Source organism: Macadamia integrifolia, chromosome 11, assembly GCF_013358625.1.
Source record: "Macadamia integrifolia cultivar HAES 741 chromosome 11, SCU_Mint_v3, whole genome shotgun sequence".
NCBI lineage: Eukaryota > Viridiplantae > Streptophyta > Magnoliopsida > Proteales > Proteaceae > Macadamia > Macadamia integrifolia.
The window spans coordinates 1,583,205-1,655,293 of NC_056567.1; the positions used below are offsets into that span (position 1 = coordinate 1,583,205).

The 72,089-nt window shown below is 35.8% G+C and overlaps 4 protein-coding genes across 10 annotated transcripts; 3 read left to right on the plus strand and 1 right to left on the minus strand.

Moving 5' to 3' along the window:
• Nucleotides 1-11,237: 11,237 nt before the first annotated feature.
• LOC122093690 (vesicle-associated membrane protein 721) lies at nucleotides 11,238-20,528 on the plus strand. The gene is made up of 5 exons (XM_042664088.1): nucleotides 11,238-11,643; nucleotides 12,974-13,115; nucleotides 13,209-13,329; nucleotides 19,887-19,949; nucleotides 20,110-20,528. The coding sequence occupies exons 1-5, from the start codon at nucleotides 11,454-11,456 to the stop codon at nucleotides 20,257-20,259; spliced, it is 666 nt and encodes a 221-aa protein (XP_042520022.1). The 5' UTR covers nucleotides 11,238-11,453; the 3' UTR covers nucleotides 20,260-20,528.
• A 1,687-nt stretch (nucleotides 20,529-22,215) lies between these two features.
• On the minus strand, nucleotides 22,216-23,956 carry LOC122094075 (transcription initiation factor TFIID subunit 8). Of its 2 annotated transcripts, XR_006144615.1 has the most exons (3): nucleotides 22,901-23,956; nucleotides 22,621-22,718; nucleotides 22,216-22,478 (listed from the first exon to the last, which is right to left on the minus strand). XR_006144615.1 is itself a non-coding variant. In XM_042664727.1 (2 exons), exon 1 carries the CDS (start codon nucleotides 23,807-23,809, stop codon nucleotides 23,045-23,047), a length of 765 nt encoding a protein of 254 aa, XP_042520661.1. In that variant the 5' UTR covers nucleotides 23,810-23,951; the 3' UTR covers nucleotides 22,216-22,718; nucleotides 22,901-23,044. The 2 variants fall into 2 exon arrangements, 1 of the variants encoding a protein (XP_042520661.1); XM_042664727.1 differs by having other exon boundaries at nucleotides 22,216-22,718; nucleotides 22,901-23,951.
• A 223-nt stretch (nucleotides 23,957-24,179) lies between these two features.
• Nucleotides 24,180-51,420, plus strand: LOC122094074 (OVARIAN TUMOR DOMAIN-containing deubiquitinating enzyme 11). 6 transcript variants are annotated; one of them, XM_042664721.1, is made up of 11 exons: nucleotides 24,180-24,400; nucleotides 25,596-25,783; nucleotides 29,535-29,608; nucleotides 30,173-30,227; nucleotides 30,335-30,409; nucleotides 44,091-44,164; nucleotides 44,308-44,356; nucleotides 48,701-48,785; nucleotides 49,820-49,927; nucleotides 50,779-50,835; nucleotides 50,988-51,420. In XM_042664721.1, exons 2-11 carry the CDS (start codon nucleotides 25,619-25,621, stop codon nucleotides 51,029-51,031), a joined length of 786 nt encoding a protein of 261 aa, XP_042520655.1. In that variant the 5' UTR covers nucleotides 24,180-24,400; nucleotides 25,596-25,618; the 3' UTR covers nucleotides 51,032-51,420. The 6 variants fall into 6 exon arrangements, with proteins under 6 accessions (XP_042520655.1, XP_042520654.1, XP_042520658.1 ...); XM_042664720.1 differs by having other exon boundaries at nucleotides 24,181-24,358; XM_042664724.1 differs by having other exon boundaries at nucleotides 24,181-24,358; nucleotides 49,820-49,922.
• A 6,877-nt stretch (nucleotides 51,421-58,297) lies between these two features.
• Nucleotides 58,298-60,018, plus strand: LOC122093130 (probable BOI-related E3 ubiquitin-protein ligase 3). Its single transcript, XM_042663387.1, has 3 exons — nucleotides 58,298-58,675; nucleotides 58,801-59,182; nucleotides 59,292-60,018. The coding sequence occupies exons 1-3, from the start codon at nucleotides 58,620-58,622 to the stop codon at nucleotides 59,907-59,909; spliced, it is 1,056 nt and encodes a 351-aa protein (XP_042519321.1). The 5' UTR covers nucleotides 58,298-58,619; the 3' UTR covers nucleotides 59,910-60,018.
• Nucleotides 60,019-72,089: the final 12,071 nt, after the last annotated feature.

The window sequence follows — 72,089 nt, forward strand, 5'->3', positions numbered from 1 at the left end:
GAATCTAACCTTGAAACAATCTGAAATTATACCAGTTAATGTTACAAAGAGGAGTGAAAATAAAAAGGATAATGATATCAGATGAGGCTCACTTGCTGACTCAATATCAACGACGAATGCATTTTCTTATGTAGTGAAAACCCTAAGTTGCACATCGAAGTAGGTGGTTTAATGTCAAAATCTAAATACTTGTAGAAGCATGATTTCTATTTTCACAGCCATTACATCTGTAGCATAGATATCATCATGTGTGCAGATCCTTGACTTCTATCGTTTACTGCATTAGGATAATTATGCTTTTTCTTAAGTCATTTCTTTCTTTCTTCTTCTTTTTTTTCTTCTTTTTTTTTTTTTTTTTTTTTTTTTTACAGAATCCTTATGAATAGTCAAGTTTTCTTGTTTTATTTATCCATATTTCTATGATGATAGCATCCTAGAGCTTCTTTAATTTTTTATGCCTCGTGAATGTTTATGCACTGCATTTTTTTTTTTGTTAGATTTTGTTATGAGTAGAATGCATCATGCACATCTTACTAGAATACTTAAATGATTTTTAACATGTCATTCAGGTGTGATTTTCAAAGTTTTGTTTTCCACGATCATATTAATCGGATTATATGCTCTTTAGGAATTTTTTTATTTTTCTTTATTTTCTGCATTCTGTATTTTTTTTTATGTACATGCATTTATTTGAACTCTTTTTTTTTTTAATATTGTATTTCTTGTTATATGGACATTTTCCAATATATAGACATCTGATGTGGTTTGGTTTGATTTTTTGTGATTTTTATGCATTTATTTTGCATCTTAGGGTAATATGTAGCTAGAAGTATTTGCATCATTTTAATCATAATAATTAACAATAAATTTCATGATTAATTATTTTGGCTGTTTTGATGTTGTTGGTATATGTTAACCATTTTTTTTTTCGTTATTCAAAATTCTGTTTTTTCTTCGATTAGTGAACTAGCAACAGTATCAGGGGTGCAACAAGAAGGATAAATGGCTAAGGAAATGCCGAACCTACCAGATGGTATCATCATTAACATTATGAGCACCAAATCCTTAATTCGCTCCAGGTGTGTTTGCAAACATTGTTGTACGGTTGTTATTAATCCAATTTTTTTCTTTTGAAAATGCTATTTCAAGATAACAAACTAGGTTCTTAACGTTCCAGGTCTATGTGGAAGTATTGGCAGAACCTGATTATTGATCCCACATTCATCAATTACATTTGAATCAATCCGTGATGTAAGATTGAATCACAAACGATCTAATCCCAAACAGGATCTTTACTAAATCTAATATAAACCAAATTCAAGAACAGAAAGAATGAATAAGAAGGGATCACACAATTGCACAAATCCAACCAGGGGAGAGAAATTGCATAAAGAAAGAGGGGGGAGAATCACACACAGCCTCAAAGCTCAAACATTAACTCAATTCATCATTCTTCAAATATGTTATAAACATTGAGTTTAAAAAGTATTTAAAAGAGAATAATAAGACTCCTACTTAGACTCTAAAACTGAAATGGAAACCCTACTTCTCTTACGTATCGTATCGTATCGTATCGTATCCTATCCTATCCCAAAACAAATATAATAAAGTAAAAAACATATTAATAAATTAAACTACTATCAGCCCACTCTAACTAAGCTAATGAATTAAATCTCATTTTCTTACTTTCTACCCATATTTTAGGCTCATTAATGTGACCCATTGGAAAAAAAACTCATGGGAACAAGGCCCAACATATACATAACCCAACCCAAGGCTTATTTGTAATAAAATAAAAACATTAACTGATTTATCTACATCAATTCCCCCGATGTTGAGAAAAACTCGTCCACGAGTTTTGTAAACGGGAGAATCAACATCAATCGATCAATATCCATCTTTTTCTGTATGAAGTCACCATCAATATCATGATCGAATACTATGAAATCTACGATACAAAGTTCATTGGTGAAGTAGTGACTCGAAAAAATAAAATCGATCGATTCACTGAAAAGTTCAACCAATTTAAATTTTTTCACAAGTTGATCTTCAACTTCCAACGGTGTTCTCATCTTTTACCATTAGTTATTCATCTTCTAGTTCGTCTATCTGTTATTCATCAGCTGAGATCACATAGTTGAAGGTAGAGTGTACTATAGTTTTGAAGTCCATGTAATGTCAATGAGTCTCATCAAGCTTCTCTTACATCAATTGCATTTGTTGATAGATATCTTGCATTTGTTGATGGATATCTAATAAAAAGTCTAAATCCATAGTGGGAGAGACAGGGAGTCACGTGGGAGGGAAAGGGAGTCATAGGGAGATGTGTGGCTACTGTGAGAGGTGAAAAGAGTTGTGTTTCAAAGGGATTCGGCTCTGATACTAATTGATATAAGATCGATTCACAAGTGATCCAATCCCAAGCAGGATCTTTACTAAATCCAATATAAACCAAATTCTGGAACAGAAAGAATGAATAAGAAGGAATCACACAATTACACAAATCCAATCAGGAGAGAGAAATTACATAAAGAAATGGGGAGAATCACACACATCTTTAACGTTCTCAAACATTAACTCAATTCATCATTCTTCAAATTTGTCCTATACATTGAGTTTATGCAAATATTTAAAAGAAAATAATAAGACTCCTACTTAAACTTTAAAACTGAAACAGAAACCTTACTTCTCTTACATATCCTATCTCAAAACAAATATGATAAAGTAAAAGATATATTCATAAACTAAACTACTACCAGACCACTCTAACTAAGCTAATAAATTAAATCCATTTTTTCTACTTTCTACTAATATTTTAGGCCAATTAAAGTGGTTCGTTATAAAGAAAACCCATAGGAACAAAGACTCAACACATATATAACCCAACCCAAGGCTTATTTGTAATAAAATAAGCCCATTAACTAACTTATCTACATCAATTAGTAGGGAACAAATCCAGTGTTATTATCACAAGAGACATAATCGATTTGTACTCTTTAAACTATGATGTACATAATGATAAGGAGATAATGAATCTTGGTAACCCATTTCTCCATGATATATGTGCCAAAATCAGGGTAATGGGATCTTGCAATGGATTAGTTTTAGTTGATTTATCAACAAAATTTTATGATGAGGGGATAGGTCCGAACTTAGCACAGGATTCCTTAATCTCATTTGTATAGAACCCATCAACTAGGGAGCAAAGGAGATTACCAGACTTGCCTTTTGAATATAGGGAGAATGGTGTGAACACTGCCTTGGTTCAGGATCCAAGAATGGGAAAGTACTAGTTTATTCAATTTTTTCAGTATGATTTTAATAATAATCAAGAAAATCATGCCTACCTTTTGGGAGTACTGGTCTATACTATTGGTGTTGATGATTCACGGAGACGTATTGAGGATTTCCCTTTGGGATGTTATCATTAGTAAAAAAGGCTAGCAGCACTAGTGGTTGGATCTCCTCATTGGATGGGGACAACATTCGATTTAGCTTATAATGTAATCATTTCATGTGATATTGGGGATGAGTTTTTACAAGTGTTTGACATTCCCAACAGCGTAGTGGACATTATAACTGAGTCCATCTTTTTGTTTCGATTGGGAGAATTGGAAGAATCTTTGACTTTTTTTCATTTGGTCCATGTTCGAAAGGCTTGCTATATGGATAATGAAGGATTATGGCATTAGTGAGTCATGGTAAAAACAATTTTTTATTTCCCCAATACTAGTGCTATAGAGCTATTATATGGTTTCATCGTCATTTGAATGTTGGAGAAATTGTGAAATCCTACTGTTAAAGAGAAACAACGATGTCCGTATTAGAATGCTACTGTTTTATGATTCTAAAAATCAAATTTTTAGAGATTTTAGAGTCTTCAATGAGTTGCATTGGATCATCATGGGAGGTTCCTATGTGGGAAGTCTTGCTTCAATCGAAGCAGAATATGCTTTTGAGGGACAACAAAGGTGATTAATTTTCTATCATTTCTTTATATCATATTATTTGGAGGTTATGATTTTCTGAAATAAAGCAGCATTTTGATATGTTAATGTTTAGCTTGGTGGATTATGATATATGATCACTTTACATTAATGTTGAGTCTCATTTCTTTGTTTATAAATATGTTTATAAAATTACTTGTTGATAAATGAACTATGCATCTGGTGAACTTATTTTTTATAGCATTCAGCCTCTTCTTTGGGTTGCATTTGCGTTTAGCATAAGATTCTAATTGTTTTCAATTGTATTTGTATGCTTTGTGCTAATTTTTGTGTCTCTACATTTTTGATATTGTTTCTTTTCTTTAGTTTTTAGAATAGTTTCCCCTTAATTTTTTTAGGTGAAGCATTGTCTTAAACAAATTTGATTTGCATTAGATGTTTTAACAACATTTCAAGTTTTCCTCAAGCAACTTCATTTTATGAAAATGAATTTGATTTGAATATAGATAAGATAAACAGTGGCTAGATTGCCCCTCAACAAAAAAACCAGTGTTGTGGAATTAAATGCCAAAACTTATAGGTGTTGGGGGAGGAGAAATTTTTTTGAAATAATAGAAAATATTATCCTCTGTAACTTCAGAATAAATACCACAAATGATAAGGTTGCCACCACTTCCATTAAAAGATCAATCCATCTGTAAATTGTGCTTCAATTCTTCATAGGGTCATCTAATTGTCTAGCCCTCTTATAGTTTAAAAAAATAGAACATTGATTACCTTCTTTGATGGTGCTTTATTTTGAGATCTACCAAGTTGTTGCTTAAGATTAACAAATCAAACAGGATTAAGGGGAACAAAAGCTGAAAGCGTTTTCTATCTAATAAATACCCAATGACTCACAAGCTCATACCAATACAAAATGTTAGAGTAAATAACCCGAAAGTGGCTCTTTGGTTGTCACCTTGATTAAGATGTCAATAATACATAATCTATGATTAGTTATAGGTTCTACCATAGTGCTTTACTCTACGTGCATTCTTATTACTCTTTTTAATTTGAAAATATCTTAAGCTCCGTAGACATCTTCTAAAATGTAAAGACAAGATTCTCATGAATCGTAAGAGATCGTTGATGGCTTCTTTCTTCAAATTAATCCCTTCTTGTGATATTAGATGTGAACTTCCTTCTGTAAATATTCAAATATTAATTATAAATAAACATGAAGGCTTTATGTCTACAACAGTATCATCACTAACCAATTTTTATATTTTTATAACTGTAGAAGTATGATATCCAATGCACTGTTGATCAAGGTAACTAAAAGAATGCTCTAAAGCTTGTTTACTTTCTTTTATAGTAGTAAAACATTGGCTGCTCATTCTTACAGCTGACTTCCGTATCTGGATTTAGAAGAAAAATCTCATCTTAGGCTACACTTTTTAATGACTCATTCTTTGCATGCATAATTGCTGCACTTAAATCTAAATAACCAAATTAATAAAAATTTAACTTAGTTAACATCTTAAAGATGGTAAAATGATCCAGAAAAAAAAAAATTGGAATTCTACCTGTTCTATTTGCTTTACATTATACTTTAATTAACTGATTTCTAAATAATGTGCAGTAACTACATCAAGTAAGGCACTAAGGATAAAATAAAATGCAATAGATTCTTCCTACATACTTATATTATAAGAGGAGATTTTTTTTAATGATCTTTCATATTCATTTTATTTTTCTAGTAAATGTCATTATATCTCCCTAATTTTGTTTACTACTAAAGAAAAACATATTCAAGCCCTAGCATCAAAATCTATTCAAATGGCAAGGCTTGCCTTGGCCCATCATAAATTGCCGAGTTATGTAATCATAAGATCTTATCGTTTTTATGGTTGTATCAATGTGTGCAAGTTGTCTCTTTTTTTACTGAAAATGTTGTTGCTTGTCCTTTGGTAGTACAAATATACTATCATATTCAATTTACCATGAGTATCACAAGTTAAAGTACAGAGAGGTACCAAGGATACATGATAGATTAATGGGAGAACAAATAATTTTTTTTTTTAACTTGAGCACACTTTGAAGAATATACAAGTCATAATAGTTTTATAACATACCTTGTGAGCTTGGTGTTCCTTATCTGCTAACTGCTACGTCTTAGTAGTTTCTAATTTTAGCTACAATAGCAGAGAAATCTTTTCATTCAATCACGTTGAATACATGCCTATTGATTTTTTTTCTTTAGTAGAATGCATGTCTATTGAGACTCCCGACAACCATTCAATCTTTCTTATATTTTAATATTCTGTTTCATCACTTTAAAACTCCATTTGAGAAGAAACTTGATTTGTTTTGCATAAATATATATATATATATATCCACAATATTAATCATATAAAATACTATTTCATTTCCAAGTTGCTTGGCTTAGGTACCCTGTTTTTATGGATCTTTGAAAATATAAATGGGATCTTTGCCATCTTTTAATTTGGTATTTAACACCTTAATTATTTTCTTGAGGCTAAGGAGATATTGGCACTAAAATTCCAATGTCATTTATAATTTTGATATTGCACATGAAATCTATCATTTTGTGAAAAAAAAAATTAGACATAAATAGGAAAAATGTTAAAGGCCTATGACATTGTGGAGTAAGAATACCTAAGGGTTATCTTTGAATTCCTAGGGTTTAATCAAACTTAGTGTGATTTAATCAATTTTTTTTTTCTATTTCCTACTCTATTAAATCGGAGACATAGTGGAGTGTGAATACCTCACTTGGAATAAGAGGTCTATTTATTTGGTGAAATGTCTTGGAGAGTTGTTGATGGTTATAAGGTATCGTAAATTTGTTGATTCAAATTTGTCTAAAAATAGTATATTCAACATATTCAAGTTAAATATAGAGGGTAAATGTTGGATCAAGGTGGAGGACTTAGGTGATCAAATACTATTTAATGACAAAGGTACTAGTTTCTCTCTCTCTCTCAGCACTTGATTACATTAGATTTAGAGGAAACTAAATATATTTCACAGATAATTTTTCTAACAAGTTTGGACCAACAACTTGGAAGAATTTGGATGTGTTCCAACTGAAAGATAACCATATTGAATTTTTTCCTTCAAATTATTCGCATTCCTATCTATATATGCCCATCCAGTTTACATCAATTTGGCAGGAGGGAGATGGCTTAGCGCACAATTGTTGGGGCCTTCAAGTTAATCTTATGATTAACATTATGGGTATGACATATATATATATATATATTTTGTGAAAGCCTAATTAGTATTTTTTTATGCTTAAGAAATGACTTTCTTTTATTTTATATATCTAATGCAAAGAGGTTCTAATGGGCTTCTAAATTTTTTATATTGTTTTATTAGGGTGCGATAAATTTATCAAAGAGGTTCATCCTCATTTTGTCAAATAGGATGATGATGTATTAAATTTTGACCTTTGGGTGTATTTTACATGGTTTAGATTAGCATGCTTACCAACGGTCCAAAGTTTTTAAGTTTTTATTGTTCTATTTTTGCTTTTGAAGAAATTGTCTTTTGTTTGAAAATTTAAAGAACAAGGGACTTGGTAGATGTTTTGAACTGCTTTGGTTATGTTATCAATGCCTTCCCGTTTATGCATTTTTATGGTCATTTTTCTTAGAAGAAAGAAAATTAGATATAAATACAAAAATAAATATAAAAGATAAAATTCTTAGTAACAAACTCTTTTTTTTTTTTTCTTTGTTGAATACTCTTCATTAAGTTCGATTAGAATGCAAGAAAGAAGTAGTACAAGAGTCTAAAAACAAGAGAGCTAGATAGAAATGGGGGAGGGTGTGATTCCCAAAAGTCAAAAATCGGTGGAAATGCCTTTATTGATATGCTCGTCTTACTAAAGTACAATACATATTTTTATTTCTTAAAAAATTTATTAGATAACTCATAAATTAGGTTTGGATTAACAAAATTGCTTACATGATCTTCATGTTCACCAAATTATCCAAATTAAGTTTAGATATTATAATTCTACTAAAAAAAAAGTTTAGATATTACAAAAAGACTCAAACAATCAATATACGACCGATGTCCTCTCCTAGAGCTAAAGCCTCCTCCAATAAAACTGCTCCAATCCCAACTCATTCTTCATTATTTAGATGAAGGGTGTTTTTATATAAGTGCTAAAAAAAATTTGTACTATAGATTTGGTTTCGATAATCGAAATCTAAAAACCCTAAATGAACATGTAACAGTGCCTAAAAATGGCCTTAAACAAAATCGTTTGAGGGGAAAACTTTGTTTGGAAGCTTACTCCAAGGGTAATTTTAGGAAGCCATAGCTTTTTATTTAACAATTTGATTTTGATGTATGAATCATTATTGGAAAACTTGTTCCAAGCACTATCCAATAATGTGAGAATCAGATATGGCTTTGGTAAAAAACTTTGCCAAAAAATTACAACAAGTGATGGTGCTTGCTTGACAGTGTTAGGGGGAATTGGTGGTCGATATATGTCCTTCTTGCACCAATGTTTAATGCTCGGTCATTTAATGATTAGTCATTTATCCACATCTTTGAAACAAAATTTTTAAAATCATTTTGTTATAAAAAGAATTGTAAAAAAAATTAGTCATTTTCTCTCATAATATTGAGCTTTTCGAAGAGTGAGTCATCTGAGTACTACATAGCCTCCTACTTTTATCATCGCCGGGGTGACTGAGGGAGGATTCCATTCCTAAACTTAACATAAAACCCAGATGAATATTGAATTCATAACATATAAAATATAAGAGCTTCAAGAAATTTCTACCAAACTTTTCAATGAAGATGACAAATTCATGATTTTTTTTTTTTATCAATAGATATATTATTATATTTAAAAAAAAATGACCTACCCAAACTAGGTATGACTGGGCCAAGTCATCGGGTTTTCTAAAAGGCAAATCGAGTCAATTTACCTAGTTTTTCAACTATGGAAATATAGGATCCTATTAAGATAATCTACCAAAGATATTTATCTAGAATATATCATTAATTTTCAATTAAGATATTATCAATAAGTACACCTCAATATATTATATCTCATAAACAAGTAATTATTCATGTTTAGATCCCTCCACTAAACAATATCATGCAATGGACATTAGGGCATAGAAATAATTATTATCACCACTCTATTCTAGTGTAATTTTATATGTAGAAAATCTGAATTGCCAACTAAAGTATTAAAACTTTTGTAAAACATTTTTATAAACACAAGATGAATTATTATTATCACAAAAGTCTATTATTTTTCAAATGTTACAAAACATCTATTTTGCCACAAAGACAAAGAGGGCATGGTCTAGGTTAGCCACGTGTCGAATGTCAGAGTTTAATTCAATCAAATACCTCGACCATATTGTATTGATATACATCCTGTGTATGTCTATGCTTGTGTATAATACACATTACTATGCGCTCTCCCAAATTTAAGTAGAAATACATGGTTTTGATTAAAAAAAAAAAAAAAGTAATTGGATAGCTCATATTTATCTTATGGTTTTTGAAAATATCTCATTCTTGTTTTAGCAACTAAAATATCTTATTTCACTGCTATATGGATGACTACCCATGAAATCAATAATAATATTAATTAATATATTTCAAAATCTTTTATAAACTATTTATAGAACATGCTATTAAATTAAGATTTTGTCCAATCATGATAAAATTTCTCTTTAATATTTTTCTTCATTTGAGAGGATTTTTTTTTTTTTTTTAGCATCTATTTCATTCATAATCAAACATTATAAATCTAATACATAGATAAGTATTCATGGAGGCATCGACTATTGATACACTAAATTGCAACTATAAGAATCTCTCAGATCATGAGACTAATTGTAAGCTATAGATGAGAGTTTGTACCTCAAGCAAATAGTAATAGTTTATTTTAGATTTTTCATTTTATCTAGTTCAATGTACACTTATACTCATGTCTCAGAATCATCATTCATGAGGACACAGTGTGACGATCATATTAACGGGATGCTCCATTTCATTCATAATTGTGGATATTTAGATTATCTTATAATCATAAAGATAGATTAAACTTTTTATTAATTGATTAAATAAGTCACTCTTAATATAATAATGGATCTAGATTTCATAAACTACCGTTTTGGTACCTTGTTCTACCATGTGACTGGTTAGATATGATTGTAATTATATAAATAGGTAAATCTCAAGATATTTTGCTTATATGTCAAGTTTTAATAAAATTGGTGTACAATAAAACACACCATTCAAAAATCCATTCAAAAATCTATGACTAGTAAGAAATTGTATGGGACCAATACAGTACATAATAAAAAGAAAAAAAAGGGTTGCTTGATCATTACATTCAATACTTAGACACAACTTCAGTTGAATTGACCGCCTCACTGTTTACAAAATGAAAAACTCCTATATTGTCAATGCCTTTACGTGTTCCTATTGGGCATGTGCTAGTGCAAAGGCCATGCATCCAACTCCTCTCCTGAGCGCTTGATCGCCCAACCTATAGCTACATAGATGATCGATATGTGTCCAAACAGTGATCCAATGGTTGTATTTCTATCGATGAGAACAGAAATGTCATACTGAGAGCAATTGGATCATTGCTTAAACATGTGTTGATTGCCTAGGTAGCTATGGGCAAGATCTGAGCGATCAATGCTCAAAAGAGGATCTCGATCTATGCTACTGGGCGGTGTTCTTCTCCTTTAAAAACTGAAGGGAAAATGATTTTTATGAGAGTGTGATCCCTATATACAAACACACAAAAGGTGAAATGATCGATTCATCTATTATAAGATAAAAAATGATATCCTTATTGATGTTTCCTCGTACACCCCTATTGGCGTTGCACACATTTAGAAGCTGCACTTTCCACCGGAAACTCCTTCCCAAAATGAATTATAGAATATTAGTGGCCATCAATAGGGATTCAAAATCTATCTCACAAATGGTCATAATAGGCACGATATAGATGAAAATTTAAGAATTAAAGATTCTAATTGAACCGCCATGATCCACCCATCACCTCGTACTTAAAACAGATTATCTACATGGACCCCACAAAAGCGGATGGCACACGTGTATCCGTACTGTACAGACAATTTCAAATTAATGGTAATTGGTAAGACAGCAGATAAACATAAAAGCACCAATCGGGGGACATTTTCGTCATTTTAACTTTCAAAAAAGTTGAAAATTGAAAAACGAAGGAAAGACTTGGTTGTGCTGTAGCGCATCTGCGCATGAGACGAGACGGACTGAGAGAGACCCTTTGCCATCATTTCTTGAGTATAAGTTGCGGCAAAAGCAGCTTTCTTCCCCCTTATATAAACCCTAACTCTTTCTTTCTCTTCCTTTCTCTTTTCATTTCTCTTCTCTTCTCGTCGAAGCAAAGATTTGCAGAGATAGAGACGGAGAGCGAGCGAGAGAGAGAAGAAACAAGATCTGTAGAAAAATTTCTATAACAACATGGGACAGAAGTCTTTGATCTATGCTTTCGTTGCTCGCGGAACTGTTGTTCTCGCAGAATTTACTGAATTCACTGGGAATTTCAATTCGATCGCCTTGCAATGTCTTCAGAAGCTTCCGGCCAGCAACAACAAGTTTACCTACAACTGCGATGGCCACACCTTCAATTATCTCGTCGATGACGGTTACAGTAAGTACTCCTGATGTCCGATCTGGTTTATTTCGTTTCTTTTAGCTTTTCTTGAGTTTGAGACGTGTGGCAGAAGTGTTTTGGATTTCCGTTTGGTTTTGATTTTTGGTTCCTAAATTTGTTGTGAAATGTGGTTCGGATTTTCTGGTTCCGTGAATTTGATGCCCTAGGTTAATTTAATTTCGTTAGATCTGGTTTCCGTGGGAGGAGGTGTTTTTTGTGGAACTGGTTAGGGTGGACCTCAGCAGGTCTGTTGGCGAATTAGCTTGAATCACGCTCTTCGGATAAGTATCTTACCTGTAATGTGTTTGTCACTTGTAGCGATCTGGAGTAAATTAATTAAGCCCGAAAATGGATGGATAAAGTTCCATAAGTTGGAATTTGTATGATACGTGTAACTCGGACTGTGGTTTGCTTGGATTTCGTTCTGTTAGGATTCTTCCGGATTTTCATGTTTTGGACTTGTGGTATCCTGGTAATAAAAATTGAGGCCTCGTTTGGGTTGAATCTCTGCGGACATATGGTTTGTGAGTATCCAGTAATGTTTAGAAAGGCTATTGATTTGGTGATTAGATTAGTCGATAACGTTTTTATGTGACCGATCTAGGTGTTGGCCTGACAGTTGGACGCATAAGATTTGTGAGTTAGAGGAACTATTCATTGATCTGTGCTTGTCATTTTTGCTGTTATTCATTCAATTTGTTTGGTTTAAACTTTTCCATGGTTGAACTTTGTTAAACTTTTTTCGGTTTAATTTCATCCGACATGGATTTGTGACCATGTCCATGTGGCCAAGAGATCGGATCCATGTAGCCGACCCCATCTAGTTGGGATAAGGCTGAGTTGCTGTTGTTGTCCATGTTGCCAAATATTAAAGCATTTCACAACTTATATGGATTTTTAAGATGTCTGGATTAAGTTTGTTAGTAAAAGCGGCATTTTCTATAAAAATTTGTTCGCATGACCCTTTGTTTTCTTGTAAAATTTTCTGTGCGACAAATATGTAGTGTAAAGTTTTCCTTTATTATCATTTTTTTTTTTTTTAATCTTCATAACAAAAATGGAAAATCCTGTTTTACAGGAACTTTATCCATTTTCACCTTTTTACATGGAGACAAACGGAGCCTATATATAAGCTTGTTTATTTTATTACATATCTGTAATCATTCTTCCGATATATTACTGTCCTGTTGTTTAGTTGAAATGGAAAAATGCATGACATGTAAAGAAGTGGAGTTTGTTGCTTAGTTATTGCTGATATGATTCTAGTTTCATTGAATCACTTTGATATTTGTAAATGTCAAGTTTTCAACTGTTTGTGGTGGTGCAGCATATTGTGTAGTTGCAGATGAATCTGTAGGAAGACAGGTCCCCATTGCCTTCTTGGAGCGTATCAAGGATGACTTTGTTTCAAGATATGGCGGGGGAAAGGCTGCAACCGCACCTGCTAACAGCCTTAACAAGGAATTTGGGTATTGCTTTGGACTGTAGACCCTCAAAATGCTGATAGAGCCTTCTAACTGTTTTATGGTACTTGATGAATCTGAAATTCCTTTATACTGCAGGTCAAAATTGAAGGAACACATGCAGTACTGTATTGACCATCCTGATGAGATAAGCAAGCTGGCAAAGGTGAAGGCCCAGGTTTCTGAAGTCAAAGGTGTTATGATGGAGAATATCGAAAAGGTATATGTACTCCCATTATATGCCTTTGTGCGTGAGTTTTCTAGCTTTCAAGGTAATGAGTGAAATTTTTGCATTGAAGTTTCCTTTCTTGGTTCAAATTGATCATGCTTTATGGTGTATGCCGAGGTATGATTGTCCCCCATTTTATAAGTTTCTGATGAACCTACAAAATTTAAGTGCTTTGATCATGCAATGGATATTAGGATGTACATTTAAAGCAACATATTTTAGAGGGGTGAGAAGAGAACCATTGACATTATTACAACCCCCCTCCCCCCGATTTATTGGTATGAATTTGCAATGGTAGGATAGGTTTACCTATGAGGCTAAGTCTTTAATATTACATCTTTACTGGCACTGTCTTTGTATATTTGTTCAGTCATATGTACAAAACTGAACACCATTTTTAATGTTTTAGCCATTGAATTTCATTTTCAGTGAAGACATCTTCTCTGATACCATAAAGCTATTAGTAGGGTTTAGCTGGATTCTCCATCAATGTTTTTTACTTGGAATATTATCAAAGTGCCCATGCAAGCTGCTTAAGGACTCTTGTCACTATGATATAGATTTTCCCAGATTGGATTTATATGTACTTTGTGTTTGGGTGAATGAAAGAAACAATTATTAAAGCTAGAGATGTTTTGTGCATAAAGATTCATAGAGGTGTTGTCATGCGTTTGGAATGGCTGAAGTTAAAAGATGACCATCTTTCTTTATATTAAGGCTATTGTTTAAGTATTATCTCATTAACTTTGTTGACGACATTTATAATGTTCCTTTTTTGTTAGGTAGCCTTATCTTAGAGATGTGACTCACATCTTCTTATGTGGCTGTAAGAGAGATTTGTTTGGTGTTTTTCTAAATCCTAGATATAGTGCTACTAACCTACTAATGATTATCGAGTTGGAATAATTCTATGTAAACAACCTTAACTTGGTATTTATTTATTTTATTTTTTCCCTTTAATTTATATTAAGACCTCCTTGAAACTTTTAAGGTATGACATGATGTGATAGATTTATTTTCCCAATCATAGATCCAATGATGCCAATGATTTTGGCTTTGCAATTAATATAACAATCTCCTTGGCTGCCTTTGTTTATTTATCTGGATGTCCCTATGAAAGCTCGTATTGTCTACTATGATGTGGTAGAGGTGTATGCTGCTGTGCAATGACAATAACCTCGTACTGTCTACTATGATGTGGTAGAGGTGTATGCTGCTCTGCAATGACAATATATGATTCATTAGCTTGACTATGGAGATTGGGTATGAGTATTTGACATGGTGTTGAGTCTATTTGACCCTTGAAACATAGGATTTGGATACTGCAGGGTCCTGACTTGGATATAAGTTATAAGCTGAGAAGGGGATAAAAATTAAGTTGTAAGCCCTATTTAGATAAGAAATAAAATATACTTCTAAGCACTTTAAGAAAAGGGGGGGGGTACCCAGTGCATGAGGCTCCCGCCACTGCGGGGTTTGGGGAGGGTCATAATGTACACAGCCTTACCCCCACATAATGGAGAGGCTGTTACCCGAGTTTACAATTACTCAACATGGGCTTAAATATCAGCCTCAAAGGGCTTAAATGGAATTTATAAGTTCCTAGGGCTTAAATGGAATTTATAAGTTCCTAGGGCTTAAATGGAATTTATAAGTTCCTAGGGCTTAAGTGTGAAATGCAACCTTTCCCTTTTAAGTTTTAACTTTGATAGCTAAGGCTTCTGCCACAAGAAAAACAATACAGAGGGATGGGGAGGTAGTGATGAACAGAAAATATTGTTCCGGCTTCCCTTCATCGTTATCCTTTTCTCCATCCCCCCCCCCCCACCTTTTCTTTTCTTTTTTGTGTTCTTGGTGGTGCTGCAATGAATCTGCTGCCCCTTCTTGGTCCATCTCCCTCAGCGTTTGCTTGCCACTCTCTCTCCCTTCCGCAGTTTTTCAGAAAAAAAACTGACCATATCAGTGTGAGGGTGATCGGTCGCATATCCTTTACCCTGGTTACTTGCTGTCAAGACATGTCCTAAGCGATGAGGATTTAGGATCTGCAATAGAGGTCATTTTATCAGCTTCAAATATTCTTTACTTTTACCATGTACTTCCCTTTCCAAATTCTGCTGCTGTGCTTTTTTCTTTCTGATTCTATTTTAGAGATTTTTCATGTCTCCTTGCATGGCTTATAATTCTATATAAACAACTATCCAGAGGCACCTTGTGTGGTCAGATATAGAGAGAGAAATGTTTTGATGCTTCCTTGCTACCCTAGATCTAGTGCTACCATATAATATTTTGTTTCATTTTTTGAAAGGCTTCCTTGAACCTTCTTAAGCCATGATGCTACGACATTGTAGTGGTACATGGTGTGGTGAAACACCCTCTATGAATATGGTTTCCTTTCGCAATGTTCTTTAGATAGGATGCTGATGGGAAACCAGGAATTTTGATCTTTGGAAATAATAATAGTGTTTTGACTGGTTAAATTCAATGTGGTCACACTAAACACCTTTCAGGCCTGAGAATTGCATGGACTCCATAGGTGGTGGTTACTTCGGTTTGTGTTATTTGTATACCCAGTTTGTCTTATTTGTCCTATTTATTCAGATTAGTTATTTGGTGTACATTTCAAAACTGAGATATGACACTGAGTTTGTGGACACTGACATGAGTATTATGTCTTACATGGAAAAGGGACATAGGATGTCTTACTCAGAATTGTTTGCATTGCATAAGAAAGAAAAAAATCCTGCAATACATCAATTTTCAAATGAACACAAGATTTGGCTAATCTATTGTTAACTTATGGTCAATGTGAATATTCAATACTTGTGAAACTTTGATGCTTGACTCAAGGTGACAGAAATTTGTAAGTGTAAACGGTGTTTTTGGAGAAACGTGGGGGTGGGAGGGGGGTTGTGATTCTTTATGGGGTGCTGATCACATATGAAAGCATTCAAATGAGAGTTGAGTGGATTGTGGTAATTTTAAGATTAGATTGGGAAAGGTTGAGATTTATAGCTATTTGGTGGTAGTTGATGCATGCTTGGATCATGACAATCAGATTTGTTTTGCAAACATGGCGATGGATGTTGATAAATTTTATGGCTCTTTGGTTTTAAGACAGGCTGGTCCCTTATATTCCACTTGTGCTAATTTTGTGGGTTTATGTATTCAGTGAGCTGTTACTGATTATCCACTTCAGTTATGGACAGCAAGTTGGAGATGCTACAAGATTATATCTCACTTGCAATGTCTATGATATTATAATATTTTGGGATTATGTTTCAGATCATGTATTGTCTTAGGGTGAGCTGCAAAAGAAGTCTGATGTATGGGGATTGGCCAATTGAGAAATGTGGATGGATTCTTTAAGAAGCTGCACAGCTGTCCAGGTGTTCACTTGGTAGGCTCCCTTAAAGTGTTAACATGCAGTCTACTTCCTTCTGTCTGGCCAATTGTTGTTGGGATGACACTTTGGAATATTCCAAGGAGAATTGACTGCATGGAATTATTTTTCTTGAGTGGCAGTATAGCTCTTTACCTTACTATTGAAGGAATATGTCTATTTGGAATGCTGACCTTAGTGCTTGAGGAAATAGAAAGGATGCAACAGTGATTTCTATGGCAAGGAGAAGGTGAATGAGACAATGGAGGGTGGTTTATAAGCAAAAGAATTTAAGGTTTTGGGTAATCATTACAGATATGAATGTTGCTCTTGGGACAATGGCTGTAGTTACTTCATAAAGAGCAGGAAGTTCTGAGTAAGATAATAATCAGTTTATATACAATACACAACAGAGGGGATTGTCTGTTGATGAAATAAACGGCACTTATTGATCAGTTTGGATGGGTATAAGCAAGCTCAGGGGAGATGTGGTACTACCTAGTTCCTGTCAAGAATGCAAATTGTGGTGATGTTGAAAATATCAGAATGCAGGGGCGGTAATTGCGGTTGGAGAGGCAAGTAATTTAAATCCATATCTCTGGCGGAACTACCTAGTTCCTTTCAAGTTGCTATTTTAAACTATGATTCATCGGAAGAGAAAGGGAAACTTGTGTTGGTTGTATCTGCAGAACATGGTGATAGATGCAGCAGAAGGTGTGTAGGATTGGTATCAGAGCCTGTTACTGACTGTACAACTTGGTGTTCATAAAGTACTTGATCCTAAATCATTATTTTTCTTAAGAAATGGGAAATTACATGGGTTTTATGTTCAGAAGAATCCAATGACTAGAGATGTGTACAGAGGCTGTGCAGGCATTAGTCTCAAAGCTTCACTCTGATTTTAAATCCCCCCCTTGTGGTTCTGATGTTAGTACTAGCAGCTCCCCGTCGCAACTGGCGTGAGGGGACTGAAAGGAAACTTCTGTATGCCAAACTCTAGGAGGCTGAAGCAGTGGGGAGGGAAATGAGAAGTGAATAAAGAAAGTTGACATCAAGTTGCTTTGGCCCCTTATAATGGATTACATGCATAACGGGTTATTATATAGGTAAGTGGCGTTGGAAATGATGAAAGACATTGGGTTCAGGTCATTTTTGTGTATCACGTCTCCACACCATTAGATGTCTTGCGTGCAAGACTGAAACTAAACCTATTGAGTTGTAATCCCATTCTAAGGATTCTTGTGGATTCAGAGAATCCAGCTGCAGAAGAACCTGGAACAGAGCTTTACCCCCTTTTCTGGCCGAGTCTTTGGTCTCAAGAATGCTGGTTTTATGAATGAGTGATTGCGCTTTTTCGACCCTTACTGCCAACCTGAGAGCAGACAGCTAATGAGTTCTTAGAATTAGTTATCCAAATAAATATAAATTAATAAGAAATTAGCTGTCTTATTCCATCTATATTTACTCTAATTTCATTTTTGAAAATTCTCACATATAAAATAAAAATGAAAAATGTCTTTAGCTCGATCTATTTACTAACACCTATTATATCCTTTCTAGTTTCTCACAAACACAAATAAGAACTTCCGGATTTTTGTTCCTTCGTATCTTTAGGGAAGATTGAATCAGGGACTAAGAAGTTGAAAACTTTCTATTACAAATCCTTTACAACCAGTATTTGTGTATTTCCGCTTGAGCTATACAAGATGATATTCTTATATACGTTTCTCAGAGGGAACTCTCCTTGGTTTACCTGTCTCAGTAAAGTAATAGGATCACCCTTGGTAGAGTTATTGTGTGGTAGTGCTAGTGTGGGTCGATCTACTTTATTCAATATTCCATTTTTCAATTCAACTTTATTCATTTACATCACAAATCATTCTATTCTGATGGATCTAGCTATAGAGCTAATCACTCTATATGTTGTGATGGTTGGTTGACACTGGCATATCAGTCGTGTTATACTGTTGAATAACAAGGCTTCAGTTATCTGTTTTTATTTGTTTGTGTGCTTGGAAAGTTGAACCTTTTGTCTGTGTAAAAGAATGTGACTGGATCTGATTCTCTTAAGAATCATCGGGAAATTTCTTCAGTTCAATGCTAGAAAATGTAGGGTGGCTGTTGATTCCTTTCATTTCTTTTTGCGTATGTGACATGGGCTAGTCAAATATGTAGACTTCTGCATGCATTCGGTTACCAGTGATTAAACGCGATGAGTGAATTTTATCATAGAGGCTTGTTGAGCAAAATGCCATCCATTGTTCGAACAGATGGCCAGCTTTCCAGTCAAGCTTGTTGACTGCCACCTTTTCCAGAAACGGTAGTTTACTTTGAGATTATTCTGTTTTACTGATCCATTGACCACATAGTGACCATGGACCTGGACGTTTAGATTTTCAAGTGTTGACATCTGGGAACTACAAATTTAACAAAGAACTCCAGTATGGTACTAAGTTCTAATATTACTTTGAATGCATCACATCTTGTTAATTTGCCCGTGGGTGCTACTTCAATTACTGTTAGTAATTGTTTATATCTAATGCCTTCCACTTATATTGATGTAATTAGTGATTTAAAGCAGTAAAGCTAAACCAATCTTGACCTAATGGTCAACTACAAACGTTGGTCTCTTGACAGATTGGACGAGTTTGGTTTGCGAGCATTGATTTATCAGATGTGGGGGCTCCTTTTTGTCTCTTTGTATGGGCTTCCCCAATTCCTGTTGAATAATTTCAACCAATTTCCCTCTACTCCATGACCTTAAAAAGAATTTTTAATCACGTGATTAAGATCTGGGGACAGTGGCAGTTTGCCAGGATATATACCTTCAATGACCCTCTTGAGTACTTTTAACCATCAAACTGGGTACTAAAGCAGTTCTTGATTTCCCAGTCAAACCCAGTTTTGTGGTTGGTTGATGTTTGTTTGTTTTTTTTTTTTTTTTTTGGGTGTGGAAAAACTAGAACTGGACCCATGAATGGTCCAATGCCAGTTTGTTTTTCGAAACTTTCTTTTAATCTTCACATCGCCAACCTTACTATTGCTGCTCCATTTAATACGACTGTCAAGTTGGGTAAGCTTTGCCTTTGCTAAGGTATTTTTTATTCAATATTCACGGATATCTTGTTGGTTGGATGATACATTCTCTGAAATTCACCCTATAATGCAGGTTCTTGATCGAGGAGAAAAGATTGAGCTTCTAGTGGATAAGACGGAGAATCTCCATCAACAGGTGAGTGGACCCTTACTGGTCCTCTAAATAGATGCTGTTTGATCTCTATTTCCATTTGTAGTTGCAGTCTGAAATAATTGTTAGATAGAGGTGAGATTTGAATCCACATCACATCATGACCTACATTTTTGTTGTTCTGGGGAAATCAAACATGTTACAGGCACAAGATTTCCGAACTACTGGCACAAAGATCCGGAGGAAGATGTGGCTACAAAACATGAAAATCAAGCTGATTGTCTTGGGGATTTTGATTGCCTTGATTCTCATCATCGTTCTCTCTGTCTGCCATGGGTTCAACTGCGGGAAGTGAGACTCTCATCATACTGAAGATTAATATTTTGGAGGAGAATGGGTTTGTGATGATCCTAGTCCTGGAGCCTTTGCATGCTGTACTGCTTAGGGAAGATAAATGAATCATGATTTGTGTATGTAGACAGAAATTAGGAAGTAGATACGATGGATATAAACGGCTTAAAGAAAATATATTTGTTGAGATAAAACCATACTTCATGTGATATGAGATATTGTTGTGAGAGTGTGATCATGAAATCATATTGCTTGTCAACAATTTGTCTGCAATCTTTTAGCTTCTGATCTGTATGTCTTCGTATGAGAAAGGGCTTGCACAGTGCTTTGGTAAATTTCTTATACCCATGGCTATAATGCAGTGCTTCATGATCTCTGTTTTCATAATGCTGCGAAGAATCGTCGTATTGACTTGTTAAGTGGCTTTTTATTTTTAATTTTGTGATTTGTGAATCTTCCTAATGTGAAGCTATAGCATCCTTGCCAAGATTACTTCTCTCGGTTCTATTAGCTGGAAAATTATGATAATTTTATTTGGATTACCTGCAACTTCTGAGAATTATCTTGTCTATCTTATTGATTCAATCACCACATTTTGGATTTTGACATTCCTTGATTCCATTCACTAAAACATGCAGTCAGTGTTTTAGAGGGGATGCCCAGGATTTCTGATGGACGGTGAAATTGCCCAAAACATGCAGTCTGTGTTTTAGAGGGGATGCCCAGGATTTCTGATGGACAGTGAAATTGCCCCACCAGATTGGCTTGTTGGTTCAATGGTGTACGTTTTCCCAAAGCTAGATTGCTCCGGTCTGGATTGAGTCCTTGTTTTTACTTTCATTTTTGTTCCAAAAGCCCAATCAAACTGATAACAAAGAAAGGCGTATTTCACTTTCTCCGCTGTCAATTTGGATTATTTACACTAATGGTGTCAGCCTAGTTATTAAATTTTTCGAATTAAATGCGAATAATTCAATCGAATAGAATTTTATCTAATTTTACGAATAATTTGGTATGAATTTGAATCAAATAAAAAATTCTAAAAAATTATCGAATTTTATAGATTTTTTTAAATTCATGAATAATTCGGCCGAATCGAATTACAATCGAATTTTATTCCATGTAAAAAAAAAAAACTTTATCTTGAATTAGTCAATAAGCCTTAGAAAAAAATGTGATTGTTATGCATTCATTATTCTAATGTTATTTTTCTTACTTTTTTAATAAAAACCGACAGCTTTTCTTTCTTGAAGTAATCTCTCACACTAATACAAAAATAATAATAATAATAAAATTTTCACCTCATTTTGGTTTGACTAAGTCTTAGAGTCGTTACTCTCTCTAGTCTTTAAGGTGAACATGCATAGTGGGTGACGTGGGTCTAGTTGAATTTGTGTTCAACCCCCCTCTCAGTCTCTCTTTCTCTGATTTAATTATTTGAGTAATAGGAAATGAGTTTAGAAAAAAAAAAAATGTTAAATATAATATTTTTATCTTTAAAATTTAAAATTTTAATTTTTATATCATTTGTATGTTACGTACATATGATAATTGATAGATAATATGAAACACGTATTGCAAATATTAAAAAATAACATCCTAATTTAATAACTATCTGTGTGCTTCGAAACGTTCTCAGAATAGACTACAAGTAAAAATGGAAAAAAAAAAAAAATTAGGTTTCAAAATTCTAGATCCGATTTATGGCTATATTTTAAGGGAAAATGTTTTTTTTTTTTCGATCAATGGATGTTTCCTCATGTGCTCTCATTGGTCTTTATGCATATGTAGGAGTTGTACTCTCCTATAGAAAACGTTTCTCCATATTTTAATTAGGACTACGGTTAAAAGGGTCAGAATTGGATTGGCAAAATCGTTTACAATGAATATATATTGGTGATGGGCAATCCTATATCCGTAGATTGGGACAAAACAAGGGTACAAACGTTAAATAACATTGTTAAATGAAAGAGTAACATAGTCTTTTTCCAACTAAATGGAGTCATTACATGGATCTGCCAAGATAAAAAGTAAAAGAAAAATAGGGAAACATGGCAAAACAACGAAAAAGAGTGATATGGAGGATTTGAAACCAATCTTGGTATTGAGGCATACAAATCAACGTAGGATATGGAGGATCTGAAACCAATTTTGGTATCGAAGCATACAATTTCTTGTTGACACTTCCACGTGAACTCCCATTGGCCTCCATGAAGGTGTAACCTTCCTCAAAAAAATGATTAACATAATTCAATTACAATTTTAATTTGAAATGAGAAATTCTGTCAAAAAAAAAAATTTTGATATGTTTTTTTTTGGTAAATTTTTAAATATGCTTTTACTAAAAATCAAATCGGAGACATACCAATCATAAACTTGCTTCTCTAGAGCTTGAACTTCTCACATGAGGCGGTTGGGACATATATGGCAACTCTTATCCATGTAGTGATTAAACGTGTTTGCCTGCGAAGTAACTTCAACTACTTCAGCTATAATTACATGAGGCTTCAGGTCAAATAAAAGCCTGTTTCAACCTTTTTTTTTTCAAAACTTGGTAGTATTACGTGCCACACTTAGAGAACAATAATATCTTATCTATATTACAAAACTTTAACACACCCCGAGAAAACTGACTATAAGGTTACCTGGTCAGCTTGAAATCTTCCGATCGTGGAGACGTGAGTTCGATTCTTATAACCACCCTAATATGCATTCCCCGCTAAAGTTAATGCCTGATTTTAATTTCCCTAAAAAATAGGGAAAAAAACAAAAAAACCCAAAAAATCAAATTATATTTTTCTATTCTTGTTCCTGATCTTGCTTGCTCCGTCCTTGCCTTGAAGCCCTTTTACTTTATTATTTCCTCTGCAAATCCCGTTTCTCAGCCCTAACTCCATTTTGAATCTCACCTTCGCCCTTTCAATCGGCAAAACCCTCTTCTCCTCCTCCAAATCATTTCCCTTCTCACAACCATACCCGTCAACATCAACAACTCCATTAGTTTCCCAATCATTCTTTTCTTCTCTACGAACTCCAGCTTCACTATTCTTGTACGTACTCGGATCAGGAAGCGCCGGTAGCCATGACGGAATGTGAGAGAATCCCCTGTTTTGATCGTAACCCTCTTTGGGTTCACTCAAACATTGCGAAACACGTGATCTTTTTCCCTTATTAGAGCGAGGGATCGGCTTTGCAAAGGGGATCTCATCGACCCAACTCACGAAACTCATGATATCCTTTATAATTGCAGAATCTAATAGCGATTTGTTAATTTCCGAAGCACCAGGAAAACCTTGTACTGAGTTCATAACCTCGATCCCGTGAATCACATCGTATAGATTGCATTCAGTTCTACAGCAGGAGTTGGCTTTTGATGAAGCGGACTTTGCTAGGGCTTCCATGTACCTGGTTGCGATATCTGAGAGGGCTTCGAGGGCTGAGTGTTGTGAGCCGGTGAAGCCTACATATTGGCAAATCTGAGCGACTGCGATCTTCGATATGGCTCCCTTGAAGAGAGAGGGAGCTCTGGTTTCTCTTTCATCGTTTCTGCTCATGGCGATGATCTGTAATAGAGAAGGAGATTTGCAGAGATTTCATGGAGGAAGACGAATCAATTTCTCCCAAAACCCTAAAAATTGGAACTTTCACGTCTATCAAGTCTATATAAGGTTTCCGATTGGAGCTTTCAAGAGTGGGGTCCACAACCAAGGTTGCCACTCAAGGCCTTTAATTTTGAATCTCTTCTATTTTCCTTATATAAGTCTACAAATCGTTGGATCAGAATGTTTTTTTGGAAAAGATCCTAAAATAGCAGTTTCTAATGGGGTCTATTGTAATATCTGTGTAGTCTTCTTAAATTTACTTATACACCCCTAATTTGTCAATTTACAAATATACCCATGTATCCTGAAACTTAAAAATCTGAAAGATGCCGACGGAAGTTAGATACGAAGACGGAGAACCAGCGGTGCGTACTTTGCACCCCGCGTAAGATAATAGGTAGACACGACAACGGTCAACTTTTATGACAGAGAGAGGTTGTTTCTTGTTTCAGAGAATGACTTTCAGTGCAAGCGTCCCTAAGCAGTCGACCTAAAGAAAACGTAAGCTCTTCTTCTTCTACATCCCTTCTTGCATTGCGTGAGGTAAAGAATATCTTGGTTCTGAATCTTTTTCTTACTGATTGGATGATTTTTTTCTCTGTGCTTTCTCTACTTCATGCCATCGGTTCCGATTTTTATTAGGGATACATCAATTGGGAATTTGCTTGTGTCTGTCAAGGTATTGGGTGTTTTGCAAATTCATTTGCTAGGCTTTAGTTTGGATGGTTGTTTGATTAGTGGGGGTTTTTTTTTCTTTTTTTGATTGATTGGTGGGTATCTTTGTCTTGTTGAATGGAAGAACTGGGGTTAGGATTTTAACGCTTCTTAATTTGTCTGGATATGTTTCCGTAGGTGATTTTAAATTTTATAACTAACATTTTGAGGGCACTTATATGTTAACTTACTAGGTTTGTTTTAATTTTAGGAAATCTATTTGCTCTTTATCAATTTGTGAACCTATTCTGAGGTCCAATAGCAATTCGTTTCTACTTCTAATTATTTTTTCCTGTGATATACTTCTAATTATTAGGTGAGAAAGGTAAACTTCTAAAGGTTTCATCTTTGAATTTTCCCCCCTGTGGTATACTTCTGAATTATATATATTTAAGTTAACAGTCTTTGAAGATCCTTATCAGCATTAATATATTGCAAGAGAGGATGTTTGCCAAAGGGTTATCCAGAGTCTATTACCATAGGAAACCCTTTTCAGTTATCGGGAGAAATAAAGTGGCAAGGAAACCCTTTTCAGTCATGGAAAGAAATAAAGTGGCTAATCCAAGCTGCCCTCCAGACAGGCAAGCCTAAGCATTGGCCACTTGTCAGTGCCCAGTCCACATCAGCTCAGCTTTGTATATCCCACTTTTGGACATTTTTCTATTTTAACACTAGCTGTTGAAGTTTTGAAAGTTTAATTCATAAGGGTTCGGAGAAGGGACGACTTTCTTTTAATTCTAGAGTGGGAGGGCATCTGCTAAAAGGTTTAATGACATGGTGATTTGGTGATCATATGGAGACCTTTTTTGTGTTACTCTCTGTGCCACATCTGAGATTCCTTGTAGAGGCCTTTCCCTTCTCAAATGTGTAACAAATTATCCTTATTGTTGGCACGTAGTTTTTGGTTGACTAATTGACTTTAGAATTGTATAGTACTATAGTTCTTATTATGCGTAGATTGTGTATTTTCTATTTTTGACGATTTTTCTTGCATTTTTTTTTTTTTTGTTTTCGGTGATATTAGCTAGATGCTCCCATTAAGTTAGTATGAATGAAAACCATGCCTTTGCACGTGGGAGTTCTAGTTCCAGTGTAAGTAGCAGCCTGCAAGATACGGAGGATGACAGAATCATCGCTAGTATCTTATCAGAAGAAAACTCAAGAGAAGATGGCAGGTTAGGAAAGAGGCTGTCTCATTTGGATTCCATCCCGGTAAAGCCCTCACACTCGGTTGTTCTTTCCTCAAAGAATATTTAGCAAGGTTATTATTATTCCATTCTTAAATTAAACAGTTAGGGGATTCCCTTTCGGAACAATGAAACAAATGATCCAAAAGAAATGGGTGATGTTATTTACTTTCATTGAATTGATTCTTTCTTGTAAGTGTGTGATTTCTTTAATAGTCTTCATCTCTCTCGTTTATTTCGTTTCTAAATGTTACTTAAGGTAACTTGAGGCTTCTGGATTTTCAATATTAGGGTCTTGGTAAAGAGGCCTCTATTTCTTGGCACATCTTGTGTATTTCTTGGTTAACTTTTCTTTTTCTTCAAAATAAGGGGCAATGAACTGTTAAACATGTCCCACTACCATGTTTTTTAAACAAACCTTAATCATTACTAGTTTACTTGCCAAGCTATTCTGCCTTCATTGTAAGTTTGTTGTCCCCTCTTGCAAGGGTGCACTTTGCTTTGAAAATTGTACAGTTAAACAAGTCCCGAAATTCATACTTTGTTGGTGGGCTAAACACAAGGACATTGAATTCATTGTGTGTTTCATAGGTTTCTTAGTTTGGCTTTTGTTCTTGTATTGTTGTCCCTGAAGTTGACTGACTTCTTTATGGAGGCACACATACTAGATGAACTTATGTTATCAGAATTATGGATCATTTCTTAATTCATTTATCAATATGTTTCTTGGAGTAAAATGTTAAGATGGTTCAGCCATGTGCAATGAAGAACAATGAATGCACTAGTGAGTGATTCCGAAATTCATCAAAAACGGTAGGCAAGATTGGGTCAAAATGATATGAAAGACATCAGTACTTGTGATTTTGCCTAATATATGCACTAAGAAAAAAGTGGAACTGTGGACTAGGATTCTCTTGCGAAATCTTAGTAGTTAGGTAAATCTTTTAAGTATCCACCATGGCCCATATAGCTAAGCTGGGTTGTGGATGGTGATATACAGATTTAGGTGGGTGACAATGGTGGATATCAACGGTTCACTTTAGAGGGTGTCATCAAACAGCTAAGACAAATGAGCTGAGTATTCTCCTATTGATTTTTGACTAAAAGAAGGGGGTTACAATTATTGGGTCAATATATCTTTGAATGGCGATATTCTCTGTGATGGTGCTTGCTTACTGAAACTCTGACTTGCTTAGCTAAGAACTGGGGGTTGAATGGTTTAGGTTGATTTCAATGGGAGTGTCATTCAAGTTAATGTCTAGGCTTTTCCTAATTTCAGTCTGACAGGTGTAGGTGACTAGATGTTATAGGGATTGCAATATATCCTGGAGAAGAGTTGCTCTTGGAATGAAAACTGGGGGGGGGGGATGATGGTGAAATACTGAATAGGGTTTGGAAGAACTTATGTAAGAGAATCAAATTAGATTATTGAAGAAGAGAAAAATAAAGTAAAGGAGATGAATGGAGAAGAAGCATTGTGGTTCCGATTTACAAAAATAAAGGTGATATTTAAAGCTATAATAACTATAGAAGCATAAAACTAGTGAGTCATATGATGAAATTATGGGAGAGGGAGAGGGAGAGAGTTAATAAAACCCACTTGAGACAAGAAACTATTATTTGGTTTTATGCCAGGAAGACCCATGATAGAAGCTATTCACTTACTTAAGAGACTCATGGGAAGACTCTCCATATGGTCTTTATTGACCTAGAAAGAGCGTATGACAGAGTCCTTAGAGAGTTAGTTTGGCAAGTACTAGAGTTTCAAGTAAATAAATGGACATAATTAAAGATATGTATGGTGATGTGGTGACTAGTATATGAATTGTGGCGTGGGTCAAGGTACTGAATTCATAATTACAATTGGATTATATCAAGGATCAACTTTAAGCCCTTATTTGTTTGCGTTTATCATGGATGATTTAACTAGAGACGTTCAAAATGAGGTTCCTTGTTGTATGCCTTTTGCAGATGATATTATTTTAGTGGATGAGACAAAAAACGTGGATTAACACCAAGTTGGATTTATAGAGATTAACTTTGGAATCAAAATGTTTAAAGATAAGTATAACGAAGACATAGTATATGGTGTAGACAAAGTATATGGTGTTCTAACTTTAGCTATACTAGGATGGATAATGAGTTGGTGAAAATTGATGAGAGGGAGATCTCACAAAGTGATTTTTTTAGGTATGTGGGCTCAATCATAAATAAAGAAGGTGATATAGTGGATGTTGTTTAACAGAGAATTAAAATAGGATGGATGAATTAGAGAGGTGCGTTCGGAGTGTTGTGTGATAAGCACATTCTTTTAAAACTTAAAAGGAAAATTTTATAATAAGGGCAGTCATACACTCGACTATGATGTATATTGCGGAATGTTGGGCAATTAAGAGGCATTATGTAGATAAACTTAGTGTAGTAGAGATGAGGATGTTGAGATGGATTTGTGCCAAAACTAGGAAGGATTAAATAAAGAATGATCATATTAGAGCTGATTTGGGAGTAGCTCTGATACATATTAAGCTATCGGAAAGTTGTTTGAGGTGTATGACCATGTTCAATGGAGGCCTTTGGATGCTCCAGTTCGGAGGAGTGATTTGATTCAGATTGAAGGAACTATAAGAGCCAGGGGCAGACCTAAAATGTCCCTAGGAGAAGTGTTGAGGAAAGACATGCATAGCTTAGGCTTTGTTTTAAGTATGACCTTAAATCGAGCTGATTGGCAGGCAAGGATCCATGTAGCCAATTTTTAGTTGGGATAAGGCTAAGTTGTTGTTCTCTTTTGTTGTTTTGTTTCCTCTTCCCCTTTTTGGGGTCTCCATGTTCTTTTTCTCCTTTGGTAATGAATTTTTTATTCACTCAAAAAGAAAAAAAACATGATATTTTACAGTCATTTGGCCTATTTATTGTTGAAGTTGAGTAAATTTGGGACTTAAGTTGCAGCATGTTTTGATATTCTTTGATGGCATGATGAGGACAACTATTAGAAATTGGTACTGTGATGAGAATTATTTATGGAGGATGTCTTAATTCTTATGTGTTGGCATGTAGCTTAGATTATATGCCACATTCATCTGAGCTGCTTATGTATGAATTAACTGCTTGTATTGAAGAGGAGGCTATTTAACATATTTTTATTTTAATAATTTTCAATATTATTAAATACTTAAGTTAACTAAGCCTTGTTCCCCCAAAGTGGGGTTGGCTAAATGAATCTTGTTTTTCCATTCAAGTTTATGTAAAGTCAATATACTTAGGTAATTCTCAAAACATTTAATCATATCAAAGCTTTCTTTAACAGCAGCAGTTTATTCAACTAGAAGAGATGCATAGTGAGAAGAGAAGCATTTTGTTTTTAAAAGAAATAATTAATATCCACGTGTTTGGATTTTTACTTCATAATGATTGAGCTTTATTGAAAAGCCAGTGTAAAATGTAGAGGTAGAATATAGATCTGGTGCTTACACATAGCTAGCCGGTGGCCACTGAACAACAAGGGAAGTCTTGACCCTGCAACTAGGCAGTTGAATGGATAGAAACTCAACATGCAAATTTTTTTATTTTTCAATTAAGTTTTATTGTATTATCCTTTAGATGTATAGTTTCTTGTTACATTTCAGTTTGACCTTTCAATGAGAATACTGATAATTATGATAATTGTATGGATATTGGAGAGAAGGAAATTATTTAATTTGTTTAATATTTCCATGACTAAAGTAACTGTCTCAAATGCTACGATTGAAACCTAATTCATTGGCTCTTTCTGTTGGCAGCACACTCCTCGTGTTAACCAGGAAATTCCTGATGTCAACGATGCAACTTTGGATCATGAAAGACTATCAGAGAGGTATTATAGAATTGTGTATGAAAATTCTTCTAAGTTCTTTTGATGCAATTTGTGAGAGGACTTTATCAGGCTTTTCTTTATTCAACACTGAGTCGCTGACTGGTTGTGATCATTTGGTGCCTGTCTAGAATGAACACAAATTTCTCTGTTTTCCTTCTATTCTAGTATTGGTTTCCAACCAATGTTCTGCGTCAAACTTTCCATTGAATATCTTTATAAATGATATTTAGTACTAAATATACTTCTGGGACCAATCCAGAGGATCAACACACATAATGATCAAATGCTGACATTGACAATTGTTAAATATTGCATCTGATAATCCAACTTGTTTGAGTGACCTTCTTAAGATCATATTGGTCGGCAAACAACTACAGCTAATGGCCTGCTCCAGCAAGCACTGTACCCTAGCCCATAATTGTTCTTGTGTGCTTTTTGTCAGTGATGCAGATTTTCTAATTGGGCTTTCACTGTATTAATGCTGATGTTAGTAGAATCATAGTTGACTGATTTGTAAAATTTTGGCTTAGTTGACTGATTTGTAAAATTTTGGCTATCTCACAGGTTGAATACCTATGGCTTGCAAGAACTTCAAATCGAAGGAGATGGGAATTGTCAGGTTTGGCATATGAATAGTCCCCTTTCTGTTTCCCTGTTAAAGTTTTATTACTATTTGTTTGCTATTCTGTTTCATCTGGAACTATATTCCTTTGTCATTTTGAACAGTTTAGAGCTTTAGCTGATCAGTTGTTTCGGAATCCTGATTATCACAAACATGTTAGAAAAGAGGTGGTGAGGCAGGTGAGTCTCTCTCTCTCTCTCTCTCTCTGTGCACACATTCTCACTTCTGAATTCATTATGTTTTTGGTTTATCATTGACGGTGGCAGCCAGAAAACCTAACCCTAACCAGGGTTTTAGGCTCAAAGTGCTGATAGTAAAAGAGGGCAGATTAGGATGTAGGTCTAGGGTTTTCCAATCTGGAATAGAGGTTGGTCAAAGGGAAATAAAGTCTAAAGGCTGAAACAGAACTGTTTCCAGAAAATGAAAGTAAATCTGAAGCAAGGTATAGTTAAGGTCAACCAGGGCTCTGTAAGGGATGAAACTCTGGTCTAGTGAAGGTATTGGTTGGGTCTAACAATGGTTGAGAGAAAAACTGGTGCAATTGGGTAGGGAATGTGTTTCAGGTCCCAAATAGGTCTAGGGTTTTCCAATCTGGAATAGAGGTTGGTCAAAGGGAAATAAAGTGTAAAGGCTGAAACAGAACTGTATCCAGAAAATGAAAGTAAATCTGAAGCAATGTAGAGCTAAGGTCAACCAGGGCTCTGTAAGGGATGAATCTCTGGTCTAGTGAAGGTATTGGTTGGGTCTAACAATGGTTGAGAGAAAAACTGGTGCAATTGGGTAGGGAATGGGTTTCAGCCAGGACAGAGTATGTAGGCAGGATTGGCGATGCAGTTACATGTTCGGTTAGTTAGGGTTATTGTAATTTTTTATTTTATCTTGTTGATAGGAGTTAGTAGGAAGTTGAGTTTGATTTAATTTTAAATTATGTTTCAGTTTAGATTATGATAAGAGTTTTGAGCATAGTTGTCACGGCGACAAGGCGAACCAAGGCGGTGGAGGGTTGTCTAAGCGCTTAGGCGAGAAGGCGCCCGTCTTAAGGCGAACTAGGCGAACAAGTGTTATTTTTTATTTTTCTTATTTTCTAACATTATTTAGTAAGTTATATATACCTTGTATCATAAAAAATCAAGATTAAGCCACATCAAGTCATTAAGAATCAACATTTAGCCACATCAAACCATAAAAAATTAACATTAAGTCATATTAAGTTATAAAAAATCAACATTTAGAGAAATGCTCTTATTCTATAATAAGTTTGACTGGTCAAATGATTTTATTCTTACATGAGACTTTTTGTATTAGTTATAATATAAAACCAGCTTTCTAACAAGTCTAAGATTACTTAAATCTGAGTTGCAATGACAAAGTAATGCTTCAGTCAAACTTATTTTTAAGTGCGCGAATACTGTTAAAATCGCCTGAATGAAAATAATTTTATGAATATCAAAACAAAATATTTTTTTACCGGACTTTTGGTTTTTAGCAATGTTTTAACATGATAGAATTTATAAAATTTTCATAATTGAGAAAAACCCTAGCATTTAAAAGTTGAAAATCGTCCCTATAACCAAAATCCAGTTTTTGTTCTTGGACTGGGGGGTTGACTTTTCATCCTTTTGGAATTTGATTTTTAAACTATTTTTATTGGATTCAAATAGGGGGTATTTGCTTATTTATGAATAATATCTTAAGTAAATGAAATAACAAATATTAAAAACATCAAACTAAAGTCAAAATTTGTTTCAGTTTTAGGATTGGATTAGGACTTCTTTGTTTGATTATATGTAACAGCATGTAAGACAACGATTCTCAGTTGGATTTTGGAAATTGAATGAAAATTTCGAGGGTGTGCTGCCAAGAGCAGCTGCATATGCATAAGTTCTGCAAATTCCTCTCAGTTTTCTTTCCCTTATCTTCCTTCTATTTCTCTCCCCTACTCCGTCCAGCGTTAACCTTAGCCATTTTTAGGCCACCTTCGAGTTCCCTGCTACCTTCCCTCCTTCTGTCTATGAGTTAGGGACAATAGATTTAATGTCTAGGATACCTTACTAGCATCGTCTTAGGTCCAAACCTTTCTGGAATTGAGAGAACCAAATCAAAACCAGAGCTGGTTCCTATTTACCACGGGGGCTAAGTTGCAGAGATCACATTTTGATCTTCTCATTGCTGTTTGGAGTGATTTTATGTTGGGGATAACACGTCCTGAAGTCGTCGACCTCCCCAGAAACTCAGGTCAAGTACTGCCCTAGTGACTGGGATTTCCTCTTCCAATTGGTCCCAAGGATTAAAGTATCAGTATCGGTCTCCGTATCGGTTGGCCAAAATTAAGATACGTATCGGAGGGTATCGTATCGGAGATACGCTAAAGATATGCACATATATGGATATGAAACACTTTTTATACACTTTTGCATAAAAATTTTCTTAAAAAAAGCTATTGATAGCATGTATTATACATAAACACTAAATTGAGGGTATCGCACTAAGAATTCAAAGTTTGTAGTTGTCCCAAAAATGTAAAATCCTTGTTCCCAACCTTGATTTTCACTTTAGTCAGAGAGAAATATGGTTGGCAGCAACTTTGGAACAAAAACCCCTCAAAAAATTGTGTTTTTCTGAAAAATGACCCAACTTGGCCATTATATGACTGTAGCGCACCGTATCGGTACGTATTGTATCGTATCGGTATGTATCGACCGATACGTATTGATACACACCGATACGTACCAATACATATCCATGGTTTAAAGTATCTCCAATACCGATACGATACCCTCCGATACGTATCTTAAATTTAGCCAACCGATACATTTTATGGGATTTGTAAAATCTTTTCGTATCGATATATATCCTACGATACATACTGATATGCATCAATACACCACCGATACACATCGATACAATACGATATGCACCGATACGACCCTACGGAAAATATAAAATCTAGGTGAAATGTACGTTTCTGTATGTATCGGTACGTAATGGTGAGTATCGGTATGTACCGATACAGTGCGCTACAGTCGTATAATGACTAAAATGGGTAATTTTTCAGAAAAACCCGATTTTTTGAGGGGTTTTTGTTCCAAAGTTGTTGTCAGCCATATTTCTCTCTAACTAAAGTGGAAATCAAGGTTGAGAACAAGGATTTTACATTTATGGGACAACTACAAACTTTGAATTCTTAGTGCGATACCCTCAATTTAGTATTTATGTATAATACATGTTATCAATAGTTTTTTTTAACAAATTTTTTATGCAAAAGTGTTTAAAAAAATGTTTCCTATTCATTTATGTGTGTATCTTTAGCGTATCTTTGATACGATACGATACCCTCCGATACGTATCTTAATTTTGGCCGACCAATATGGTAACTGATACCGATACTTTAAGCCTTGTACATATCAAAACGTATATTTCACTCGATTTTATTTTTTTCAGAGTATCGGTACGTATCGGTGAGTATTAGTGGTGTATCGATGCTTATCGTAGGATACGTATCGATATGAAAGGTTTTTAAAAATTTCATGTATCGTATCGTGTGTATCGTATCGGTAAAGGTCGATACAGATTCGTATCGGCTGATACGGCACGATACGCACCGATATTTAAAACCCTAATTGGTCCCTGGTCTACTTCCTGGTGCTCTATCGTGAAGAAGAAGAAATTGTATTCTTCTTCTATTTTCTATTAATGTATATTCTTTAAAATTACAAGGAAGGCCAGATCCTTGGATAGTTGTTAAAAAGTCCCTTTGCTTTCATATGTCAATTATGTTTTACCCTGTATTTGTTTAAATTTCCAAAACAGCCCTCTTCAAAATTTATTTCACATTGGGTCCAGATTCTGTTTTCTTCATATTCAAGGCTCAATACTTCCATATATTTACGGTATTGCCATTACACATCGTATTTAAATTGTTTAATGAGTGGTTGGGCCCGTAAGCAACCCAAATAGGGTTTTCAAACCCCGTGACTGCATCAATTGGTATCAAATCCAAAATTTCTGGCAATTACTAACCATGATAGATCAATCTTACATCACCAATCCCAAGTTGTACAAGTTATAGCGGAAAATGGCTGAGAATCAATAGAAGACTCAGGCCAAATGTGATAAGTTTATAGAAGAAACACAGCCTCTTGTAATGGCTGAGAATCAACAGAAGACTGAGGCCAAATTTGATGAGTTTATAGAAGAAACACAGCCTCTTTACAAGGTCTTGTGCTTTCATGAGAAGGGTTGAACAAAAAGATGTTGGACCATCTACACCAGTTCAGTTTGGTGTTGTACTGATTGAAGATGCTCAGAGACGGCAACTCGATGCAGCTATACCTCAAAGTGTTACACGGAAATTTTCAGACAAGGACAATGGCTTCAATATTGAGTATCTAGAGTCCAGTGGTGAAAAGGGATCAGAGGATTTCCTTGATTGACTTACAAAGGTCGAGAGAATTTTTGCTTACAAGTCCTTCCCAGATGAAAAGTAGTGCTTGCTCACCCTCACAAAATTTATTGGTTATGCATGTTCATGGTGAGATGACGTACTATAGTTGAGGCTTATCAGACGATTTGGACCATTACTAATTGGAAGGCCATGGAGCAAATCTCTGAATGACAAGTTCGTCCCTCATAATTATGAGAAAGTACTCTTCCATAAGTTGGTCAACTTCCATCAAGATAGTAGAGATGTGGATATTTACATCATGAAGATTCACAAGCGATCCTCTGATGCAGACTTCAAGAGATAGATCATCAATGGGTTCTAAGGTATATCATTGGGTTGAATACTGAGATTCTACTAAAGCTAGTCAACAATGATTTGAGGTCCATTGATGTGGCAGTTGCTTATGCCAAGACAACTGAAGAGAAATAAGTTGTTCGAAGAACTTGCTTAAAACTTCTCCAACTTACAAACCTTCCACCCCAAATTGAAGAAAAGTAGCCTGAAACTACTAGAGTAGAAGAAAAGAAGCCAACAATCATCAAAGGCAATGATTGGTTGAAAATTATCATGTCCCATAATTGCTGGGAGAAGGGTCACTTTGGTAAAAGATGTCCCAATAAATATTTTCTTGTGAATGTAGCAGAGATGCAATCGGCAGAGAAGGATGACGATGTACAAATAATTTGTACCCTTATTAATGCAGAAGTTGGTGAGAGATTACTAACTCCCACAATGTTAACCCCAAGTACACAATTAACAGTTCCACAATAGCCTTAAGGATAGCTGATAGAAAATCAAAGGAATAACACATAAACAAGCAGCAACAATACTCCAGAAATATAACCTGAAAACAGGAACAAAAACCTAAGCTAAACTGTCCCAAAAGAGAGGAGAGAGAAACCTACGACTAGGAGAGAGAGAGAGGTGCGACTGGCTGTGTGTAGCTCCAATGGAGCTGCACTTCGTTGTCTAATCCGTGACTATAAGAAGACTTGGCCATCTATACTGGACGTTACTGAATTTGCCTATAACAGTCCTGTCAACCGCACCACAGGTCATACGCCATTCGAGATTGTTCTTGGATTGCAGCCATAATGACCGGTTGACTTGGTACCTTTGCCACCCTAGGCCCGTATTAGTGTGGAAGCCAATGAGTTCCTTAGACACATCATGGAGGTATATGCTGATGTTCGTCGTCGTATTGTTGTTAGCAATGACGGATACCAAGCAACGGCTAATCGTCATCATCGCTACGTGGAATTTCATCCTGGTGATATGGTCGTGGTTCGAATTCCACTTGAGAGGTTTCCTCCTGCTACAGTGCACAAGCTCCATCCTCGGAACATAGGTCCCTATACGGCATAGTTTTTAAGGCGCTGATGCGATCTAGAGATGGTAAGGCAATGCTCCACCTTACCTGAAGTGGCGCCTTATGGGTTTTTTTTTTTTTCAACACATTTTAAAATTACTTGATGAAGATTCTAAATATAGATTTTTTATTGGTAGGTGTATGGTTTTGTTAACACTTAAGATGTTTGGGATCAACTTTACTCCACCCAAAATAACCAAAACAAACAAAACAAAAACATGATTCACAAACAGAGTTTGGATTTTGTCAAGTGTTTTAAGAAAGGGTTTTGGAAATGAATCAAGAAACAAGGAAGAACCACTGATCCAGGTGACCATTTTGCTCCGGCAGCGATGGGCTTCATTTTTCTTTGATAGGAGTAAAAATATAGTGGATGACCTTAGGACTTAGGCACTTATTTTGGCATCATAGAGGTAAGTATAATAAATACTTGTATTTTTATGTCTTCTTTTCTTTATATTTATAATTTTGTTTCATAATTATGTATTTATATTATATGTTAATATGTTATGATGATTGATGATTGATGAAGATGAACTTAGTTTATTCACTTTATTGATTTGTTTTCTTACTGAATATCTTACATTGGCATGAATATGAACCTTTAATATTTATTTAACATATGAGTAATAGGATTCAACTAGGATTTTAGCCAAATAGATTGGTTTTATAGAAAAATTACACAGGAACGCTTTAGTCAATAAGGCGACGCTTTATGCTCGCCTTATCGCTAAGGCGCTCCAAAAGACCCTTAAACACTCCTGTCGTCTTACCGCCTTAAAAACTATGCTATACAGTCTTGAAGCGCATTGGCACTAATGCTTACATGCTAGAGCTACCTCTTACTCTGAAGATCAACAATGTCTTTAATGTAGCTGTTCTGACGATATACTTGGAACACAATTCTGATGAAGGTGAAACTGAACACACCCTAAAGCTTCCTCAATTTGCAAACCCCAAAGATGATATTATTGAAGATGTTTTTGACAACAAGTTCATCACAGTTTGTGGGGGCAAAGGGTACTACTCCTTCCTCATCAAGTGGAAAGGATGACCACGGGAAGATTGTACTTGGATCCATGCTGACGACTTTCAATGCCTTGACACGGATCTCTATAAGCACTACATGTCCCTTACAAGGGGTGAAAGTTTGGCCCTGACAACCCGAACCTGCCCTGGCCCGCCCTGAGCCCAAACAAGGTTTGGGCCAAGTTTTTTTACCCTGAGGGCGGGTTAGGGTTGACAAACCTCAACCCTGGGTCAGGGTTGGGTTGGGTTAGGGTTAAGGCCTCAACCTAGCCCAACCCGACCCAACCCGGTAACCTTGCATCTTTATAATAGAAATTAGGACTCCAATAGATATTTTATTTTTCTATAATTTTTTAATATATGAGACATGAATGAAAAAAACATGTCAATCAGGGTTAATCCAACCATTATAGAAGCCGAGGTCAACCCAACCCAGGCCAACCCGACCCAACTCGACCCATCCCGGCTCTGATAGGGTCAATTAGGGCCGGGTTGGGTTGGTATGAACCCGGCAGGGTTGGGCCTGGGTTGAATTTTGAGGACCTAGGGTTGGGTTAGGGTTTTAAGAAACCCGGCTCAACCCGGCCCTGTTTCACCCCTATCCCTTACCCTTTCATCGGAGTTGAATGATTCTAAGAAAGGGGAAGCTAATGTAGTTACACATTATGGAAGGAGATATGAGAGGAAGAAGGGTCCAGCCAAGAAGGCCAATCGGACCCCTACTTAGTCCACTTGAGTGGCTAAGTCATTAATTTTAAATAAGGGCCCATTGGGCCATCGGCTAGGGGGTATTTAATTAGTTTGTTTTTAATTAAGTAGAGGCCCATTGGGCCTATTGATTTAATTAAGTGTATGTCGAGTCCAAATTGTTCTAGGACTCTATTTTTGCACATAGGGTTTTTATTCCTAGTATTAGTATGATTGTAATTTGGAAGGTCCTGCCCTCTATATATAGAGGAGCTTATGTAACCCTAATTTTCAGATTTGAATAAAAGATTTTTGCAGTCAAACTGTTAGAACAGCCGAGATAGCTGTGGGTGAGAAGCCCTGGCCGAGACAGCCACTCCTCCCCCACTTTGTCTCTGTTTTTTTCTCCTTTATTCTTGCAGTCAATCACCTCTTATTCTCTGTCTACTGTTATTACTGTTAGCATATCAGTTCTGGCCACTAATTCTCAGAAACCAGAATCGACAGACTTGGAACCTGGGTTTTTTGAAGACCTGCGATTTCTCTCTTGAAGACATTCTGAAATCTGATTGAAGAACTACTGTTGGGGATTGTTCCAGAACTCTAAAGGGTCAATCGATCCTCTTCCTGAGGCTGTTCAAGACAATCAGTTGTAGGTTTTGAAGAATCAGTTCAGATTCTCTCTCCTAGGGATGGAATTCAAGAATTGCCATCTTCAACCTCAACCGTCAGAATCTTTTCAAACTCACAGGTTATTATTGCCTTCAAGGGGCCTCCACTCGACCAGTAGTGCAGCTCCATTGGAGCTACACACAGCCAGCCGCACCTCTCTCCCAGTCGTAGGTTTCTCTCTCCTCTCTTTTGGGACAGTTTAGCTTAGGTTTTTGTTCCTTTTTTCAAGTAATATTTCTGGAGTATTGTTGTTGGTTGTTTCTGTGTTATTCCTCTGAATTTTTATCAGCTATCCTTAAGGCTATTGTGGAATTGTTAATTGTGTACTTGGGGTTAACATTGTGGGAGTTAGTAATCTCTTACCAACTTCTGCATTATCCTATAAAGGATGATGGTCTTGATAATGACAAAGTTGAACATCACTTTGCTAGTCTTACATCATTTTCGAATAGACTAATTGATAAAGTTCCCGTCTTCAGACAGAAGGGTATTCTTCTGTTCTATGTTGGTTTTACAAATGTTTATACAGTTTTTGATACTGGGCATCAGAAAATTTTATCTTCGTTAATTGTTCTAGCACGCAACATTCCATAGAAGCAGTTCTTCAAGAAGATTCATGTGCGAGGTTTTTGTCAAGCAAACAACCTTCCACGACTTAAAAATAATGTGCTTGACATTGTTCCCATGTGTGAACTTATGCATAGTTGTATTTGTGATGAGTAAATTATTGTGGTTGGCAAGCGTAATAATGGAATTAGAGTATGATGCCCCTTTTGTATGGAAAATATGCAATGGCATTTTATAGGCATTTGTAATTCTTTGTGGAAGTGAAAGGTATTATGGGTATATTGCAATAATAATTTGGGTTTAATGTTTGATGAGTTGTGAGGGTAGTGCTCCCCCTTGTCCTTCCATTCTTTTGAATGAAAATATAATACATTACCAAAAGGAAGGAGAAACAAGGAGCCCCAAAAAGCCGGGGGAAAATAAGGACTATAAAAAAGGAATTCAGAAGGGATCATCAAACCCAAAGCCTTAGATAGGGGGAGGGGGCTGATGTAGATGAGTCACTTGGGCTTATTTTATTGCAAATAAGCCTTGGGTTGTGTTATGTATGTGTTGGGCCTTTGATCCCATGGGTTTTCTTTGAAATGGGCCACTTTAATGGGCCTAAAATATGGGTAGAAAGTAGGAAAACGGGATTTATATTCAGTGCTTTTATTTAAGTTGTTTAAATTCAATAAAGGCTCATTGGGCCCATCGAGTGTAATGTCCTATATGGACTATTAGTTAGTCAGTCCTACTCCATGTTGGAGTTAGAAGTCTAGTCCTAGTTCTATTTGAAGTCCTAGTTGTAGTAGGAGTGTCTAGTCTTATTTGGAAACTAGCTTCTAGTTAAGGTATGATTGTAATTCTGCCCTCTTTAAATAGAGGAGCCTATACACTGATATTTCTTAGATTTGAATGAAAGAAAGTTTACAAATAAATGCTTAGAGCAGATAGTTGTGGGTGAGAAGCCCAGGCTGAGGTAACCACTTCCTTTATTCTATTTCACCCTTCTCAACCCCCCATCTGTTTTATTCTTCTTTTTCTATTTTATTTGTTGTAACATTCAAGAGGCATAATTCAGATTTTGATAAAAATCTGCAGAAATGAGAACCGATCAGCAATCCTAGTGGGAATAGGAGAGAGATCAATCTCCTCTCTTTCTCTCTTCTGTACTCTGTTCAGCCAGGTCTTCAATCGGGGTATTCCATGCCTCACAAGGGTCCCACGATCCTTACCTAGTCACAATTGGAAGCATTCAGCTATTGTTCTTGAAGGTTCTTCTCAGTTTTCTCTCTCCTAGGTCAGAAAATCAAGAAAGCTTGTAACTTCACAACCAATCCTCTCAACTTTGGGGGTTTTGTGTCCTCCCTATGGACTATCTACGCCCAAGAACGCAGCTCAATCGGACTCCTACAGACCTGGCCGCATTTCTCTCTCCAACTCTACAGCAAGTCTTTTTCTCTCCTATCGGGTTGGGTTTTGGGTTGGTTTTGCTCCTGCATTGGTATTGTATCTTTGGTGGTTTATTTGATGGTCTTATTTCTTTGTTTCTTGCTCCTATTTGTATTGTTTGAGGTTATAAATTGCTGGGGTAGTTTCTTGTAATCTACTCTTGCATTAGGGGCTGAAGCAAAGGGAGAGGGAGACCCTAGAAGACAATAATGAGCCTGATTCTTGGGGTATCAGCACAGCTAGAGGAGACCCTTAAGACCTTACAATGGACATCAAAATCAATAGTCCCAAATTTGTTGAAAGATCTAGAGCTCTAGGTCCATTTTATGAGATTGCGCTCCATCCAAATATGGTAGATGGAAGCCTCAAAGGCAAGCTTGCCCACCACATTGTAGATAAGTCTTTCTGGTGAAATTCATGTTAACCCGAATCTGTTCCCTCGAGAAGGGCAGAATTCTCCCTCTCCTAGGCCAGCACTTAGCCAAAATCTCTTTCCAAAACGATGAAGAGAACAAATAGGCGAAAAAGATATGATCCACATCTTCAACAACATTTCAACAAAGACAGCAGGATTTTTTTTTTTTTTTTTTGGGGGGGGTGTGAGAATGGGATATCGCAGTAAATGAGGAAGGATTGCGTAGGGAGGCAGTTAGAGAAGGCCTACCAAACAGATCAGCTGTGGCCATTGAACCAAACCAACTATTGCCAAGGAGATAGAGGGCCATGAACTCGGAAGAGGTTCCATACCGACTGTGGTTCTTTATTAGGGTTTCATCTACCTCTTTTGGTCTGTATAGCTGCTTCTTTGTGTATTCTGTCCATCTGCGCTGATTCTTCTCACGAAGTTTTGTAATTGGACACTGTACTCTGTCACACATTCGTTTCCTTCTGTTTTTGTTTTCATTTTTGCATGTTGGGTTTTTTCGTTTGGGCTGCTTTGGCTGTTATTTGTTAGTCTTTTTAACTATTGTTTGCTTTGGAATTTTGTTTGAACTATGTTATCATATTCCTTCTACTTGCACGATGATAGATTTGTTCTTGTTAGTTGTCCTCCCGATTTTCTAGTGAATTCCGCCACTTCTCTCACTTTCCAAGACCTGCAACGCCGGAGTTAAAATCATTTTCTTTCTTCCCAAACATAGTTTCCACCAGTGCTCTTTATTTTGATTCAGTTTGTTTTTATTAGCTAAATGTCTTATATTTCGTACTAATAGGTGATTAGAGAGGCAATTTCAGTCTCTATTTTTCTTATTCCACATTAGCAGATGAGCTATTTCTGCAGCAGGTTTTTGGTTCAGCTTTTTCTGATTTCTGAATTGAATTCTGGTTTATTTGCTTGGTAATCTACACTATTAGATTCCCTCAAGTTCTTTTCGACATTACTATGTCTACCATGTGGGAGGTGGTAACCCTTGATTAGTTCCCATCATAGTTGTCAAGGTGTTGCCTTGGTGTCCAGACAGTTTGCCTAAGGCCTAGGCGACAGTCGCCTTGTGTTTTGGCACTTATTTATGCCACCCTATTTGCATCCAATAAAAATAGTTTAAAAATCAAATTTCAAAAATATAAAATGTCAACCCCCTAGTACAAGAATGAAAACTGGATTTTGGTTTTAGGGGTGATTTTCAACTTTTAAATGCTGAGGTTTTTCTCAATTATGAAAATTTTATAGATCTTATCATGTTAAAACATTGCTAAAAACCAAAAATCCGATAAAATAATCTTTTGTTTTGATATTCATAAAATTATTTTTTTCAGGCGATTTTAACAGCATCCCCACACTTTAAAATAAGTTTGACTGAAACATAATTTTGTCATTACAACTCAGATTTAAGTAATCTTAGACTTGCTGGAAAGCTGGTTTTATGTTATTCCTAATACAAAAAACCTCATGTAAAAATAAAATCATTTGACCAATCAAACATATTATAGAACAAGAGCATTTCTCTAAATGTTGATTTTTTATGACTTAATGTTGATTCTTAATGACTTGATGTGGCTAAATGTGGATTCTTAATGACTTGATGTGGTTTAATGTTGACTTTTTATGATACAAGGTATATGTAGCTTAATAATGTTAGAAAATAGGGAAAATAAAAAATAAAATTTGGTTGTCTTGTTCGCCTTAAGGCGGGGCGCTTTCTTGCCTGAGCGCTTAGACAGCCTTCCAACTACGCAGTGAGAACTATGGTTCCCATACTTGCCTTAATGTAGGAGTAGAGTATAAGAACCTAACTCTCATAGTTTGTAACCCCAAACAAGCAAATAGGACCAAGAAACAAAGAAATAAGACCCTCAAATAAACCCCCAAGGGTACAATACCAATATAGGAGCAAAACCAGCCCAAAATCCAACCCGATAGGAGAGAGAAAGACCTGCTATAGAGTTGGAGAGAGAGAGGTGCGGCCAGGTCTATAGGGCTCCTATTGAGCTACAAATTTGGTTGATTGTAGGGCCCAGGGAGGATACAAGAACCCCCAAATATGAAGAGCTTCTGACTGCTGGTTTGAGAGTTATGCACTTTCTTGATTTCAGACCTAGAACAGAGAATGAAAAGGATTTTGCAGGAACAGAGATATTGCATAGATCCAACCAGGGAGGGAGAGAAAACACATAAAGAAGGGGGGAGAATCACACACAACCATAAGGCTCTCAAAAATTAACTCAATTCATCATTTTTTAAATCTGTCCAATTGGATTACATTAGCTCCTCTATATAAAGAGGCAGATTAGCAGTCATAACCTAACTAGGAGTTAGACTCTAAGTAGGACTAGACATTACATAATAGGAGTTGGACTCCAAATAGGACTAGAACTCCGACATGGAGTAGGTAAATAACTAGTCATTCACTAATAGGGAAATCTAAATTGACTAAAAAACTGAAATAACAAAGGAAATAGACTCAAAACAAGACTCTAACTAAGCTAATAAATTCAGGGAGGGTACAAGAACCCCCAAATATGAAGAGCTTCTGACAGCTGGTTTGAGAGTTATGTGCTTTCTTGATTTCAGACCTAAGACAGAGAATGAGAAGGATTTTGCAGGAGTAGAGATATTGCATAGATCCAACTAAGGAGGGAGAGAAAACGCATAAAGAAGGGGGGAGAATCACACACAACCATAAGACTCTCAAACATTAACTCAATTCATCATTTTTCAAATCTGTCCAATTGGATTACATTAGCTCCTCTATATAAAGAGGTAGATTAACAGTCATAACCTAACTAGGAGTTAGACTCCAAGTAGGACTAGACATTACATAATAGGAGTTGGACTCCAAATAGGACTAGAACTCCGACATGGAGTAGGTAACTAACTAGTCATTCACTAATAGGGAAAGCTAAACTGACTAAAAAACTGAAATAACAAAGGAAATAGACTCAAAACAGGACTCTAACTAAGCTAATAAATTAAATCCCGTTTTCCTACTTTCTACCAATATTTTAGGCCCATTACAAAGAAAACCCATGGGATCAAAGGCCCAACACATACATAACCCAACCGAAGGCTTATTTGCAGTAAAATAAGCCCATTAAGTGACTTATCTACATCATGCCTGACATATTGTTTTTGTCTTTTTGATATCTTTGAGCTCATACTTCACATTAGTTTCATTCTATTGTGTTCTGTCCTGACAATTAAATTTCCCAATTTCAGCTAAAACATTTTAAGAAGCTGTATGAAGGATATGTACCGATGAAGTACAAACAATACCTGAAGAAGATGAAAAGGTTTGGTATCTTGAGCTCTATTTATTGTTTCTCCTCCTGTAAAGTTGTGAATAATTTTTTGCAGTCTCTTCTATTTGGGTGTATGAATAATTATTTTTATATCTTCTTGTTAATTTCTTGCAAAAATTGTTTTGTGATTCTAGATCTGGTGAATGGGGAGATCATGTTACCTTACAAGCAGCTGCAGATCGGGTAAGACGATGTTTTGTCTTTATGTTGGTAAATTATCTTTAGCACCTCCCAGAAATAGTTGTTGAGCATGAATTCTACCATGCCTTACTTAATGTTTCCCGGATTTATCCTATGTGGATCATCTATTCATGTTTATACTCTAGTCATATTCATGATCTTAATTATGCATTAATTTGCATGTCCCTTTTTATGATTACCTAGATATTTTATTTTTCCCTATGTACACATGTTAGGTAGGAAATTATATTGCTACAGGTAGGGATATCTGTCTCTGGAATTTTGCTACTAGATTTTTTGGAAAATTTTAAAACTGTGCGCTGAGCAGTGCTGTATAGGCACTCAAAGTAACAAAGGGATTGGTTTCTTTATGGATAACAATTTGTACACTTGCCATAATACTAAACTAGTAGTGTCCATGTGAGCTGCACATGGTGCAGGCCTGTGATCATGTTAATTGTGCAATTCGGACTTTTTGTTTAGTGAATGCATTTTGGTACGCACTGTGACATGTGTTGGTTAATAGGGGACATGTTTAGAAGGCCCCATTTAGAGAAGCTTCTTTGCAAAGTCCATTTTTGGGCCACATGGAGGGCTGATCTGGATGATTCAAATGTTGTTGTTATGTACATCAACACGTTGTTGATTGTAATATAAATTTGTGCACTTCACATGCGTCAACAGTAATTCTTCAAGGGTTGGTTGTCAAAATATGCTCCGAGTCGAAGGAGTTGACACCAACAGTACAGCCATAGGACGAGCCAAACAGGTGGTCAACACATGAGGAAGACCGCTTGGATGTGGGCTGTGTACATCTGCCCCTCCTAGACCCTGCAGTAGTGGGAGCCTTGTGCACTGGGTTGCTCATTTTTTTTCTTTTTAACAGACTCTACTGCAGCAACTGGTGTTCATTATGAGGTTGTCAATCGTCATCCGCCATATATTTCAAGACACAGATGCAACATTGAAGTTGTATATTTTGGATTTAGTTCGAGTTGAATACAAGGAGTTACAAGCACCCATTAAACTATTCTTATTCCTACCATTTTACAAAACTCGAGGGCAAGTTTTTTTATCAACAGCGGGGGAATTGATGCAGTTAAGGGTGTCCAATCGGGCCAATTAGGCCTTAGAATACTTTATTTTGGCCTAGTGGTTCGATGCTATGGGCCTTGAGCCATTTATTTTTTAGTTTATCTTTGTAATAGGCCTCTTTTATAAGTTCAGAAGTTGGGGTTTAAGAGGGTACACGGGATTAAATATATAGATAAGATTGTGTGGGTCCCATGTGGTGTTAAGTAGTTAATTTAGTCTAGAAAGAGTCCTTTTTAGTTAAGTATTTTGTGTCTTAATGCCTAGGTCAGTTTCCTTTTATTTTTTGCTTTGTATTTTAGAATAGTTTCTATTTTCAGTTTTCTAGAAGATTTAGGTTAGATTGGGTCCGTATTGAGTTGCTAATTTGAGTTATATCTAATTTGTTTAACGGACTGCTCAGTTTGGTTGAGAAATCCATAAGTTTTAGAAAATTTCAATCATCAGATTCTTGGTTCTCAAGTTTAGGAATTTAGAGAACTTTTTAATTTGTGAGTTGGGTTAAGAATAGAACGTTGAGGGGTTAATCTATAAGTTGGTTCTCTGATATGCTATGTAATGCAATGATTTGATAACGGAAAGAATGAAGGTCTAGTTTTATTTGCAAGGAACTCGAGTTGAAGTCTCCTTGAGGAAGCCAACAGACTCCCAAATCTCAGGTCAATAGGGCTTGTAACCGGGGAGTTGTATTAACTGCTTTCCTACCTAGGATAATGAAAGTAGGATATAAGTAGAAAAGATTAGCATACACAGAATCTGAAAGAAGAGGATCAGACCTGGAGGTAGCAGATCTGTCAACGAACAGAGAGGAAAAGGAGGAACCCAGTCACGCAACTGCAACTCACAGTAGTATATGTAATTTAAAATAAAGTTCATTCAATCAATTCTCACTCTTCAATCGATGGGAGGCTTGCATGTGTAATATTGTTAAACAGGAGAAAGACTCCGAAACAAACTCAAACAGTGTTAGAATTTGAAACAAACTCCAATCAAAATATACATCAAATGACAAAAGTAGCCCCAGATAAAAAGTAAAATCCCGAAAGCCAGGTTTGCTTCTCATGGTATGAGTTTCCAAACTGGTTCAAATCTGTCCACCATGAGAGTGATACTCCATCAACTCTCTCGCTCTTGTAAGAACTCGACTCCATTGAGTTACATCGTGACCCCAAGAGGCATTGTAGTGATCTTGATGCTGAGGTGGCTCATATCTTTGGGAAGATAGTTGGAATGCAACTCTCTCTAAATGAGTGGGGAGAAAAGACCGCTCATAGCAAGAGGAGGAGAAGACTGTCACTGTCAAGGTGTATCTGTCAACATGTGAGGGAACATCAAGTATGTCTGCCCTCCTTGTTTCACCTTGATAGTATTCTGTGCACCATCATAGAGAATACTAGCCTTTTATTGCTATAGTCGCCCAAAGCGTCACAATTCTCTAAGGGGTTAACTATGCAAGGCACTTGGTACTTTCGTAGTGAACTGGTCCAAATTGTAGGTGAATTTGAACAACAATATTGGCATCTTCTCTTGAAGTAGGCCGAAAACCGCACATAAATTGTTTTGAAGAGCTGCCCCAGTTACAAGCACCCATTAAACTGGTCCAATAACTCATATGCATTCATATGTCTTAACTGTTCGGCTGAATTATTTGTGTTTAATTCGGAGTATTTAATAACTAGGTTCCTGGGGGATTAAGTGCTCAAACTAGGTCGGATGAGATGAGGTTGGCTTCCTCTACTCATATAGTCATATGCCAATAATGATATGGACTGCCGTAAAATCCTAATCATGCAGTAGAATACTCTTATATTTGAAAAGGGGACCCCTCTCTACTGGTCAATTGGAGAAGGAAGTAAGTCTAGTTGAGTGGACTTCAACCTCATCATCAAGACCATAATTGGGGTCATCATCTGGATCAGGAGGAGCAGGCAAACGAATCTCCACCTCATCCTTGCCAACTATCTCTCAGCCATGGTCATAAACAGGTCTTGTGGGGACATTTGTTGCTGAAGTGACCTTTCTCGCCACATTGTAACACATGATGTTTTTAGCTCCTTATTGGCCTTGGGGACCTCAGGATTTTTTATTCAACTTGTGAGGCTTAATTTTCCTTTCTTCAGACCTGGGTGTAGGCATGTAAGCCGAAAAATTTTGAGCATGTCTTTCAGACAATTGTACTTCTCCTCTGCTGTCATGGAATACTCAAATGATCTAAAATCCCTTTTAGCAAGTCCTAACTGGAATTCTGTGTTGAGCCAATTGATATACCTAAATACCCATTGCTAATCTCTCCCCTGAATTCTGCATTTGGAAGACAACTTGTGAAGCTTCATGATAAGTGTCCTCATCTTTATTGCCTTGTTGGAAGTTGACTATCTTGTGGAACAGAACTCTCTTGTAATCAAGAGGAACAAAGTTCTCATTCAGTATCTGCTACATGAACTCCCAGTTGGCGACAGGTCCAAGTCACCTGATGAACCTTGATAATAGCACACCATCCCACCATGAACAGGCATACCCAATGAATTTAGTGTCGACAAGCTTGCTCTTCTTATCATTTAGAATGGATTGTAGGAAAGGAATCCTCTCGACTTTAGTCAACCAGTAAACTGAGGAGCTGATGGTCCTGCATTATCTCACATATTGGTTCTCCTCACAAAGGCATGGATCTTGGTGAGATTTTTGTGAGTCTTGATCACCATAAGCTTCTACCGTGAACTTGGGAGTCATTTTTCATGTGCTTACTCAGCCTTATCCCAACTTAATGGGGTCGGCTACATGGATCTGTGCAAACTGCAAAAACAAAAAAGGAAAAGAATAAAAGAAAAGAAAAAAGCGCACCACTAGCAACTCATGTTTGTTTTCAGCGAACATGCAGAAATTATCGAATGTGTTTTGTGAACAATTCAGTTTCTTCAGGCATGCCAAATACCTTGAGCTGACTTTTTATCTTCCAATTTTTATCTGATATGAGTAATTTTCTACAAATTTATTTTTCATAGATTTCAAGTCCAAGTTAATTAAAGAGGAGCTCATGTTCACATGGTGATGAGAGTGTTTGTACTTATAGTTGGTCTTTTGTTCTTTGGTTTACTATCTATTGTGGTTTGTAGTATTTGTACAAGAAAGTAATAGTATTTCTCATCTTTGTCATGCATTGCATATATCCTTTTGTTGATTTTCTGTTTATAATGTTTAGAATTTGATTACCATGAAAAGTAATTGTTTTGCCTAACCAAGTTTACTTTTCTGCAGTTTGAGGCCAAAATCTGTTTACTTACTTCTTTTAGAGACTCCTGTTTCATTGAAATTATTCCCAAGGACAAAGCTCCTACAAGAGGTAAACTGTATTATCTTTTTTCTAATTGTTATCCTTTATCCTTTGGATTTTTTTACCTGCTATGATATCATCACATGATTGCGATTATATGACAGTTTTTATCTTGGTTGGCCCAATCCATATCAGGATGAGCTGGGACCAATCCGAGGCGTATATGAAGCGATGGTCCTATCCACCAGCAGGATGACATTGATCCAGAGTGGATCATCCGGTACTACTTGTGGGTTGGGTATCTAATACTGATCCGGATTGTGATTGATTGGATCCCCTCTGCCGATCTTTGAAACCTTGGGTTGTTCTAGTTCTCCTCTAGGGAGTGATGAAATAATATTTAAACAAATAAAGTGCACTGTAGGATTACTATGGTTGAGCACTTGCTATTGGGCTTAGGAATGGTAAATTTGACCCAATAAATGAGTAATTCCTGACCTGATTTGGTAATTCTGAGTTGATGCCTTTAACCTGATACAGAATTGGATCAGTGGGTTGAAGTAGTTCTTAGTTCTTACTATTGTTTTTCAACTCATCCTGGTATTCTTATAAAGAATTCCCCAACCTGCCCTGAATGTGCCACTTTCAACCTGCCTGGTTGCTAAAGCAACTGCAAGCAATTTATTTATTTATTATTCAATAGGATTTATTTACTTTTGCATCCTGCTTTGCTAGCACAGTGAATGAACATTAACCTTCAACTCATCATGTGAATATTGATTGTATAAGTTTGGACTTTCAGCCTGATAAACTAATGTGTCAGTACTGGGTTTGGTGTTTAGTGTTTAACTGTTAACTCCTCTGTGCTTTGTCTTTTCTGGTGTTTAGTGTTTAACTGTAACTCCTCTGTGCCTAGTCTTTTCTGGACCAAGTGCCTCTGCTAGTGGATTCAAATAGCACTGCTGCTGTGTATAATTAAGTATGATTGAAAGAGTAGTTGGAAATAGACACGATTATTTACCAACATATTCTGTAATTTTAAATACACTATTTGGATGCCTTCTGTGTGATTAACTCAATTATGAAAATTTTGTTGCACACAGGGGTGTACTTATGTCATGGAAATTTATTCAACGTGTTAAAAGGGAAATGTTCTCTAGGTTGCACTGACTGGGGAATATCACACAAAATACTGCCACGTCACAGGTCAGGTGGGGCTGATTTTCCATGTCAGGCTTCATCACAAAATACTGCTTTGTAGACCCCAAGTTCCCCTGCTTACATGTTAGGCTTTATCCCAAACATAGTTGGTGAAGTGGCAAGACACAGCATTGAAAAAACTAGAGTGAGGTTGCATGCCGATACATGGGAGGGCATGATTGAATCCGAGTCTGAAATTTGGTGCATGGCCAATCTATACTGTTTCCTAGATACATTATGGTCTGAATTGCAGCATCAACCTCTTCTACATGGCACAAATATGTCCAGAGTCTGGAGATACCATCGTGTCAGCATGACTTAAGACTCCTAGGGTACCTTTTTCCTGAAATTTTTTGGCTAACTACTGGCTGGCAGCTTGAAGTATCTAGACTTCCTCTTTTATCTTGGGATTGGGACTGGCAGTTTAAAAGCAAAATGGTGATCTAACCATGCAAATTCTTTGGTGCTGGTATCGCAAAAAGGGCTTTATTTAGCTCACCCTAATTTGTTGGGAGAAGGCTTTGTTGTGTTATAGTCTCTTTATATAATAATGAAGGAATCGTACTTTCTGCTTCTGATATGTACTTCCCATCCCTTAAGGTGTTGTTTCAAGACTCAAGATCTGAATTGTTTAATTTTAAAAATTTGTTATAGTAGGGCCTCACTCACATATTTCTTACCCAACAGAGACAAGCAATTTCTCAAAATCCATGTGGTTAAGCTCTGAGCCGTAAAAGCTATACCCTCACAAATGCTAGGCTAACACTTGTTTTGACTTGATCATTTTCTTGGATGCTTCCTTTTGGATTTTATTTTATTTTATTTATTTATTTTTAGTTATTTATTTATTTATTTTTTGCAGAGCTTTGGCTTAGTTTTTGGAGTGAAGTGCATTACAACTCTTTGTATACCGCTGGAGGTAATGACATGCTCTTAACCACCATCACACGATGGTTGTTGCTTCATCTGTTTGTCTTCCAATGTTTTTTATCCCCACTGTGCACCCTTTTTCTTCCCTTTTACATCCTCATATATAAATGAAAGTGAACCATTGCTTTCTTTTTTTTGCAGATGTTCCAACAAGAGTACCTAAGAAAAAGCATTGGCTTTTCTAGAGCCATTAATGTTCCATTCACATCTTCCTTGTCCTTGTACATATATCTTCTCCAGATGTTGTTTACCGTGGCAATGGTAATGGCGAAGTGATCCAATGTTACCTTTAATGATTATTTTCTCAAATTTCACATTAAGCTTTCATGGACATTGTTGTACAGAACTCAGTTGGAAGTTGAATTTGATGAAAAAAAATCCACAATCTCTGTTTCCTTGATATTCATCAGAGTTGTGGTCCTTTAGGTTGAAACATGAAATTGTACGGCTGCACAGATAATGAAAGGAAAAAAGGAAAAGAAACAAAAGAGCCTGATATTCCCACACTTATTGTACAGTGGTATTGAATTATAGGAGCTTTATTGGAGAATTGCTTTCCTTTCGGTGTGATTTACAAGAACCTCTTTCTGACTTTATGGAAGTGATGAATCTTGAATATCCTGCCCCTTTTAAGTTGTGGAAGTGTGATATGATGGGATTGGATTTATTTATTTTATTCCTTTCGCTTGTTTGGTTAAGCTTACTCCTTGTTTGGATTGATGTTGGACATTCATCCAATCCAGGTCGAACTGTTTAGGACTATTTTTAGAGTTATACACTAAGGCCTAGAAACCTGTCCTCAAGAGTTTTAGGGTTGGTTATTTTTGTCTGAAAGTAGGCCCAAAGTAAAGCCTTAGGAGGGATAGGTTTCAAATCCATTTCAAACCAGAACAGACCCCTATCAATCAGAATCTCATTTGGTAAGAATCTTGAAATCAAAATATTTTCCCTACCAGAACACCTTTTCTTTTTTTGGGTGGGTTTGGGGGAGGGGGGGTTAAAAGGTATGTGGAAGTGGGGAAAACATAGATGTCTGAAGGATCCATGTGTCCTTTTTATTATAAATTTTAGGGATCCCATCACCTATTTTTATAAGACAGGATCTGAAGAGGGTTAGTAAGTTGATTTAACCTAACAGATGTTGGAATTTACCTCTAATCTAGGTTGTCCTTTCCATGGACATTGTAAACACAATCATCTAAACTGAGCTTTCTAATTTTCCATCTCCACATGGATCATGCTCTGTCGTCACCAAAACAGGTTATCTCACTTCATAACAGGTCTATTGAAACTTGATCAAGGAAAATGGTCAAATTTTGGTCTTTTTCGTGGATTAAATCTTGAAATTACCTCTGAGACTCAAACTTTTATATATCTCTACTGAAGAGGAATTCATGATGTCCTACCAAGTATAGATAAAACTAGGGAAACGAATAAAAAAATTGTAGTAGTTGGCATATGAATTTGTACACAGTTTCTCTTCAACCCCCTCTGATTCAACTGGTGAAGAGTATTTTCAACCTTGTAGGGCATGGGAGTAAACGATGGTATTCACTTTTTAAGGAGTCCAATCACAAAGTGAAATCACTATTGATGAAGAGATTCAAATTTTACTATGGATGAAGGAAAATTTAATCCTATAATTTTTATTTTTATTTTTTGGAGAAAAAACCCTGATAATCTAGCGTTCCTACATCCTGACACAGCTAGGTGTGAAAAGATTCAGCTGTCCTCACGCTTGCTGGGTATTTTCATGCCCAATTGTGTCTCGACGTAAGGGGTGTGGATGGATAGAGTTCCTTTCCCCTTTTTATTTTTTATTTATCATCTGTGGCTTGTTCTATTGGAATTTCTTATACCAAAATAATCAGGATCGCAGAGCATCACTGGGTGGATTTTTCAAATACAAACTTGACCCTTAAGGCCTTAACCAGTAAAATTCATAAACCATTTAAAATGGTTAGGAGTGATCATGAAACGTAAGCCCTAGGTGATATGAAAGTCACTAGGATTGATTACTCTAGAGCTTCCACTTTGAGATTGAAGAAAGTAAGGAAGAAAAACACATCAACTTATGGCTAGGTCAAACTAAACAAAGTCTCTATTGCCAAATTTGACTTGACCTGGTTTATATCAAAACATAAACGTGGTTTACATTACAGTTCCAGAAGATAATATCCGAGAAGATTTGTGGAATAATTTTTATTTTTATTTTAGGTAGTCTTTGTCTTTCCATGATTGATTTGGATTCAATCTGTTTGACAGTTTTTCTCTCTTTAAAAATTTGTTTTTGACTTCTGCTTATCATGTGTTTGATTTTGTGTTAGTTTGAGTTTTGAATTTAGATTTAGATCATTGGAAAGTTTAAACAAATTGGCTTGTCTGGATCATAAGTAAGGCATAAAATGAATGGTCAGAACTCTCTTTCAATCCATATTTCATTCTATAACTTTCTCTGTGAATCTTCAAATCTAAAATTCTCTTTAGATTCACACGTTGTCTATGTGCAGATTATTTTGCATGTCAAAAAACAAAAGGGGATATTCTCTCTCTCTCTCTCTCTCTCTCTCTCTCTCTCTCTCTCTCTCAATTAATAATATTGCCCATCCATTCACTTGAATTAGTATTTGGGCATCAGAGGGAACCCTTTCATATAAAAAAATTAGTTGAAAGACTAGAAGGTCCTAAAATTTTAGAAACTTTATTTATTGATACTTTTGCCTAAAAAGGATTTCAATATCTAGCTAGGACTTCAAATCCATATTATATTTTTAACCCATATTTTATCCCTTCTTTGAAAAGAAAAGGGGTCGTTTTATTTTTCAATCCCTATTTAATTTCCTGATTAATTAGTTTATTTAATTAAATTAGTTGGGCCATAACATCTATACTATATTGAATTTCAAAACCTTACTCAAAAGTGAGGTCTACATATGATTGATGTATGGAGATTTTTTTAAAAATTTTCTGCTATCTTATGAAGAGTGTAAGATCCATATTTCATTTCGTTGATCAATATTTGATTTTTTAAATTAATCAATTTATTAAATTATTGTCGAATCTCAAAGCCTGTGAAAAACACTAAACACCCCGTGTGAATGACTCAAGGTGTGCCTAGTGGAAGTCGAACTCAGGACGTCCGAGTTTACGGCTCATACCAAGTTTGTTGTTCACCAACTGTGTTACCCCCTTGGGTTACAAATATTTTTAGTCTACTTTGGATAATTGCTCGAAAATAAAAAGAAAAAAGTGCAATACATAGTGTCCACTTCCCATGGAGTAACCTAAAATGCCATAGTTAATAACTTGATATTTTAGGTGTGGAAAAACAGGTTTCAAGAGCTGCCTTTCAATGATCTTTCCAACCTTAAAAGGATGAATTGGTTGGTTTCAGTCTCTCCATATCAAGTATTGCAACCTTGACATTTATTAATCAGGTTAGCATATACCAACCAGAAAAAGATAGGGGGACATTGGTCATCTAAAAGACTTGCTACCTTTATTTAATTGAGGACTTTGGAGTAAAGTAATTAATCCATCAAGCATCTTCTTAAAGTGAAGCTTCACAAGTGATGAAGGTATTAACAGTCATTTTGGTAGGTAAGCTTCATTGTTTTAATCCTTTTTTCCTCTTAATGCAAGTTATTAGATTAAAATTAGGTTTTGATTAAACATCACCACACGCATTTCTTGGGTAGGTAAGCACAGATCATACTTGTGACTAATTTGATTAACATCATTTATCGCATGAACTAGATGCGGCCAATGTGTCATCCGTCGAACACGGAATGGTGGAGGCAGTTATGTGCAAAGCCAAAATGAGAGACTTATCTTAGGTATAATTAGGCCAGTAAGCACATCAATCAAGCAAAATTATGCAAGTTAGGGTATAAGGAAGGGACCCATATTGTGTAGGTGTGCTTAGTAGATAACATGAGGACCTCACTGATAGCTTCCATTCAACAATGATTTGGTCATCCACTTTTAAAAGCTCTTTCATCACTTGATGATAAAAGGAACTGTTTCCATAAGACCTAATGCTTATTAGATTTAAGGATATGATTCTTCTTACAAAAGTACTATGAGAATATATTGTGTGATCCATGATGCATTATAAACAACCAGAAGAACAAAAAGAGTGGAGGGTGGAGGGTGGAGGGTGGAGGGTGGAGGGTGGGCGGTCTAGCTCAAATTTGTGATCTTCAACACATGATTTTGGACTTTTTTTTCCATGCAATCTTGGTTGATCAAGATTTTATTCCTTTCAGTTTTATGATCTTATATGAATTATATCCTCACATATCATTTGTTTCCTTGTTTGTGAAACATAAGAATCATAGCCTCAAAGTCTTAAGAGGTAATTATTACAGTGGGTTGGGTATTCAAACTCTTAAGAGGTGATAAAAAAAACATATCTAGTGCATGAGGTTCTTGTCAAAATAGGGTCTAGGGTTTCAGGAGTCATAATATATGCAATTTTACCCTTACTTTGCAGAAAGGCTGTTTCTAGACTCGAAAATACTATGAATTGAGAAGTCACAATCATTGGATATACAATTAAGAGTTTATAGAGAAATGATCAACCAAAAATCGATGAATTATTAACTGATAACGTGATTCACCCATCATCGAAAGATCGATACAATAAATGTAAATCGTCAGATGTACATCGATATATATATATATATTAATCAATCACTAATAAACATAAGCAACACTCTTATAAATATACCTTCTTGGGAAGCCTTGAAAGGAGGGAAGGTCCACCTTATACCCAACGGTCAAATTTAAGGTGGTAGGGACTCATTCAAAGGTAAGAGGTAAGATTTTCTTAAAAGGGTCCTAAAAAACAAGTAAGGTATGTTTCCAATACACGAAATAATGATAGCTTAGGAGACCAAGAACCATGGCAGGAAGTTGTCACTACAACTTTGAAAGCTCTCTCTCTCTCTCTCTCTCTCTCTCTCTCTCTCTCTCTCTCTCTCTCTCTCTCTCTCTCTCTCTCTCTCTCTCTCTCTGCGTGTGTTTGTGTGTGTGTGAGCTTTGTGGGAATCTTATTCATCATCAACATCAACCCTTTTCTTTTCTTTCTCTTCCCTATATCTTCTGGTCACTAACATATAAAACCGACCTTTGAATATAGGAAAAGGTTTGGGGAAGGAAGTGTTTGGGTGGCTATTGAGATTCTCCCTAAATTGACAGTGAAAAAGGGTGCAAGGCACATGTGGGATACAATTTATGTTATAGAGCTTTTAAGTTGAATGGGGGAAAAGATAAAGAAGCCCCACAAGTCAAGGTGCTTCAATCTAAAAAGAGGGAAGCACAAACACACATGATTTCTCTCTCTCTCTCCTTTCATAGCTTATTGAACACTTCTGATTGAATATGACAACATAAGCATAATGACCTTAGCCTTCCATATTGATCTTTTTCTGTTCCACACTAGAATTCTCTAATTGTGATATGGGCTGTGACCCATTTTCCCCTTTTTCCTTTTCCCTTTCTTTGCTTTTAGGTTCTTTTCTGTTGGACTGGTTAAACAATATTGTGAAGGATATGGTTGGGTTGATGGGAGCAATAATAGAGAAAGAGAAAGAGAAAGAGAGAGGTGAATGGGGAATCCATCCATATACCCACCTTCCTTTATTTGATAGCATTTATCTTTTCTTCCTTTCTTTTCCTTTTCCTTTTCCTTTTCCTTTTTCTTCTCTTTTGTGTGTTTGTGGAGTGGGAAAGCGATCCTCCGGCATATTCAAGATGGAGTGGGTGTTATTGCTCCATTTTTATTGCCCGTGATCGCTTGTCCCATGATCACCGTGCAGCCTATACCTATTATAATTCTTAGCTTCACAGATATATTTTTAATGGATGAAGAAAAACTCGATTCTTTTATTATAATATTCAATATAATCTTCACTATGTTGGGGAAAAGGGGGTATAATCTTATAAATAACCCAACAATAGTACCTGTTTAGGTATTAAATAATTAAGATTCATGCATCGTCAAGTCATCACTCATTATAGGAAATTCAAGTCATTGGCTCATCGGTCTAATAAAAATACATTAATTATTTCTAGTATTCTTATCACATTGTTGTTCTTCACACTATTTAAAGTTAAAACCTTAGTGTATAAACACTAATTATAATCACAACAAGAAGAGGAAAGATACATTTATTTCTTAAATAAAGTCAAAATTTAGAGAAATTTTTTTAAAAAGAGAAATTATACGGTGTATCAACGAATTTTTTGGCATCGTAAGTTGACATCCATTATATTTGACAATTTTCATTAGATTTGTAATTGGTCAACTATCATTCGCCAATTTAATATTTTCTTCCTCAAACCTACTTGTTAGATCTTAATCAAAAGACTAATTAAGGGTGTTGACAATTAGCGTCAAACAAAAATGGTTATAGGTATTGATATCAGATCATCTATATCGACTATATATTCAACGTTTTAAGGATTGCTTCTCTCTAATTCTTATTTGTTCAATTCTTGAAGTTTTTCAAATGTTGGGTGAACAAGAATTGGGTGATCAAGATTTGGAGAGGGGTTGGATGCATGATTTAATGCTATTTAGGGTTCTCACTACAAGAATTAGACGAAGAAGGTCGAATGAATCAGGATTTGGCCTTGATTTATTTCGATTCAAACAATCCGATCCGATCCGATCCCAATTCTTGAAACCCTGATCTTTCATGTTGATTTGTTTTGCAATCGGTCAACAATCATCCTAATTCTTTGACTTTCTACAACCATGAATCAAAAATCAACGGTGATCAAGGGCAACCATGACACTCACACCATGGACCAGTATGAGCTGTCTCACACGTGATCACAAACTCTCTACCCTTTAATTTATCTTCTAGATGTACGGTGGGTCCCGGAACGTGGCAACGGGTTGAGGCGAAGTTGTCTTGGCTAACCTGAAGAAACCCAACCTCCCTTCACTTGCAACCCACATTTCAGACACACGTGCGATGGTGGAGCCCACAACGTTACCTGACCCCACCGGGGCCCACTCCCACGGCACCCCACCTTCCAAGATTCACGTTCATAACGAGAGCAAGCTCCGAATAAAAGTTATTTTGGACTGTAGCCCATTGCTTACGTGGCACCCGTGGCAGGCGCCAGAGTCATGTGAAACGTGGCACATGCCAGTAAACTGTCCGTTATTATTGAACACAAATTGAGATTTAGATGAGTCAGAAATTGGAATTCTGGGCCCGCCTTTCTAGGCCAATTAACTTCTCATATTTTTTAAAAACAGAAAAAAAAAAAAGGAAAGATATGTCATTGGATTCCGAAATAACCCCTACAAGTTCGCGTAAATTGCGGAATTACCATTCAACGCTCAGTTACGTAATAGAAGCCAAGTAAGAAGGGCTTTTTCATAGTAACAAAATCTCCATTAAATTAGACGAAACCTGAAACTTCCCACCCACACCAAATCTCTCTCTCTCCCCCCTCTCCCACTCCTCCTTTTACTCATCCTTTTAAAGACTTTCCCTCTCTGTCTCTCCAAAAACAAACAACCGTCCTCCATCCCCCTGTCTTGCTTCTTTCTCTCTCTACACCAAACCCTAAATAAACCCCATTCGCCCTCGCCACCTCTATTGCATGTTCCGTTCCTCTCCTTAGTTGTTATCTTCTTCGTCCTTGTCTTTCCCTCGCTCTTTATATCTTCTCTCTTTCTCTTCCTCCAACCAAAACCGAAACTACAGAGCAAGAGAAACACAGACCAAACAAAGAGAGAAGTCCATTTTCATGGCAGTTGAAGCGCGGTATCTCAATCTCTTTCCCTCTCAACTACTCGGGAACAGGTATTAAAACTTCTCCCACACTCTCTCTTCTCGTTCTCTGTTCTGGGTCTTATGATCTCTTTTCTCTCTTTTTCTTTTATTTTTCCTCTTCTTTCTATTAATATATCATTGAATTTAATTTGCAGAGAAATGATGAACATGATTGGAAACAACAATAATATCTACAATACCCAGATGGGTTTGGGCGCTATTCCCTTCTCAACAGCCACCACAACTGCAGAAACTCTTCTTCCTTTCTACAACTCTGTTATGGCTGATCCAGTTACTGCAACAACCACAACCCTGAAAGCAGATAGTGGTCTCACTTACAACAATATCCCAGTCTCCATCTCAAGGAAACTTTCCAGAGATTCATCAATGGTCGCCTTACCCTGTTCCCCAAAAGACAACAACAACAACAATAGGAGTAGTTGCAGCAGTGTTGCTCCTCTGTCCTTCCTCGGGGAAGACATTACCTTTCAGATCCAACAGCAACAATTAGAGATCGACCGCTTCGTTGCCCAACATGTAATTACTCAACAACTAATCCTTTATTCAATTACTCAATTTCCAAATTCTTTGTTTCTTTAATATGTTCCGAGTTTCTGGGTTAATCGGTATTTGAATGGATTTGCAGACGGAGAAGGTTCGGATAGAAATTGCAGAGAGAAGGAAACGGCATTCGAGAAGATTAATGGCTGTTCTTGAAGAAAGGATCACAAAGAGATTGAAAGCCAAAGAAGAAGAGATCGAGAAAATTGGAAAACTGAATTGGGTTCTTGAAGAAAGAGTTAAAAGTCTGTGCGTAGAGAATCAGATATGGAGAGATTTGGCACAAACAAACGAAGCCACAGCCAACGCACTACGAAGCCACCTCGAACAGGTGTTAGCACAGGCTAAAGACGAGTGCCACCGTGGCGCACCAGAGGACGAGGCAGTAGCAGCAGGAGCAGTAGTGGCTGACGACGCTGCGTCTTGCTGTGGGAGTAGTGATTATGGTGCGGACGAGGAGGAAGTTGGCAGTCAGCGCACATTAGTCGAGGCCGCTAGAGATGGTGGTCGGAGTAGGAATAACGGTGGTGGGATGAGTGGGAACAGGTGGTGTAGAAACTGTGGAAAGGAGGAGTCGTGCGTGTTATTGCTACCGTGTAGGCATCTCTGTCTCTGCACTGTCTGTGGGTCCACCCTCCACACCTGCCCCATATGTAAATCCAACAAAAACGCCAGTGTGCATGTTAACATGTCCTCTTCATGAGTTACAGAGAAATTGTCAAAAATAGAAAAAAAAAAATCAAAATTTACAAACTCCAAAACGCAAATTGTATCTATCTTGATCTTGACAATTTTTTGATTTTTTCATGCTTGCTCTTTTCTTCTTTTTTGATGAAAAATATTGTTTTATATTTTTTTACCTTAATTAGTTGCTTGCCATTTATTTGATGGGTCAGTTTCAGGCGCACTTTAGCGAACCTGAGAAAGCCATTTTTATAAAGGGGAAAAAGAAAATCTCTAGTCTTCGCAAGATCAAAATTATGTCCAACCTACAAACTTTAGATGGGTTCTTTTCCTTTTTGAGAAATTCATTAAATCAATGACTTATTTTGTTTGATATTGGGGCAATACATCCTTAAAGTTTTTTTTTTTAATAAAATAATTAAAAAGGTAAATTTATTATTATTAATTTATATTATTAAAAATTTTATAATATAAAAATTACAATTTATCAACTCCTTATCTTAGTGACATCAAGATGCATGTTCCACCAAAAAAAAACTTAAGTGGTCTAATATCAAGATTTTTCTTATATGCATACCATCTATTCAGGAAAATTTTAAGTCTCCTAAATTTCAAGACCCTTGTCAATGAAGTATGGAGACTACAACCTTAGATATGATTCTTTTACGATATCTGAACATGAACCTTAACACATTCATTTTAGGTAGATTCATTTTAGGTAGTAAAATATCTTCTGTCACCAAAATATCTCCTGCCACCTCTATCATGAAGTAAAAAGTTCCAACCGCTCCATTAAATTGTAATACAATGGAGCAACCTTCCATTAGCTATGGTCTGCCCTTTTAATTTATCTATTAAGCTACATGATAGAAATTATATAATTTAAAATTTGATGATAACAAAATAAAATTTTCATTATAATATTTTTCTCATCAGATTTTATTTTTTATAAAATATTAAATATTAAAATGTTTATAAATACAAAATAATTTAAGGAGCTTTCAGCGAATCTGTTTGCACACGAAAAGGAAAAGTAAAAAAAGGTGGTGGAATGCATTGCCACTTGTCAGACTTCATCCGAGACGTCAGAATCACGCCAATATCGTTGTCGGGTCGAGTGGTAGCCCACCTCTCTTTTATGTACCGCTATGCACGGCGAAGACTTTGAAACTTAAAAAAAGAAAAAAAGGCAACCCACGAGAATCGGTAATCCGGCCGAGTCACGCCAAGGATAAGGCAATAACAAAACAAACCATAAAGAGATAAGGAGAGAAAAAAAAAAAGGTAGAGAGAGATAGTGAGAGAACGAAACTAACCCAAGCACGAAAAAGTCCACCGCATCGTATACTGCGCATCCCTCTGCGTATTTTATAAAAGATTGTAATCTCGAACGGCGTATTTTAGTTACAGTCCATTCATGAATCGAGAGTTGGGGAGCGTCACCTTTGGGGTTTGGGTTGGTTAGGTTTGGGAACTGTTATAAGTTTTTAGTGGTTTCTGGCCCACCTGTCACGCATTTCGTGACGAGTACCGCCAGGATTTATTTCTATTTTTAAATTAAAAAAAAAAATTATTTTTTTGATTCTCTACTAAATTTGGTGGCATGAAAGAGCCGACAAATTTGTCTCGGTGTTATGAGAGATAGAGAGAGAAAGTGTGTTGCTCTCTTTCTCTCTCTAAGTCTTGTAATTATAACTGAAGAAGAGAGTAAAGGGAAAAGACAAATCCCAACGGCCACGTGAAATTAGGAAAAAAAAATTCTAGTGGGGTCCACGTATGCGTCTTATTGCTTTCTACTTTTATTTTTTATGTGCTTGTTTCTAAAGTTGCCACGTGTAAGGTTAAACATTGAACAACTGTTTCATAGTACACGTCACGTCATTTCAGCGTTTCGGTGGGGTCAACACTTATCACTCCCACAATAAGAAAAGAGGCCTCGAACTTCGGAAGTGGAGGGGATACGGATTGGGAGAATAGAAGTAGTTGGCCTCGATTTCGGTGCTGTGTTTTTTTAAAGTGAGTTGTTTTATCTTGACCGTTGGATCACGTAGACATTACTGTTTGAACCGGAGTTGAAAAGTCAAACTTTGACCCATTAATCCATCCTTATGATCATCCACAGGCACGGATTAAGCCCATATTGGTGATTGCCATCATTTTTTTATTGGGTGAAGTGATTGCCATTATTGATACCTATATAGATCAAGAATTATATATATATTAGATTAATGAATCTAGAGGGTATAATTAGAGCAACACTAAGTTTTATTATGTGCAAGGTGGATGCGTCAATTTTGACACTATAAATATCTAGGGCATGATATAAGTTGACCATATATTAAGTTATGGATTTAAATTTAATAATATCCTCATGTATTTAAATAATTCTTTGTATTTTTAAATATGATTTTTTTATTAAGTTTTTTTTTTAATTTATTAGGCCGTTTAAAAAATTCATTATAATTGAAACCTGGCATATGAGTAGATTTTCATAAATTGTGATTGAATTATCCAATCGGTATTTTAATTCTGAGTTTTTAAAACTTATATATGAATAATATATTTTTGAACTAAAGATCATGGTTTCAACTTTCAAGTATCGGTATCGATTAAGACTGATACCGATACTTGACTGATCCAAATCAGTTAGTATATTGTTTCAATGCTAAAATAGTAAAAACAAATGTACTTTTATATTCGATTTGGATCGGAATCAAATATCGATACTGATACCTAAATTCATGCTAAAGATGCTCTCTAGACCTATTAGACTCGAGGATTTAGTTATCGGTATTGATATCAGTCTCAATCGATACTGATACAATATGGGTCAGCATAGGTAAAGATCGATTTATATAGGACACTTTTGCCCTTGCTTTTTTTTTTTTTAAAGTACATTTTTTTACTATTTTACCTAAAATGATACGGGCAATCGATCAAGATCGATATGGTATCAATAGGGTACGATCGATACGATATAGTCAGCATAGGTAAATATCGGTTCGTATCAATCACTTTTGCCCTTGCTTTTCAAAAAAAAAATTTTTTATCCTTGAAATGAAACGGATAATTGATCTAGATCGATCAAAGTCAATACAATATCGTTACTTAAAACCATAGTTAGACTATAATACTTCTTAAAAAGTGGCAAAAAGACAACCCATGCCCGTTATAGATTCAATATTAATTAACTATGAACATGCGACTAAGTAGCTATCCCCAACCCAAAAAACAAAAAAATCTCCCATATCTTCCATGACGTGAAAAAAGCACGTGGCATATAGAAGTCAGAACAAACCAAAGTATTATCTAAGAGGTTTAAGTTATGCTTATGCAAAAGCATATGAGGTTGGCCGTCGCCCGTCGGTCGTGGATAATAAGAAACATTAGATGCTAAACACAATAAAAATAAAAGGAAGAAAAATAAAAAATAAAAAAAAGGTCACTTTCCCTAAGACAACATTAGATGATGGAGATTTGTTACAGTATCTCGGCAAATGGGCCCCATTGAATCGGGACCGTTTGTCCCTCTCTGACCAGGCATGGCTTCCCAAACACGTGATTCTGATTCCAACCCCCTTTCCTAACCTCAATTATCAATAATAAAACCCAAAAAATAAAATAAAGTCTCCAAAGGTCGATGTATGATATATCAATATCAGACAATCTATCACTTGTGTCATATTCTTATTAAAGTCATTTTAGTTTTGTGCATATCTATGGAGGTCCTTAGGATAAGATTGGTTTAAAAAAGAAATCAAAACTGTATATTATATAAAAATCTGTTCTTGCTTAGGAATCTTACCTAAAGGAAGTGAACAATCTTACTTAAAAAGAAGCCATCCTCATTTCTTTCCATCTCTTAATTATATATTATGTTGAGCTTTGATGTTGATCATCTCTTCATCTATTTTATTATAATCTATAATAATGATTATAGAAATAGCACTATCGTACACGTGGAGAATGTACATTCAGGCGCATCGTGCTGATTGGACCGCACCTACAAGAAATGAGTCGCTTTTGGCCGTAATTTGATCCAAGTGGATAGGTTCAATGGCCCTAATCTAATCAATTAGTTGATTAATTTTTTCTTTTGTGGGTCCTATTGTTATTAGTCGTATTGATTATGAAAAAGATAGTTCTAATTATTTTATTGTTGAAAATGAGCTAATGTGGAACAACCCGATTCATTTCTCGGATTGAACCAAACAAATCATTCACAATTATTACCAAAGTCATGGAATTAGAATCATTTGACCCAAAATTAACACTATGTTGACCCAGTATAATGATAACCCAAGCTTGATTAACTAAGCCTTCGATGTTAACCGGTTCAACCGGTTCGATTGGTCCGATTTTGAAAGCATTAGTAATGATGGTCAAAGAGTAAAAGGGTGTGGGAATTGTAGTTGTGAGACTCATGACCTTTTCTGGTTTGCATGTTTTAGAGTCACTATCTCATCATGGGAGTGGTCCATTTCCTAATTATGGAGGAAGATGAGGGGGAAGCTTGACAATTCAGAACCAAACCCAATGTTAGTGAAAGAATTAAATTTAAAAAAAAAAAAAATTATAAGTGGAATCATAAGCCATGACTGTGGCCTGTGAGTGTGGGTGTGGGTTGTGGCGGGTTGCACCACTTGGGCATTATCATTATCATTATTATCATCATCATCATCTCCTCGATGATCCTTGTGGTAGGGTCCATATACAACCACCATGAACATGATTTGATTGTCGTCATTTGCACCGTCGGATCAATTATTATATTTTATTTTTGATTAATCTCCTTCAATTAAAGTCAAAAAAGGTGGGCGAGGGGAAAGAGGAGAGAAGAAGGAAAGAAACATGAAATTGAAAGAAGAGTGAGAGTGCAACTAATTATATAAATCTAATGCGCCTGTTGTGGGGTCTAATGGTTGCGTCGTGCTATGAACATTGGAACAATGGAAGTATGGAACCACTCTCCCTCCCAACCTTCCTCCTTCCTTACTTCCTTCCCATGTTAAATGCATTTGCCCAAGAAAATGACCTCATCAAACATTTTGAAAGCTAAAGAATGGAAACCCAACAAACACCCACCTCTCATGTCTAGGAATAGATGTGTGATAAAACTAAGACCAACTTGTTCTTTAGCTTTGGTCTCTTCATTATAGAATCCCATATCAATGTCATGTGGGTCCTCTCTCTCTCTCTCTCTCTCTCAACTTTCTGTATTACTATAATCTCTCTTATAATGGTATTTAATAGAAAGCAAAGTGAGATAAGTGTGTAACAATCACTAACAACAGCTTCATATCATGAGAGCATAAACATGCCAGGGCACAAGGCATAGTGACAACCATATAGTCCACATCACACTCACAACTCACGACACACGGAACCTTTGAGTTCGCCGTAGTGTCGATAATCAGACGTAGACACCACGCAGCTCGCCAACGCAGTGCCAATGACAAGCTGGACAATGACCAATGACCCGATGAGGCGTTTACTTGTGGGGTCCACCTGTGGGTCCGGATGGGGAAGGCCAAGTATATGTCTAGGCCCATCCCCTTTGCTGTTATTTGTCTGGTGGGCCTGGACCATTGTAAAGTGATGGAAAGGTGTGTCACATAAATTGTCCACTTTGGAAATTATCCATATTCCATGCACTTGGAGGGTGGGTGTGGGGATGAGGGAGGTGATGGACAAGGCAAAGCATGGAATATAGATTCAATGAAGAATTATGGGTCCATAGATATGAAATCTCCCTCCCTCGTCTTTTTGAAAGAGGGGGCATGAAGGTACTAGTCGATCATCTTAGAATTGATGTTGTTGCTTCCTTTGTTCTCTTGTAACACATTCCCCTTTACAAGTGGGCCCTACCCTACACCCTTTTGACAACTCACATCTCTCTCTCTCTGTCTCTCTCTCTCTCTCTCTCTCTCTCATATGTGGGTGAAGGTATTTGTCTTTTAGAAAGTTTGGGATAGTCAAGATAAGAATCCACACCTCCCCAACCCCAAAAGGGAAGAAGAGAGAGAGAGCATAAACCATTCACATAGAAATCATATCTGAATTTCTTTAAGTGGGAATTTCAATGACCCTGCCATGAGTCTACTTTACATGGATGGATTTGGTGGGATGGTGGAGTAGGGCTAAAGCCAAGACATTATTTATTGTATAGTTGAATCAAAACCCAATAAAGATGAAGAAGCATTGAAAGGAGGGGAGATAGATAGATAGATACTTGAAAATAAACAAAAAGGAAAGTAAGAATGGGGAACCACTCTATCTAATCTCATGGGTTCTTGACAGATTGGTGTAAACATCAGCTTCCCCACTATCACTCTCCAAGTTCCATGTTATTCTAACCACCACCACCACCACCCCTCCCTCCTCAATGAATTAAAAAAATCACTCTCCTTTCCGATTTTTAGGATGTTGGAGATAGCAAAATCAGAGCTACAGGTAGTGATTGTAAACCCAACTCCCCCATCTTGGGTTGTATGATTGTGTCTTGCATTTAGAATTAATAATTAAAAACCTTAAAACCTCATAACCCCACATAACTCAACCACCCAACATGAATGATTTTTATTAGTTACCTTTTTTTCAATGGTGCTCTCTAGGCTACACAAGGAAAAAATAGTACAATAGTGGACAAAACATAACTTCCCCATAGCTAAAGCCTTTCTTTCCTTCCACTCATTACAAGGCTTTATTGGACACACATGATTTATAAACAAAGTGATGGGCTTTATAGGTGGATGGATAGAAATTGAGGAAACTTGATTGGACTAAGCATAGTCTAAGATCATATCTTTGTAATTTAATGACAATAATCTCTATCAAGACTTGCTTGGAGGGAATTGGATGGCTTTTCTTCTACATATCTTTTTTTTTTTTTTTTTCTTGTCTCTTTTTCTTTTTAAAGGTTCATACTCCAACAGTGAAATATCATGTAATTGAAAGTGACTAATTTGGACTAGCAGTGATAGATCATGATGGACACGTGGCATAACGTCGATGTAGGATGGCCAAAAGCTATACTATTGTTTAGGGCATCACTAGGAAAATAATGCTGCATTTCATACCGAACATAGTCTTAATTTCAAAAGGTTCATTATATAATTCTAAACGCTTTCAAAGTATAGTGATATAATTCATTTTTTTTTTTAATTACAATTTAAATTGAGATCTTCAGAGGATTGAGTGTCGGGACCTACAAAATGATGAGATTGAGAAAATGAGATGATAGATATACATTAAATAAGTAAATGGTGCAAATGTTTTAGATCATTGGTGGAATAATAAGGTTGCATCTGGCATGATTTCTTAGAATACATTATCGACCTCAAATACATTCCAAACACAACATAAATCTCCAAAGAACTAAATTGAAGTACTTTTTCTTTTTTTGGCTACCGACGGGTACCCAGGGCCTTTAGCTTGACTAGTCCCGCGGATTAGTTGAAATACTTTCAAATTTCAACTAAACAATATAACTTTCTACCAAAAAAAACACACCTTACCACTTTAAGTACAAGAGGTTATTTAAGATAAAATTAAATGTGTTTCATACGTGGTTGCCGATGTGGCAAACGTAATGTTTACCTAATATGGACAATTTACACATGGGTAATCTAATTACATGTAGAATTCCAACCTAATTGACTATGGACAAATAAGACTTACTAATCACATAATCAAAACCAAACTTTGCTACTTGATAATTTGTGTTAGCTAGGTTCATCTAATCAAAATTGATGATGCGACTAATCAAAGAAATAGCCCATCAATTGATTGATCAAAAACTGATGAGATGGCTTACCAATTGAGTTGCAGATTTGAAGAAACATATATATCATTTTGTAGTGTTGTAGAAGATCTTACCTCTAAAGCTATATCTAGCTCCAATATTGGGACCATACATTATATTTACAGATATAGCTAAAAAATCTCATCTATTGATTGATCAATCTAGACAATCTGGTCGTGGACACTGACTTGAGATGCTAAGAAAGTATTGATCATCTTGCTAACAACTATCTTAAAAGTCGGCCATGGGGTTGTATGATTCACATTAATTTGGACACAAATGGATACTTTCATATGTTTCTTGTGGCCCCTTCATTTTGGAGTTTAATTTTTGAAAGTGATGTCTCAACAACAACATAGTTAAATTTGTTAGATATGATTTATGTCCTAAGTACATATTTATCTTATGAAAAATGATATATTGATTCCATTGTTTTCTATGAAATTTTAATTAACTCTCAATAAAATATTTGAGCTATCAAATCGATTCATCGTCGAGAATTGAATATTGAATAGTATATCATAGGAAGATCTTTTATCCATACCGAATCCAAAATAGGATCCCAGATCCAATCAAAAATTTCGTTGAATTTTTCGTTCTTTTCTATAATTTACCATTTTCCTTAAACAACCATCTGATGGGGTATCAGGGAAGTTATCCATGTAATAAGAAAATGTGACGTTTTTGAAAAATTATATGGTAAATCTTAGTTATTCTTTTTTTTAAATCCATTTTGTTTATCTTTTCTAAGAGTTGGTAAAGTGTATAGGTAATATCTTTTTTTTTTTGGTAATGTATAAGTAATATCTAAAGCATTGGTACACATACATGGACATACATGTGATTCATGCCATTATAAATGGGAGTATTTGACTGAGTTAGAAGACTGAAATTTTACAAGTGACTTTTTTTTTTTTTTTTGGATAAGTTACAAGTGACTAAATTAGATCATGACAGAATAGATGCCTTGTGTGACCTTTATAAAAATAACATAACCTTGTGATAATAATAGTTCATTATAAAGTAACACATCTTGGGATTTACAATCCACATTCAATACAAGCTTTTATAATTTCATTTTTTTTATTCTTTTCTCCTGAAAGTGAGAGAGCTATAGAAATTTGTGTATGTTTATGTTTGTCAAAACCTATACCTCATATTTCATTTAACAAATTCAATATGATGGGGGGTGATTTAATGCTCGCATGTGTGATTATAATTACATTCATGGCATGTTTAATTACTAGGGCAATGGGAACTAGTTTCTTCTTCTTCTTCTTTTTTAGGGGTTAAAATAGAACAAATTTATTGTTTGAGTATATTTCAATCTTCGAAAGGCTTATAATCTATTTCATTTAAACAATATTAAAGGGTTTAGTTTTGGTTTTAAGAATTGAAACAGTTTAAATATGTGCTTTTGAACCGATTAAAACTGATTATAATCAGTATAATATTGAATCAATTATATATCCTAAACCTATGAAAAAGAACTGGTTAGTCTTGTCATTCTATATATGCTCTCTAATGATTTATAGTTGATTTAAACTATGTAAATTATTTTAAATTGTATTTTATATTTTAAGTCACAATTCGAACCTAGATGATGTGGTTCAATTCCAGCAGAATTAGATAAAAATAATAATTTTTTTTTGGTTGGGGGTTGGATTCAAAAATAGGTTAGTTGCCAATTTGGCACAAAACTATTAACTTGAATCAACAACAAAATCAAACTAGTAAAAATCATTTAAATGAAATTGTTTATTAATTTGTTTCAGTTTGGGATATTGGGACTATTTAATAATCGATTTAACTTTGGTTTCTATTATTCATAATTTGAAACAAACTTATTTAACCAAAACCGAGTTCATTAACACTCTTACATAAAAGTCGGTTAAGTTTCCAAAAAATATGTAGACAACAAGAAATAAAACAAAGGGAATAATTTCCCATGATGCTAATGTCCTATCACCCTCTCACATGGCTTTTCATTGCTTTCTCTCTCCTTCTCTAACCACGTGGGCTCTATTGATGACACCATTCTCCGCACCACCATTAACGTGGCATGTCGTGGCAGATTCTTTCTCCCTCCCTCGTGCCATTGGTATCGTGTGGACCACTCTCCCAAAGATAAAATATCAATATACTCTACAAACATTTTCATAAAATAATACTCAACAAAAAAAAATTCATTTTATTTTATTTTTCTCATAATTTATTTTTTTGAATATTTGCAAGTGATTTGGAAAATTGTGAACCAAGTAAATCAAAATAAATTGTTGAAAAGCTGAACAGATCACATTGGGCCCAAATATTGGGTCCACATTAAATGCTCTTTCTTCCTACTCACATGGGGACCAAAATTAAAGTTTCATGTCCATTAGTATACAATTGTGCTTTCATTCATTTAGTTTGATTTTTATTCTTATGGCTCTGTTTGATTGCAATGGGAATTTAAAGGGAAGGGAAGTGAAATTTTCATACTTTAAAAAGAAATGTTTATAATCATTATCCAATGTGATTGTATAAACTAAATTTTTTTACCATATTTAGTAATGATATATTTTACATGTAATTTTTATTTTACATATTATAGCAAAGGGTTTTGAATGCAAAGTAAAGTGAAATTTTATAACCAAATATGGAATAATTTGAAATTAATGTTGAATTCACATGAGTAATTATTACATATATTTCCTTTTTAAGTATGAAAATTTCACTTCCTTTCCCTTTAATTCCCCTTACAACCAAACATAATCTATGTAAATTACATATTATTTCATGAAGTGTTGGGCCCAGGCTTTCATAAATTTGTGGGGACAAAGACAAACCCAATCCATCACCATAACATCGGCCCATATCTTAGGCCCAACAAATAGCTGTATAAAGTAGATGTTTCCCATCATTGATTTCCCCGTGGCCTTTACCTTTTCCGTAGCCTGTGCTCTTCCTTAACTTCTAGCCGTTATTAAAAGGTTTAGGGGGCCCATGAGGTAAGGGTTTGTCCTTTAGCTCATATAATCCATCCGACTCGGGTTGTGGGCCTACCATGACCCAATCATACGATCTGTACTGCAAGAAATCTAAAACCACCCCCAGCCAACAAATAGCTGAACAGGTTGGCCTACCCCATCTAATCAAATCTTGTCCTTTTCAGTTTCCAGGTTTGGTTTTAAGGGTCTGGCCCATTCTCAAATCTGGGTCTGAATTTGACCCGACCCATTTTTATAGTCTCAGTATGGGTCCGATCTTGGATGGTTATCAAGCATTCAAGAAACCAACATTTGGTGGTATCCTTATCCAAACTACTCATGTTTGGCTAAAACTTATCCTTTCATGCCATTCCAATTGTTGTAAATCTAGATAATCAAATTAATGACTTTTAAATATGTTTATTTATTGACTAATCAAGCTATAAACTATATGTCCTGATCAATAACCAGTGTTAGTTGGTCTAGTAGGGATCCATCAAACTACAAGTCTACAACCAAGCACCATGAATGCCCGAATAATAATTAATTTATGCTTGGCACGAACCATATGCTGACAAGGAAATTTCGATTGGACATACCAACGAAGGCCAACATTCGATAGCCCTAAGTTTGAATAACATTAAGGGTAGAGATTTTTGTTAGAGAGCATGGCTCTTGTGCCTGTGGAAGAACCAATAGGGTGGAAATTTATCTTTCATAAGGGTTGGACCATTCATTTTGTAGGGGCCTATATCTGGTGCAAAAGCCATAGTCCCAGACATGTTCATTTGTTTCATAACAACAACAACATCCAAAACCTTATCCCAACTTAATGGGGTCAATTACATGGGGATTCCAAGCAAAAATGAAGGCAAGGATCCATGCAAAAATATTGATGGATTATGGCTAATCATAAAATAAGTGTCAGTTGTAAATCTAATGCACCACTACAAATTAGCCACAAGCTTATAATGACAAACTATAATAAGGTACCAGCTGTCTACCTGACGTGCCATATAGATCGGTCAAGCCAAAGCGTCCTACACGCATTACATCCATCACCAAGATAATCAATCACCTAACCTACTTTCTTAAAAGGAGTAATGAGATAACGAAATCTTGATAGCCACCTAATTACGGAAGTAACAACTCGAACGCACAACTCTGCATTAAAAACTATATAATTACATACAATTTTGCATTAAAATCTAGATGTATAACACACAACTTCATATTGAAGATTAAAAATGCAACCCACAACTCGAGCCAGATGTATCTATATATAACGATTCAATGCACCAACATAAAGTCCACTACCACAGGGAAACAGTCGGATCAAACAGTAGGACGGTCGCAATGCTCCTTTTCCCCATAACATTATACTTAAACCTAACCCGACCCATGAGTGATGGCCCGGGTGACACTT

Excerpts from the sequence above, each read along its gene's own strand:
- LOC122093130 (XM_042663387.1), top strand. The coding sequence starts at position 58,620 with ATGGCAGTTGAAGCGCGGTATCTCAATCTCTTTCCCTCTCAACTACTC. Across the intron at positions 58,676-58,800 it reads TCTCAACTACTCGGGAACAG|AGAAATGATGAACATGATTG; the intron begins GTATTAAAACTT and ends TTTAATTTGCAG. Across the intron at positions 59,183-59,291 it reads ACCGCTTCGTTGCCCAACAT|ACGGAGAAGGTTCGGATAGA; the intron begins GTAATTACTCAA and ends ATGGATTTGCAG.
- LOC122094075 (XM_042664727.1), bottom strand. The coding sequence starts at position 23,809 with ATGAGCAGAAACGATGAAAGAGAAACCAGAGCTCCCTCTCTCTTCAAG.
- LOC122093690 (XM_042664088.1), top strand. The coding sequence starts at position 11,454 with ATGGGACAGAAGTCTTTGATCTATGCTTTCGTTGCTCGCGGAACTGTT. Across the intron at positions 13,330-19,886 it reads TGATGGAGAATATCGAAAAG|GTTCTTGATCGAGGAGAAAA; the intron begins GTATATGTACTC and ends CCTATAATGCAG. Across the intron at positions 19,950-20,109 it reads CGGAGAATCTCCATCAACAG|GCACAAGATTTCCGAACTAC; the intron begins GTGAGTGGACCC and ends AACATGTTACAG.
- LOC122094074 (XM_042664721.1), top strand. The coding sequence starts at position 25,619 with ATGAATGAAAACCATGCCTTTGCACGTGGGAGTTCTAGTTCCAGTGTA. Across the intron at positions 25,784-29,534 it reads CTCATTTGGATTCCATCCCG|CACACTCCTCGTGTTAACCA; the intron begins GTAAAGCCCTCA and ends TTCTGTTGGCAG. Across the intron at positions 50,836-50,987 it reads CTCTTTGTATACCGCTGGAG|ATGTTCCAACAAGAGTACCT; the intron begins GTAATGACATGC and ends TTTTTTTTGCAG.